Here is a 70,923-nt window from a genome sequence, read left to right on the forward strand (position 1 = left end):
AAATTTGGCACTCAGGAATTACTTGAGACCTTTGAACAGAGGAACCAAAAGAAGGACGAGACTGAAAATTCCCTCTTGGATTTGAATACTGTGGTGATGAATTGTAATTGCCTCTGCCTCTGACAGACCCTGAAGAAAATCCTTGAGAGGGTTGTGGATATCGGGAATAAGAGGTCGATTGAAAACCAGAATTCCCTGACTGTTTCACACCAGTAAAACCATGAGAAGATGTAGGCTGTGCATGAATAATACCAACAGTCGATGCTGAGAGAGAAGAAGACTGTGAGCTAGAGCCTTGAGTGGAAGAAACAGAACTCATGAGACCAGACATTTGATGAGACAATGCCATCACCCGTGACTCTATGGTACGCTCAGCAGAAAGCAATTGTGCTCGGAATTCCTTCATAGTGATGGGAGTCTCACGAGCAAAGATAACAGTCCTGATTATATCAAACTCAGCAGGAAGACCATTAAGAGCCGCAATAATAATATCGTCATGGGTCAGCTTGACACCAGCAGCTGTCAGTTGATCTCTAAGATGTTTAAGTCTGAGTAAGAATCGTTCAATAGAATCTGCACCTTTACTAATTATGTGAAGCTCAGTTTTCAACTGTGTGACTCGAGACCTTGATACAGATGCATAACGGTCTGTGAGATTAAGCCATGCTTCTCTAGCTGTCTTACAACCAACAACATATTCAATCGCATCATCTGAAAGAGTTGCAATCAATAAACTCAATAGAGCTTTGTCAATTTGTATCCACTGCTTGTGTGCTTCAGTAAGTTCACCAGTAACTCCCTCACTCTCTGTGACAACATACTTAGGTGGACAACTACTAGAGCCATCAAAGTGACCATAGAAATCGTAACCTTGTAGCACTGATTGGAACTGATAGTGCCACTTAACAAAGTTATCCTCAGACAAACGAATGGTAAGAATTCCTAGAAGTCCTTCGATTTTAGGCATCACAAACGTCATTGTTGCAAAATAACAGAATTGATGCAGGCTTCGTGCCAAAATAGAAAATTGAAATTAGATGCAAGAACAGAGATGCTTCGTGCTTCAATTGTAAAACAAGACCTCAGAGGCTTCGTGCCTAAATCACTTGCAAGAACAGAGATGCTTCGTGCTTCAATTGTAAACTAAGAACTCAGAGGCTTCATGCCTAAATCGCAAATTTCACAATTCCGAACAAGGATAGAATCATACCAGATCGCTGAATTAGTGCGAGAAAAGATAAATTCCACTCGAGAAGATGAAAGAGCAGAATACCTCCATAATCGCAATGAAAAAGTTGAGAAAAATGATCGCCATTTGCATCCACAGTGAATACAGAACAAGCTCCATCAAGAAGTGTAGAGAGAAGAAAATTCTGATGAACAGTGATCACGCGGAAGCTATTGGATCAGGAGCCGAAGCTCTGATACCATGATAACAAAGTTCAATGAAGACGTAGGAAGAAACTTTGAGAAGAAGCTTGCAATTTCTTTTATTAATTTTCTCTCCTTTTTCAATCTGCTTTACAATGAACAGTATCTAATATTTATATGACAGAAGCACTTAGCTTCTCAGCTACGACTTAACAAACACGTGAACCCACGTGAACTTCTAACTAACTAAACAATTCAGCATGCCATGTCAGCATTATATACATGTCTTTTGCCAATCAGTTCGTACTTACTTTTTATGTTATCTCCATCAATGCGATTCCACATACTCAAAACAAAAACCATAGAAAAAGAAAAGGCATGCCAACCTCAAGCTGTATTATAATTCCAGAAAATGAGGAAGAAGATTTCACTTGGACATTTGTTCCAAAAACCAACAATATATAGGCACCAAGTAACATCTGCATATTAACTCACAAGATCAGAGATAGGCATGGTTTCTATAGAGGTAGTCAGAAGCCTCATGCTTTATGTATCCCATTCCCATATCAAGGCCACATAAGGCCATTCCTCAAGTTTGCAAAGCTCCTACACCACAGAGGTTTCCGAGTCACCTTTGTCAATACCAAATACAACCACAGACGCTTTCTTAAATCTCTAGGCGACGACACCCTTGACGGCTTGACAGACTCTCATTTTGAAACCATCCCAGATGGTCTTCCTCCCTCAGATTCAGATTCAACCCAAGACATCTATGCTATTTGTGACTCGCAAAGCTCAATGATGCTGCAACTTCCAACAATACCCCTCCTGTGACCAGCATTGTCTCAGATGGTTTCATGAGCTTCTCAATCACAGCTGCTGAAGAACTTGGACTTCCTTTTGTGTTGTTCTTTCCTACTGCTTCTTGTGGCTTCATGGGCTTCAAGTGTTACCGCGCTCTTGTGGAAAAAGGATGTACACCACAAAAAGGTAAAGGGAGGAGCCAGAAATAGTCAAACAATATGTGTATAATATTTTTCAGATGTATTTCAATCTCCGAAATGAGGTATTTATAATACAAGGTTACAAACCTTAGTAGGGTTATACTAGGAAATAAGAAAAGTCCTAATTATATAATATCCATACAAAAGGAAATAAATAAAATCATATTAGAATAAGAAGGAAATATCCTAATAAGGCTAGGATATCTCGCCAACACTCCTTCTCAAGTTGGAGCAAAGACGTCATGCATGCCCAACTTGTCAAGCGAGTTGAGGAAGATACTTGTAGAAACAGCTTTCGTAGGGACATCGGCTAACTGATACTCAGAAGTGATGAATGAGAAGGAAACAATCTCCGCATCCAACTTCTCTTTAATGAAATTTCGATCAATCTCCACATGCTTTGTACGATCATGTTGTACGGGATTATGAGCAATTGCAATCGCAATCTTATTGTTACAATATAAATTCATAGGTTTCTTAGGTCCAAAGCCAAGATCTCTCAATAATCTCCTCAACCATAGTAACTCACATACGCCATGGGTCATCCCACGATACTCAGCCTCAACACTAGAACGAGACACCACCTTTTGTTTCTTGCTTCTCCAAGTAACAAGATTACCACCAACAAACGTAAAATACCCAGACGTAGAATGCCTATCAGTAGCTGAACCTGCCCAATCAGCATATGTGCATCCTTTCACATATGTATGACCATACTTGGAAAACGTTAATCCCTTGCCAGGAGTTACTTTTAGATATCTCAAAATATGCGTCACACCTCCCATATGGTCTTCACTAGACGAGTGCATAAACTGACTCACTATACTCATCGCATAAGCAATGTTATGACGTGTATGAGCTAAATAAATTAATTTTCCCATGAGCCGTTGATAGCGCTCCTTATCAGTAGGAACTTGATCAGGATATAACCTCAACTTGTGATTCTGTTCACTAGGAATATCAATTGGTTTACAATCCAAAATTCCAGTTTCTGCAAATAAATCCAAAACATAATTCCTTTGGGACAAGAAAATACCATGCTTAGATCTGGCAACTTCAAATCCTGAGAAAGTACTTCAAGTCACCTAATGATTTCATCTCAAACTCAGACGCCAGATATTTCTAGAGACTCTATATTTCTGCCTGATCATCTCCAATTACAATCATATCAGCAACATAAATTATTAAAGCTGTCAATTTACCTTTGCGATGCTTCAGAAACAAAGTATGATCTGAATTACTTTGTACATACCCAGACTTCTTCATAGATGCAGCAAACCTCCCAAACCAAGCTCTTAGAGACTGCTTTAATCCATATAAGGATTTCTGTAGTTTGCACACCATACCCTCCTTAGAGGTCACAGGGATACCTGACGGAGGATCCATGTATATTTATTCTTTGAGGTCACCATGGAGGAATGCATTTTTGACATCGAATTGTAACAGAGGCCAATCATGATTGGTAGCCAAGGACAAGAGTACGCTCACAGTATTGAGCTTTGCTACTGGAGCAAAGGTCTCCATGTAATCCACTCCATAAGTCTGAGTATAACCTTTTGCTACCAACCTTACCTTGTAACGGTCAATGGAATCATCAGCCTTGTGCTTCAAAGTAAACACTCATCTGCACCCAACTACCTTTTTCCTTTTTGGTAAAGGAACGAGCTCCCAAGTGTCATTCTTGTTCAAGGCTTCCATCTCAACATGCATTGCATCTACCCATTTTGGATTAGATAGAGCATCATGCAACTTAATTGGCATACATACACTAGATAATTGACACAAATATGATGCATATGACTTAGATAGACGATGAGTTGTCACATAATGATTAATAGGATATTTAGATTTGGCATGTATATCAGAAGAATATGTACTTTAGGTTTATCACAAGTAGTGTGTGGGGGTAATGAATAAGTAGACACATCCTTAGAAAGTATCTCATCATTATCATGAGTTGATTGGGGCAATGGTAGAGCAGGGGGGTCTTATATCGATCTCATCTTCACAAGAGTCACCAATATTACTGTCACGTTCTTCTAGCGAAGAGCAAATTTCATCAAAGAATTCAACAGGCGACCGGTCATCACCTTATGAGCGATTGGTCGGTTCCAGGCAGATTTTTAGGAGACCAGACGCTTCTTCTGGGCCACCGGTCCTTTCCTGGCAGTCATCAGTCATTGAGGCATGCAACCGGTCATCACCATCTGCACGACCGGTCGATTCCAGGTAGATTACTTGGCAACCTGTCGCTTCCCCTACACGACCGGTCGTTGGCACTTTGTCCTAAATTCCTTCACATACCTCTTTACGTCCAAGATTTTCCGTTTCGAAACTCTTCAATTCACTCCCCCTCTCCTCCTGAATTGAAAAGGAGGAAGAGACACAATACTGTACTTCTTCATGAAAGGTGACATCCAAAGTAACATGTACCTTCTATGAAGGATGGTGTAGCACTTGTAACCCTTCTGAGTGGTAGAATAGCCAATGAAGACACAACAAAGCACACACGAGTCAAGTTTACTCCATTGATGGAAGTAGACATGAACGTAAGCAACACACCCAAACACCTTCGGAGGTAACTTAGAGACCAAGACCGGAGAAGTATGGGAACATAACACATCAAGCGGAATATTGAAATCAAGCACCCGACTAGGAGTACAGTTAATCAAATAAGCAGCGGCCAAGACACCATATCCCTAAAGATGATGGGGAACAGACATATCCAACATAAGGGAGCAAGCAACTTCAAGTAACTGACGATTCTTACGTTCAGATACATCATTCTGTTGAGGAGTGAATGAAGTGGTAGTTTGGTGGATGATACCTTAATCATGGAAGAAATGGGTCAATGTATGATTCACATATTCACCTCCGTTATCAGTCTGAAATACTTTAACACGGGCATGAAACTGAGTAGACACCATAGCACAAAAAACAGAAAGAATAAAGGCAACATCATGTTTATGCTTCATCAAATATACCCATGTTAAGCTAGTGCAGTCATCAATAAACGTGACAACCCAACGAAAACCATTAGAAGTCATACGGGCAAAACCCCATACATCTGAATGTAGTAACTCAAAAGGCAATGCAGCTTTATTATTACTCAAGGGAAAAACAGTACGGTGGTCATTACACAAGTTTTGCATTTGAAGCTAGACTCATCACACGAACTAAATAATGAAGGAAACAATGTTTAAGATAACCAAAGGACGAATGTACTAAACGACAATGCCACAGCCAAAGGTGTTACTTGTCTTTGACACTGCCATTCTAGACTTTATTAGTGACACAACCACGAACTACTGCAACCTCTAACTGTAAGTTATACAACCCACTTATCCGTTTACCATGCCCAATCTTCTCGTGACTCTTGAGATCTTGGAAAAAACAATGGGTAGAATAGAAAGTAGCAGACGCGTTAAGTGTATCAAGTAAATGCCCAACTGATAACAAATTACAACAATATTTAGAACCAAGGGTGCATAAGACCGAGGTAAAGAAGGAGTGAGTTGGATGGTACCTTCATCGGTAACTGGGGAAGGTAAACCATTAGCACTAGTAATATAGGGGGTCACGAGGGTTATGGGACAACTCATCAAACATATTATCTAAGTATTAGAACTCATACTTGACATGGTATCGGAAACACACAGATTTGCAGACGGGGCCAGAGGACGGGCCTCATCTTGAGTCATAGTACAAGCAGTCTTAAGACCATACATAGAAGCCTTGTAGCCAACAAACCAATCAGGATAACCATGCTCCTTAAAACACTTCTCAGAGTAGTGATTCCCATGACAATGACGACACTGAAAAGGACCTTCAAGAGAGCTACGGATAGATCCAGAAGGACGAGGCCCAGCAGAAGAATAAAATTTTCTAGATGGGGAGTGACCGGCCGTTTCATGCTGGGCGACCGGTTGTTGACGGGCTGGGTCGACTTTGAGGGCCATTGAACCTCCTCCAAGCATAGCATACTAACGGGTGTCTTCCTCCATGACCATGGCATAGGCTTCGAGAGGGGGCGGGACAGGACTAAGAGCAAGGATACGGCTACGGACACCATCATATGGTGGATCAAGTCCTTTAAGAAAATCATAAACTCGATCAGCTTTAACTTCTTTCAGACGACGAGCCCCATCATCAGCACAACTAAACTCATGTGGATGCAGACAATCAATCTCCTGCCAGATAGCATGGAGTTTTTCATGGAATACTTTGACAGATTCACCATTCTGACATGTAAGTATAGACTGCCGTTGGAGTTGAAACAACCGAGAACTATTTTGAGTCACAGTATAGGTCTTCTGGGCAGCCTCTCATATATCAAAAGCAGTATCACCATGTTCAAACAAGGCACAAACTGGCTTAGTCGTGGAATTGAGAAGCCATAATTGTACCAGACAATTATCTTCTTCCCATTCGACATAGGCAACGGAACCTTTAGACGGAGCTAGCTTCTTCTCATTGATCCAACTTGCCATACGACGACTAGTAATTGTAATACAAGCACCACGAGACCAAGAGGCATAATTGGAGCCATCCAATTTGTCAGAAGTAATCGGGGTAGAGTAATCACGCGAGGGACGTTCCTCCTTTGTTGTAGATGCATTAGCACACACCACGACTTTGGAATCATCACCCATGATAGCAGCGGAAAAAACACAACACGAAGCAGATACGACAAACATAGCACAGGCACGGGCACAAGAACCCTAAAAAGAATTAGGGCACACAGTAGAACACGAGTGGGGCACAATATACACAGGTCACCAGAAACTCGGTTCTGATACCAAGTCAAATAATATAGGTATAATATTTTTCATATGTATTTCATTCTTCGAAAGGAGGTATTTAAAATATAAAGTTACAAACCCTAGTAAGGTTATACTAGGAAATAAGAAAAGTCCTAATTACATAATATCTATACAAAACGAATTAAATAAAATCCTATTAGAATAAGAAGGAAATATCCTAATAGAGCTAGGATATCTCGCCAAAACATAAATTAATTAGTAATGTTTTGTTTTTTATTAACTAGTAACATTCTGTTTTTTAGCTTAACTATAGTAACATTAATTTGTTTTCAATGTTGCAGATGAGAGTTATGTATCAAATGGTTACTTAGACATTGTCATTCATTGGACACCGTACCGAGAATGAAAGATATCCACCTAAGGGATCTTCCAATGTTTCTTCAAACTACAAATCCAAAAGACAGTGTCTTTATCTTAACAAGGGAAGCAACTGAAAGAGCACATAAAGCCTCTACAGTTGTTATTCATACTTTTGATGCATTGGAGCAAGAGATTTTGGATGCTCTCTCATCTATGCTTCCACATCTTTATACCATTGGCCCTTTCCAATTACTTGTCAATCAGATACTAGAAGACCCTTTGAAGCCAATGGGATAAAGCCGATGGAAGAAGAAACTGAGTGCCTTTCCTAGCTCGACTCAAAAGCACCAAACTCAGTGGTTTATGTGAACTTTGGCAGTGTGGGTGATCATGGCACAAAATTGTTGGTCCCTTTTCCCGCCAACACTCTTTTGTGGTTTGCTCTTGGATCAAGTTGCTATGTAGAATGAGGAGGTCGTTGGATCAACACCAATGCCCCGATTGGATTTTTGGCTCACAAAGAGGATTCTTTCAATTTCTGAACAAAATGGAAAGTTAGATCAGGTTGACAAGAACAGGCGAGCTTGGGTTGGGCCCTATCAACTTGTTCCTTCTGACCTTATCTTGAATTGAGTAGGCGTGCCACTATTAGGTATGAAACCAACCTAATAGATCTAGTATAGGTGGTGCAAGATGTTGATTTGTTATATTTGCGCTTATTCTGGACTTCTACTCAACCCATTGTGCTCCAAGGAGGATACTGCCCTGGATGAGTTCTTTTTTATGCCTCAATTAAAATGACTTCAATATTCTTTCATTTGTGCGTGTCGATTTGATAGATACGAGCAATACCTAATCAAACAAGAAGGAAACTAGAATCGTGGTTAATGGTGCCTTATTTGGATTAACCTTTACTTTTGGACTAATGGGGCCCTATTCGAGCCTAGACTTCTGCTTTAGGTCCGAATAATAAATTTAAATAATATAAGGCAGGAAATTAAACTAGTCTGTAGAGATATTTAAAATATATAAAAGCAGTTAAATAGGAGATACTTAATGAAATAGTCAAGATAAACTCCAAGATTTCTTTATCCGATTTTAACTTGATAACAAAGAAGAACAAGAGTTATAAATTTATCCATTTAACTAATTCAAAATATCGATTACAATGTAAGGAAAATTGGAGATTTCTCTATTCAGTTAGAGGGATACATGAATTCAAACTGATCATTTAAAAGAAATCATACCATGTAGATGGCAGAGTAATAAGATATGAATGCAAGAGTTGTCAACTGGTTGTAAGGGAGTTTTAAAGGTCAATACACCAGAGGACATGCGGTTGATCAGGTGAACTGCGGTGACAATAGCGTCATCCCAATGATGGCAAAGAACATGAGAACCAATCAGAAGTGCTCGGGCAGTTTCAAGAAGATATCGATTCTTTCGTTCAGCAATACCATTTTGTTGCGGTGTCCGAAGACAAGTCGTCTCATGGATAATTCCATGTTATTGGAAGTAAGCCTGAAAGTCATGATTGACAAATTCTCCACCATTGTCTGCGCGAAGAATCTGGATTTAAGCATTGAACTGAGTTTTCCTATATTTGTGGAAAGACTGAAAATGGAAAAACACATTGTTTTTATTCTTCAGCAAATAAAGTCATGGCATCCGTGTATAATCATCTACGAATGGGATAAACCACTGAACACCAGAAGGAGCAGCGATAGGTGAAGGTCCCCAAACATCATATGAATTAACGTAAATGGAGTAGTACACTTGTTTGTTCTCAACGGATAGGACAAAGTGACTCTTGGCCAAAATACAAGTTTCATATGTGAACCGAGTCCTTGAAACCGAAGAATAAATCTGATATAAGATGCTTCATATAACTAAAAGACAGATGTCCCAATCGACGTTGCCACAACTAGATTTGCTTTTGTTCGCTATCAAAGGGATGCGTCACAATGTTAGCCATGTTGGGACTGAAGTCATTTACATAATATAGCCCCCCTCTCTTAATACCACGACCAAGAATCTCCTTAGTGTGACTATCTTGAAGCAAACAAAAACTCGGGTAAATGAGTACACAATAATTCAATTGTTCAGTATGTTGACTAACTAACAACAATTTATTGGATAAAGATGGAACAAATAAAGTATTAGATAGTAAGAGAGAGGATGAAAGTACAACTGTGCCAGTCCCTGTCACAGGATAAGTAACTCCATTGGCGTTAGCAATACAAGTTCATTGAGGTTGGGTAGTATTCAGAAAATCATCAGGATCAAACCTCATATGATCAGTTAAACCGGAATCAATTATGCAGCTCGTGGAATCACTTTTATCTGAAGTATGGAATTCATAACTAGTATCATTACGGGTCGTATCGGGTGGTGTTCGATCTTTGAGATTATCCCACCATTCGGGGTACCCATGCAATTTAAAACAAGTCTCACGAGTATGCCTTGGATCACCACACTATGCGCAATCTCGTCCATGAGTCAAGGTCGTTAGTTGGGAAGTCATAATATGTGTAGCGGAAGATGCATAGGATACGAGTTTAGTAGGAATCCGGATCGGGATCTGAGCCTGAGTAGGGGTCATAGTCGAAGTCGGGATCTAGGTCTGAATCATAGACAAATTCGAGGTCGGGATCGTCATCGTTGTCGTCGTAGTCGGGGTCGGGGTCATCAAAATTGGATCCTGATTCAGGATCTGGTTCGAGGTCATCAAAATAGGATCCTGATTCAGGATCATGTTTGGGCTCGAAGTCTGCATCTATAGGAGCTAAGCCACGTGGGCACTCAACTCAGCTATGGTTGGTTGAAAATGAGAGAAGGAGTCAGTGGTGCTACCTCTATGAGGGTTGAAAAAATCATCAACCCCCATAGCAGCAGCGGGGGTTGGGAACTAGAGTCAGTGATTCCAGGATCGCCGCTCTGATACTATGCTAAAATATGAGAACTATGAGAGAATATTTGTTTGCGGGAATTTTATGTGTATTCTTCTCCTTCTAAGATGTCTTATTTATAATATAACGGAACTTTAATGGGCAAGTAAATAATAAATTCCTACTTCTATTTATAGTAGGAAATCAGGAAATAAAGTACATTAAATATAATTATAATGGGAATCTTTGATGTGTAAAGAAAAAATGTCAATGGTCCACAAGTCATACCAACATATTCCAGCTGGTCTTAAGCCCCTAATCCTAGAGATTGCAGCAGCCTCCCAAAGTCAAGCCAACTTCATTAATGCAGCCAACATACAACTAGCTAACAAGCCCACCAATCCTATAAATAAATAATCTCTCCATTTGTACGAGTGACCACAAAAAAGATCAAAAACATGACTTCCACGATAGTACCTCATAATAAGCCTCATGCTGTTTGTGTTCCAGTCCCAGTTCAGAGCCATATAAAAGCCATGCTCAAGTTGGGAAAGCTCCTTCACAACAGAGGCTTCCACATAACCTTTGTCCACACAGAGTTCAATCACAAGCGCTTTCTTAAGTCTCAAGGCCCCAACTCTCTTGATGGCTTGCCTGATTTTCGGTTTGAAACCATCCCCGATGGCCTTCCGGACTCAGATGAAGATGCAACGCAAGATGTCACTTTGCTTGTTGAGGCAGTTGTAAAAGATGGTTTCTTGGCTCCGTTTCGTAACCTCCTCATTAAACTCAAGGATGCAGCAACTTCCAATAATAATCCTCCGGTGCAGTGGCGGAGGTATATGAGGGCCTGAAGGGGCCTGGGCCCCTCCAAAAGTTTCATAATATTTAATTTGTGGTATTCTGTTCCTACAGATTTTAGAAAGTAAATATGATAATTTTGCTTGTGGCCCCCTCAAGATGTGTTTCTCTTTCCAATTAAATATATATAATAATAACCACTTGCCACTTGACTGAAGGTTGTGAATGTTTATATCCTCACGCCAGTTTTGGTTTTTTAAAAAGTAGAATCTCATGTCCATCAATATATTAATAAAAAAAAATAAAACAGCCAATCAAATAAAGTTTCAAAAAATTTCCTTTATCAAATAGGAAATAGACTTTTACCCAAATAAAAAAGGATTGGGATTTTAATTTTTGTTCCTATATAAAGCAACATGAACTTAGTTCGAAGCAGCCACACACAACAAAAGAAAATAATTGAATTTGGTTGTTTGCTCTCCAACCTCCTACTTCAGAATTTCTAATTCCAGGTTAGATAACTTTACATAGTCATATATTTTTTTTCCTTTGTTTATTTACTTTTTATGAGAATATATTTGTATATGTTCTATGCATAGAATATGATTTTATTTTTTTAGTTTTGTTTGTGGTATAATTTATCATGTCCTTAATAAAATTTGTAATTGGTTTGTAGATGAAGAAACAACCTAAAATTGATGGATTTTTCAAAAGAAAACATATTGAAGTTACCTCATGTGTACCTGATTATAATATTGAGACAATAGCATATGAAAATCGTTCTGGATCTCCAAGAATTGAGACTACTGATAATGAAGTTGATATTAGTACTTTAGAGCGCGACCCAGGGCTACGTCCGCAAATATGGAATTATCCTGTTAATCAACGTGACGAAATTCGACGAGTTTATATTAACGTCGGTCCATACCAACCTATACTTTCCAAGTATCCAAAATCTGGATCAGTAACTCATCAGCGTAGCTTTCAAAGTTCATGGTTCAAATTATTTCCTTCGTGGTTAAAATATTCACCTGTGAAAGATGCAGCTTTTTGTCTACCGTGCTATCTTTTTAACAAACCATCTGGACATTCTGGAAAAAATGCTTTCACTCTTGAGGGATTTCAAAGTTGGAAGAAAGTTAGAGATGGAAAAAATTGTTCTTTTCTAAATCACGAGGGGAAAGATCCTAACTCCCCCCATAAGATTGCTGAAATATCATGTTTGGATTTGATGAATCAATCCCAGCATATACAGAAAGTCGTTGAGAATTATTCTTCCCAACAAATTGCAGACAATCGACTACGACTTAAGGCAACAATTGAAGCAGTCAGGTGGCTTGCATTCCAAGGATGTGCTTTTAGAGGCCATGATGAAAAAAAGAATTCAATCAATCGTGGAAATTTTCTTCAAATGTTAGAAATATTGGCTGCATATAATGAAAAAGTTGCTGGAGTTATCTTAGATAAAGCTCCCAAAAATGCCTCTTACACATCACCACAGATCCAAAAAGAAATTTTACATGTTTTTTCAACTAAGGTGAAGAAAGCAATCTGTGAAGAAATTGGGGAATCAAAGTTTTGTATAATTGTTGATGAAGCACGTGATGAATCCAAGAGAGAGCAAATGGCTATAGTGTTGCGATTTGTTGACAAAGAAGGTCTTATTCAGGAGCGCTTTTTTGGGCTTGTTCATGTGTCAGACACTGAGGCATTAACTCTGAAAAAAGGTATATACTCTATATTGTCTCATAATTCACTAAATATTCAAAATATTAGAGGACAAGGATATGATGGTGCAAGTAACATGCGAGATGAATGGAATGGGTTACAAGCTTTGATTTTGAATGATTGCCCATATGCTTACTATGTTCATTGTTTAGCACATCGATTACAATTGGCATTAATTGCATCATCAAGAGAAGTTATTCATGTTCACCACTTTTTCACTAAATTGACTTCTATTGTCAATATTGTTGGTGCTTCATGCAAGCGTAATGATGAACTGAAAAATGCTCAAGCTGCTGAAATTGAGCACATGATTGCAATTGATGAGCTCGAGACTGGGAAAGGAATGAACCAAATTGGCACCTTACAACGTGCTGGTGATACTCGTTGGGGTTCTCATTTGAAATCAATTACTAGCTTGGTAAATATGTTTAGTGCAACATGCATAGTTCTAATTAATATAATTGATAACGGAACTACTTATTCTCAACGAGGAGATGTTGATGCAGCTTATGAGGCAATGACTTCATATGAATTTATCTTTATCTTACATCTTATGAAAGAACTTATGGAGATCACTAATGATCTTTGTCAAGCTTTGCAATGTCAATCCCAAGACATCATAAATGTCATGAATCTTGTTTCTTCCACTAAAGCACTCATCCAAGAATTAAGAGATGATGGATGGGATTCTTTGCTTACCAAGGTGAATTCTTTTTGTGAAGCACGGAACATAGATATCCTAGATATGAATGCTCGTTATGTTGCAAGACGAGGTAGAGCTCGCCATCAACAAGATGATTTTACGATTAAGCATTATTATATGATAGATATTTTTTATGCTACAATAGATTCTCAACTTCAAGAATTAAATAGCAGATTTAGTGATCAAACAACAGAGCTGCTTATTATGGGGTCGGCTTTGGATCCTCGTGAAGTGAATAAATCTTTTAGGATTGATGATATTTGTCAATTGGTAGATAAGTTCTATCCACAAGACTTTGAAGATCATGAGAAGATAGGTTTGAGAAGACAACTTCAACATTTTGAGAGTGACGTCGTTAGACTTCCAGAGTTCAAAAACTTGTCAACAATTTCTGATCTATCTCAATGGATGGTAACGACTAGAAGATCAACGACATATCCACTTGTTTATAGAGTGGTTGTGCTTGTGCTTACTCTTCCTGTTTCTACAGCAACTGTAGAGCGATCATTTTCTGCTATGCGTATAGTAAAAACTAGGCTCCATAACAAGATGGAAGACGAATTTCTCACAGACTCTTTGATTATGTACATCGAAAGGGAAATTGCAGAAAAGTTTAGCGTTGACTCAATCATAGATGGTTTTCGAGATATGAAAGAACGACGAGTGTTATTTTGATACCTAATTGAATAAACAATTTTTTTTTGCCTTTAATTTTTCCAAACATTGTTAAGGTTGAGAATTTGAAATTTTTTAATGTCTTGTTTGGTTTATATATTGGCCCCCCAACACATAAATTCCTGGCTCCGCCACTGCTCCGGTGACTTGCATTGTTTCCAATGATTTGATGTCGCCATTCGCCATCAAAGCTGCTGAAGAATTTGGACTCCCTATTGCACTCTTCTTCACTATTGCTGCATGCAGCTTCATGAGATTTAAACAATTTCGCGCTTTGGTCAAAAAAGGACTTGCACCACTCAAAGGTGAGATTAATTCATATTTACACTTTCAGTTTGTCATTCTGTTCTCATAATTTATTTATTTTACGATTTCAAAACACTCACAAAAACAAGTGCAGAATGACAAAATGAAAATGAGAATAGCATCGTACCTTATATATGATCCATCGATTATGTAACTGCTTCTTTTTTTTTAAGCTAATTATTAATTGGTTGTTAATGTAGATGAGAGCTGCTTAACGAATGGATTTTTAGACAAGGTCATAGATTGGATTCCAGGAACGGAAGGTATACGTTTAAGGAATCTCCCATTCTTCTTTCGAACCACAAATCCGGACGATGTCTTGCTTAACTTGAGCATGGTGGTAACAGATGAAATTCATAAAGCTGCAGCACTTGTTCTTCTGACATTTGATGCTTTGGAAAAATATGTTCTGAGTGCACTCTCATCTATGCTTAATATTCCACCCGTTTATACCAAAAGACCCGTTGAAGAACTCATGTTGGGTACAGTCTATGGAAAGAAGAAACTGAATGCCTCCAATGGCTGAACTCATGTTGTTTATTTTAAATCTCTAATAAAAATCACAATACGTTTAGTGTCGGAACAAATGATAGTTACAAATTAAATTAAAAGTGATGCTAAAGACAATCGCTTACGTAAGCAGTTGCATCACATCTTTTAAACTAATATATAACTTTTTAACATTTAGTAATTGGTACATACTGATATGAGATGTGCAGTCGTCTATTCACCCGTTAAATTTTTGGCTGGCAGTGCGGTTAAACATTATGGCCAAAACAGAATGATATGGGTGCTGATTTTTTCAATTTCCTTTTGTCCACTTCCATTCATTTATATTTTTAATATTTTTTTTATGATAACATACAATTTTCAATAAGTGAGTATAAATGAACAAAAAAAAAAGTAAGAATATGTTGTAAATGCATGAGTTGGTGGATGACCACCATACCTCTTAATATTCCACCGTTGGATTTTATGTAACCTATGTACTAAGTATTTGTAATTAGTACTTGTAACCTATAGGTATATTGTAAATGATGGTATTCAATCTCCTATCTTGTAAGCCTATAAATAGGTGGTTCTACCAAAGATTAAGAGAAGAATAAACATGGTGAAACTTTGTCTTTAGCATATCACTTCTCTCTACATTTTCTCCCTCTAGTTTTATAACACGTTATCAGCACGACATTGCTCTTGGTATGTTTTCTTTCTCTGAATTTTCTTTCTTCTTATATGAGCTAAAGTCATCACATGGTATAGAGTTTCTTTGTACTCACCATCAGACTTCATCATGCTTGTTTAAGAAAAAAAAATTCTTATTCTTATTACACATGAATATAATGCCATGTTTTTGTTTTTATTTGTTTGTTTATTTAATTTTAAGTATGATCTTAGTTATTATGATGAGTTTGAATTATACAAAAGATCAGGGGCCCGAAGTTCCGTGATCCTCATCATATAACTAGATTAGGATATAGAGTCCTGTTGATTGAATCAGAACCTGAAGTTCTTTGATTCCAAATAATTGAGGGCGTGAAGTTCCGCGAATTTAAAGAGCACATAAGGACATAAAACTCCTCGATTTTGTATTAATCAAAATCAGAATTCCATGAGGCCTACATATGTCAAGAACTTGAACCAGAAGTTTCGAGTGCATATACATCGATTTGAGTATGAAGTTCAAAGCACAACTATTAATTCAATTTATTTAGATCTACGTATTCGTACCTGAAGTTTCGAATATATATTGATATGAACCTGAAGTTCATAGTTTTTCATGGATCTTAATACTATATATGAACTTGAAGTTCATTACTTATTTGTGCCTATATGAACCTGAATTGGTTGGAAATCCAATTCTTAAACTTGTAGTTTTATCTACATATTGAATCCACATTAATATTGGATTATCTTGGAATTTCATAATCTTTAATTGATTTATTTTATTCCTTGTTTATACCACTTTACTTATTTTATTATATTATATTTTATTTATGTTAGGTTATTAATTAATTTCATTTTACAATGGTAATGTTTTGTATTACCGCCCCAATATTGATAGCCAGAGGCGTCTATTGGAGAAACTTCCTACGTTCTTTTGTGGGTAGGAAGTTTATGATGTTATGAACCAAAAGTTCTTGAGGCCCCAATATTACACAACTATTATAGTTGAAGATTATGATGTCATGAACTAGAAGTTCATTGACCGAATAACTTTTATGTTGTGACATGACTATCTTGGCAATCCATGTCCCACAATGATGCATAAGATTTTTATAAATTTGTAAGGACATAGTTTAAAGACTCAAATTATTGTCTTGTCCAACAATATCATTACAAAGAACGCTCACAAATAAAAGCTGTCATAAGATCATCTCAGTCAAAAATTGACTTTGAGCCATCTTTCCTGAAATAATTCAAGGGGATATTTGTGAGCCTATACAACATCTAATTATGGATCACTTCACCAGTTTTACTGAATGTGCCTACTAAAATGGTCACATATTTGATAACGACTGTGAGTTTATTTTCCTACATTTTGAGACAATTTTCCCGCCGTTAGGGGGAGAAATGACAATTCCTAAAGAACGTCGTGAAATAGTGTTGAATCAATCCGCTTTTGTCTCATCAAGATAATGCATATATAAGTTGTACATATGCTAACATGGATTGATATTCTCGTATCACAATCCATTAACATGGTGACTATATATATAATGCATGCCTGAAGCATGTCAGAAATATAGGTTCTAAAAACTTAACTCCCTAGAAGTGGAGATTATTTGAAAAATTCAAGCCCTATAAAAAAATAACGCTCTATAGGAGGTTATGATCCACATATTCTAAATAATTCATTGTAAAAGAGGCGTTTGTCCCATAAGTGACAACATAAGCCCCTGAAGAGGCATTGGTACCCCAAAGCAATGAGATGATTATAAATTATGCATGTGCATGCACATAAGAATTGTGGGATCACAAATTGATGATACATTTGGTTTATTAGTAGCTACTACAATCATCAATGGCTATGATTATATTAAATCACGTTTCATGAATGTCGACAAGTTAAGTGATTGGCCAAAAATGGAAATAGGCAATTCCATTTATCACTAAATAAGAAGAGTTGGATATTGAACCTATAACTCAAACACCAAATTACAAATGTTCAGTATGAAGGTTACGAATTGGTGTTTGTGAAGTGAAATAAGATCACTAATATGACATAAGGTTTCCTGGGAGAGACATGTGGTTTTAGTCTCCAATCTCATCGTAAATGCATCCACATTTCTATAAGTGCGGTTGTTACTTTAACGCAAAACTTATAGTATGTGTTAAATGCATATTTATTAAGACTATATGGTACATGGAAATCCTCAAAGCTCATGAAATATTTGAGATATATCGGATGAAGCAACCTCTTGAAAGATATAAAGTACCACAATATTCTTAATTAAGAGTTAACACTAAGAGTTTGAGTATTTTGAATTCAAATTTGATATTGTTGTAACAGATTCTAACTACTAAATTAGTTGTTGATACTCCTAAAGATTTCAATCATTTGAAAAGTGAAAAGCAGGTTGAATAGTGTGATAGATGATCATGTATGAAGACAATATTGCTTGTATTGCTCAAATCAGAGAAGGAGAGATATTAATCAGGGGGAGATATCAATCAGGGGGAGCATCCCAATTCTACTACATTCAAGGCAGATGCGCGTTGTACTCTTTTTCCCTTCGACTAGGTTTTTGTCCCACTGGATTTTTCCTAGCAAGGTTTTAACGAGGCAATATAAGCTCATCCAACACCATATCAATGATTCAGAAGAAAGTTTCACTCTTTTTCCCTTCGCTTTGGTTTTGTCCCACTGGGTTTTCCAAGCAAGGTTTTTAATGAGGAAACAATGTCATTGTATGGTGGACATCCAAGGGGGAGTGTTGTAAATGCATGAGTTGGTGGATGACCACCATACCTCTTAATATTCCACCGTTGGATTTTATGTAACCTATGTACTAAGTATTTGTAATTAGTACTTGTAACCTATAGGTATATTGTAAATGATGGTATTCAATCTCCTATCTTGTAAGCCTATAAATAGGTGGTTCTACCAAAGATTTAGAAAAGAATAAACATGGTGAAACTTTGTCTTTAGCATATCACTTCTCTCTACATTTTCTCCCTCTAGTTTTATAACAGAATATACAATTTTCAACAAAATGAATGTAATGGAGAAAAGATGAGTAGAAAAATCAACTCCCTTAATTTATGGTATGTATCAATTATTCAATTGTTGGACATCATCTAACATGTTGTTGTAAATAGAAGATTAATTCCCTTTTATAAATAATATCTAGATTGTGATAGAAAACAAGGAAGTTACTCAGGATGAAGACAATATCCTATTTAAAGAGAAATAATGTTACAAGGGACTTTTGTTTTGTTTTTAGCACACGATACGAATCTAATAAAGTGGTCACAAAGGAAGAGAAGTGCACGAATAAATGCTCTAAACTATATGAGTTAGAGCATTTATAATTATACTCCTTATTTTTTAATTAAAATTTAGTTAAAAACACTGAAAACCTATTTTAGGAGCATTCATAATCATGCTCCTCATTCATAATAATCTCACCCATTTCACTGGGAATACATTTGTATGCTCTCACCCATTCTAGGCATAGCCAGACTACATGCATCACCGGTCTACACACTCCATTTAGTTGTTTGACTGGTAAGACTTTTCTTCTTCCTTTTTTTTCTTTTATAAGTTTAACATTATCCTACATTTTCTTACCTTGACCCATACCCGAATATGCGTACTCCGCAAGTATAAAGGGAAAAGTCAAGCGAATAATAAAAATAATAATACAACATGTATTCAATTTGATCTTGGCCACTCCATCACTTCAAGAGAGACAACATAAGCAACAAACACATACACATACATAATCTGCATTTGCTCTTAATTAGTGCAAAACACAAACACAAACATATAATCTAAGCCAGATGGGTTCCAAGGCAGCAGCTAATAAACCTCATGTTGTTTGTGTTCCAGCTCCAGCTCAAAGTCATATCAAGGCAAACCTCAAATTTGCAAAGCTCCTCCACCATAGAGGTGTTCATGTAACCTTTGTCAACACAGAGTTCAACCACAACCGCTTTCTTAAATCTCTTGGACCCAACTCCCTTGACGGGTTGCCCGATTTTCGATTCGAAACTATTCCTGATGGCCTTCCAGCTGGTTCAGATCAAGATGCAACCCAAGATGTCTATTTGGTTGCTGATTCCATCCGCAACAAACTCTTGGCCCCATTTCGAGACCTCCTTATGAAACTCGATGACAGATCAACTTCCAACAGTGATATCAATCCTCCAGTGACTTGCATTGTTTCAGATGGTTTCATGCCATTCACAACCACAGCTGCAGAAGAAATTGGAGTTCCTGTAGTGCTTTTGTTCACTATTGCTGCATGCAGCTTCATGGGCTGTAAGCAATTCCCTGCTTTGGTGGAAAAAGGTCTTGCGCCACTCAAAGGTGAAATAAATGATTTTTAAGGAATTATTTGTATGATATTATTGATTAACAAATGTTAAATCTTACTTTGGGTGTTAATGTAGATGAGAGCTGTTTGACAAATGGCTTCTTGGACAAGGTAATAGATTGGATTCCAGGAATGAAAGGTATTCGTTTGAGGGATCTACCGACGAATTTTCGAACTACAGATCCCAATGACATCTTGTTTAACTTCGCCTTGGAATCAATTGAAAGAGTTCATAAAGCTTCAGCAGTTGTGCTTCATACTTTTGACGCATTGGAGCCAGATGTTTTGAATGCTATGTCATCTATGCTTCCACTTGTTTATGCCATTGGGCCTGACCAATTACTTCTCAATCAATTACCAGAAGACCCTTTGAAGCATATTGGATACAGTTTATGGAAAGAAGAAACTGAATGCCTTGAATGGCTAAAATCCAAGGCACTAAATTCAGTTGTATATGTGAATTTTGGCAGCATAGCAGTCCTGACACCACAACAACTTGTTGAGTTTGGATGGGGACTGGCAAATAGTAAGCTTCCTTTCTTTTGGGTGATTAGGCCTGATTTGGTTGTTGGTGAATCAGCAATTTTGCCACCTGAGTTTGTAGCTGAAACAAAGGAAAGAGGTCTAATAGCAAGTTGGTGCCCACAAGAGCAAGTCCTTAACGACCCATCAGTCGGAGGGTTTTTGACACACAGCGGTTGGAATTCAACCATTGAGAGTTTGTGTGCAGGAGTGCCTATGCTTTGTTGGCCATTCTTTGCAGACCAACAAACAAACTGTTACTATGCTTGCAATGAATGGGGAATTGGCTTGGAGATCAACAATGATGTCAAGAGAGACCAAGTAGAGAAGCTTGTTAAAGAGTTAATGGAAGGAGAGAAGGGTAAGAAAATGAAAAATAAGGTCATGGAGTGGAAGAAACTAGCAGAAGAAGCCACCAGTCCACATGGTTCTTCATCCACAAACTTAGACAATTTAGTGAATCAAGTGATCTTAAGAAAAACCTAGATTATTTTCATTAAAGTTTTGATCCTGCGTACCATTAGGCCTCTCTTCTCTCTCTAGTCTGAAGAGAGAAAAACCCTAGGAACCTGCAGCAGCCGCCGGCCCCCTCTATTTCCTATCGTCCCCTCATCCCCTCCCCTACTCCTTTCCCAGCTCTTCCCCTTTTCTCTCCTCTTTTCTTCTCCCCATCTTTCTCCCCTCTCCTCCCTCCCTTATACCCGTCCCCTCTGCTTCTCACCCGCCCTTCCTCCTTGTCCCTCCTTTCCTTTTGCTCCTTCCCTTCCTCGCAGTTTTAGGCTGGGATTGTGTGACTGGCTCTTTTGGTTTTTTGGTTTTCTTTTTTGCAGATTCGGAGTTGTCAATTTTCGAGTTGCTTTGCTTTGCAGAGCTTTTGTCGACTTTGATTGCTGCTTTTGATTTCGTGTTTTTTGTTTGCAGTTTCGGTGTTGATTTTAGTGCTTGTTGCCGTGTCTATTTGTATTTTATTTTAGTTGTGAGAGTTAAAAGTTGTAAGGGGTTGTAATTGCACTTGTAGTTTGGGCGTCTAGGTCGTTTGGCTGTAGGGCGGCTTGTGTTCTATGCCTGATTTATCTAGGCTCTTGGTTTCTTTACCGCATTTCCTCTGGCTATGTGTGGCTATGAGGGGAGATACAATGTTGATGTCGGTGTATTTCTTCCCATGTGGATTAACCTTTGGTGGGTTACTCTGCTTCCACATTTGTATTAACCTTATATGGGTATATGTTTTTATACTCGCTTTTACAACTAACAACATTTGTGCTTGATTTATAAATGGAATGCATCGCTTCCTCTTAAAAAGAAAAACCTAGATTTTGTTATCCTGTGTACACCTTTCCCTTGTTGTTTCTTTAGCAAGATCAAATCTCGTATATGTATCGTGGTTGGAAGATTTAATACATCTCAATTTAAATAATACTTGGATCTAATAGACCTCGTGTGAAAGGCCAGTTTGGCATTGCTGTGCTGGAAAAATAATTGTTGTTGGATTTGCTGTGAGAGAAATTAGCTGTAAGAGAAAGCAGTTTGGCGTTTGGTAAAATTTTTGTTAAAAGTATTGTTGATATTGATTTCCGCATAATCAAAAAATGATTGCCGCATAATCATTAATCCCTGCGCCTTTTTGAAACTGATTCCTGTATAATCAGAAAATTAAAACACCTCATTAGTTGCTTTCCCTTATAGCTTTCTCTCACAGCAATTTTTAACAATAAGTGATTTTCTCACAGCTTACCAAACGGGTTGAACTTCCCAAATTTTTTTTAAAATCACTTATCAACCCCAAATAAGCAATGCCAAACAAGCACTTAGTCTATCAATACGCACACAAAACAAAAAAACAAAAAAAACAAAAAATATCCACATAAAAATGCATGGCACATGTTCATATTTTTTATCCATCAATACGATTCCACCTACTCAAAACAAAAACCATAGAAAAAGAAAAGGCACCAAAAACCAACAATATATAGGCACGCCAAGTAACATCTGCATATTAACTCACAAGATCAGAGATAGGCATGTTTCTATAGACGTAGCTGATCAGAAGCCTCATGCTTTATGTATCCCATTACCATATCAAGGCCACATAAGGCCACTCCTCAAGTTTGCAAAGCTCCTACACCATCGTGGTTTCCGAATCACCTTTGTCAATATCACATACAACCACATACGCTTTCTTAAATCTTTAGGCCACGACACCCTTGACGGCTTGACAGACTCATTTTGAAACCATCCCAGATGGTCTCCCTCCTTTAGATTCTGATTCAACTCAAGACATCTATGCTATTTGTGACTCCATTAATCATAATTTCTTGGGTCCATTTCGTGCCCTCCTCGCAAAGCTCAATGATGCTGCTCTCAAAATAATTAGGGTTTAAACTGATATGTTTATTCTTCTCTTAAGGAGGAATATATATACTACATACAGAGTGAGTACAAATAGGAAATATGTACAAAATCTCCTAATTCTACTCAAATTAGATAATTACAATCAAATATAAATTCTATTCCTAATAGGAACGTTGACTCACGCCAACACTCCCCCTCAAGTTGGGGCATAGATATTGGTAATGTCCAACTTGTCAAGTGAGTCTTCAAATCAGCACTTTGACACGACATGAGTCAACATATCTGCAAGCTGCTCCGAAGAAGGCACAAAAGGAATAGAAATTAACTTATGCTCCAGCTTCTCCTTAATGAAATACCGATCAACTTCTACATGCTTAGTTAGATCATGGTGCACATGATTGTTAGCAATTTCATATGCAGACTGACTATCACCGTAGAGCTTTGTAGCAGCATTTGGTCTATCCCAATTTCAGCAAGTAACCACCTCAACCACAGTATTTCACAAACCCCTTGGGCAATCCCTCTGTACTCAGACTCTGCAGAGGACTGAGTCATAACGTTTTGCTTCTTGCTACGCCCCGTAACTAGGTTACCACCAACAAATGTGAAGTAACCTGATGTATAACGTCTATTTGTAATATTCCCTGCATAATCTGCCTCAGTGTAACCTTCTAAATCCAAGTGGCCATTTTTCTTAAATAATAAACCTCTCCCAGGAGTAGACTTTAAGTAACTCAGAATACGTATTACAGCAACCATATGATCCTCGCTAGGTGACTGCATAAATTGGCTAGCCAATACTACTCCCCCTTGTACATCTAGCCAGTTATGTCCTTCACTACTAGTCTGTCCCTGAAGGACATGCTCAGGTGTATTAGAGAAGAACATTTCATCCTCAATAAAGGTAACATCCATAGAGACATATAGATGTCTGGTTGCAAGACGATAGAATCGGTAGCCTTTCTAATGAGAAGAGAAACCCAGAAAAACACAGCAGAGATCACAGAGGTCTAGTTTACTCCTCTGATTCTGATGGAAGTGAACATAGATGACATAACCAAACACCTTTGGAGACAGAATCAACATAGAAGGGGCAAGGATATGATGGGTTAGTACCTGCATAGGAGTTCAGAAATCCAAAACTCGTGAAGGTAGACGATTCAAGAGATGGACTGTATAAGTAACAGCATCCATCCAGAACCGCTTTAGAACTGATGCACCAAGCAGCAGAGCATGGGTTGCAGCAAGGATCTACCCATTTTTACATTCAACAACTTCATTCTGCTGTGGTGTTTGAGGGCAAGTAGTCTCATTAAGTACATTCTTAGTGTGAAAAATATGGGATAACGCCGAATTAACAAATTCTCCACCATTATCAGATTGAAAAACTTTGATAGGGAGCATAAATTGAGTTTGAATCATCTTATAGAAACGCTGAAAAATTTCAACCACATCACTTTTATTTTTCATTTCATATAACCACATCATATGAGTGCAATCATCCACAAATAACATAAACCAGCAAACTCCCAAGGCTGTAGAAACAGGGGAAGGTCCCCAAATATCATAATGAACTAAATCAAATGGCATAAGCCGTTTATTGCAACTTTGAGGGTAGGATATTCGACGCCTCTTAGCTAAAATACAAGTCTAACATTGGAAAACAGACTCGTTGACACAACTAAATAATGCAGGAAACAAATGCCGTAACAATCCAAAGGAGGCATGAACAAATCGGCAACGTAGCAACCAAATCCGGCGATGCTGAGAAGTTTCGGCGCTACCAGCACAAAGAACCTGACTAGTTGCCACATCATCCACATAATAAAGCCCTCCCCCCTCCCCCTCCCCCCATTTTAGTACTACGACCAAAGATCTCCTGAGTCTGGATATCTTGTAGTAAGACAAAAGATAGATACATTAGTACAACACAGTTTAACTACTGAGTAACTTGCAGCATAGATAATAAATTACTAGACAAAAATGAAACTAGTAAGACTTTGTCCAATGGTAAAGCAAGTGTCAAGAGTATAGAACCAGCCCTTATGACAGGAGCAGCAGCATTATTAGCAGTCAGAATATGATCACGATGAGGCGGAAGAGTAGTAGAGAATAAAGCAGCATTATGCGTCATATGGTCAGTAGCTCCTAAATCAATAATCCAACCCGTATCGCGTGCATCACGAGCATGGAAAGCCTTGCCAAAGTTACTTGGAGGCGGAGGTGTTGGAGTGCTTGAGACCGCGGTCAAGGTCGGAGGAAGAGTAGCAGTAAGGTAGCTATGCCTAGTGGTAATGTCAGCCACAGAAGTGGGGGTAACAGCCACATGAGCTTTGTTGTCTAGTTGTTCCTTTTGTAAACACCTCCGCTTCTTCTCCCAATATGGTACCCCATGCAATGCCAGCAGGTAGTATGTCTCTTTTAACCACAGTGATCACACTTAAGTTTATCTTTTTCTGCAGAAGTCAGGCAAAGAGGTGGAACAGCATAAGAGCCAAACCCTGTATGCCTAGAAACCAGACCAGTTTTTTGGAAGCAAACACAACAGCAGGTTCCCAAATCTTGGTGCCTGATCTAAGCATAGTAATCTGGCGTTGAGCCTCTCGACAGACCATAAAAAATACATTGTCGATACTTGGAACTTTATCACTTCATAGAATGTCATTGCGGACCTTGTCATAAGTATCGTCAAGGCCAACCAAAAAATCATACACACGATCTGCCATAATAGCAGCCTGAAAAGTCTTCATATCATCAGCACACTTTATCTGAAAAAGACGTCTCTTGTCCAATTCAAGCCAGATTGCCTGAAGTTCGACAAAATATGTAAACACACGACTACCCTCTTGCTTGAGACGGGTAGCCTGGCACTACAGTTCATAGAGCTGGGATATGTAAGAGCCATCATAAAACATTTGATTATCAGCATCCCAAATTTTCTTAGCAGTAGGTAAAGTATGAAACATATTCAACAAATCGGGTTCCATAGTTTGCAACATCCAACTTTTCACAATAACATCAGCAATTTTCCATTTCCCAACTTTTGGGTCTTGGGAATCAAAGGCATCAGTGTCGCCAGTCAAGTAACCCAATTTGCCTTGTGTAGTAGCATGAAGTTCGATCATCGAAGCCCATATCTCATAGTTGGATCCATTCAATTTGAATCTCATAGGTAGATTGGTGGACGATTCGATGTGAACCGTCATAATAGGAGTAGAAGAAGAAGATTCAGTGACATCTGGCGTGGTGACAGATGGCAGCAGTAGTAGAAGATTAGGTGGCAACAACAACAGTAAGAGATATGAGACGGCACAGGCTTAGGTGTATAGGCGGCACATGTTTAGGTGTATATGCTAGATGCAGCAAAAAATAGGTATTTTTTAGGATTAGGGTTTTGACGTTGTAGAGACGGATCGGAACCCGCTCTAATACCAACTCAAAATAATTAGGATTTAAACTGATATGTTTATTCTTCTCTCAAGAAGGAATATATATACTACATACAGAGTGGGTACAAATAGGAAATACGTACAAAATCTCTTAATTTTACTCAAATTAGATCATTACAATAAAATATAAATTCTATTCCTAATAGGAACGTTGACTCACGCCAACAGCTGCAACTTCCAACAATACCCCTCCTGTGACCAGCATTGTCTTAGATGGTTTCATGAGCTTCTCAATCAGAGCTGCTGAAGAACTTGGACTTCCTATTGTGTTGTTCTTTCCTACTGCTTCTTGTGGCTTCAAACATTACCTCGCTCTCGTAGAAAAAGGATTTACACCACTAAAAGGTAAAGGGATGAGCCAGAAATTAATTTGTTATGTTATGTTTTTTATTAACTAGTAACATTCTATTTTTTATCTTAACTATAGTAACATTAATCTGTTTTCAATGTTGCAGGTAAGAGTTATGTATCAAATGGTGTTAGAGAACAATCAGTATAAAACCAAATAACAGAATAATAACAATTCGAAATATGCTTCAAATCAATACAACAGTAAAATAAATTATAGAGTACTGATTTGGATTCATGATAGAGTCCTGCAGAGTTGCAGATTAAATCAACAGAGCCCAAGGCCCAAGGCCCATCTTTTGACAATTATATATATATATATATGATGAGGCCTAACTTTGCCTCCACTAGGCCCATACCCTATTTAGTATTTCTAAAGTGTTCGCGATTATAAACCATGAAAGGAAACAACTCCCTTCCAATGTGGGACTAAATGCAAGTGTATTTTTCCTATACAAACTGTAACAAATGGCTACTTAGACACTGTCATAGATTGGACACCGTACCGAGAATGAAAGATATCCGCCTAAGGGATCTTCCAACGTTTCTTCGAACTACAAATCCAAAAGATAGTGTCTTTATCTTAACAAGGGAAGCAACTAAAAGAGCACATAAAGCCTTTACAGTTGTTAGTCATACTTTTGATGCATTGGAGCAAGAGATTTTGGATGCTCTCTCATCTGTGCTTCCACATCTCTATGCCATTGGCCCTCTCCAATTACTTGTCAATCAGATACCAGAAGACCTTTTGAAGCCAATGGGATAAAGCCTATGGAAAGAAGAAACTGAGTGCCTTCCCTGGCTAGACTCAAAGGCACCAAACTCAGTTGTTTATGTGAACTTTGGCAGCGTGGGTGGTCATGACACCACAACAGCTTGTTGAGTTTGGTTGGGGACTTGCAAATAGTAAGCATCACTTCTTCTGGGTAATTAGGCCTGATTTGGTTGTTGGTGAAACCACGATTTTGCAGCTGAAACCAAAGAAAAGGGTCTAATAGCAGGTTGGAGCCCTCAAGAAGTGCTTAACCATCCATGGGTTAAAGGGTTTTTGACACCCAACGGATGGAATTCAACTATTGAGAGCGTGGCAGCTGGAATGCCTATGTTCTCCTGGCCATTCTTTGCTGAGCAGCAAACAAATTGTTGGTATACTTGCAATGGAATGGAGACTGGGATGGAGATTGATAACAATATGAAGAAAGATAAAGTGAAGAAGCTTGTTAGAGAGTTGATGGAGGGGGAGAAGGGTGAGAAAATGAAGAATAAGGCTAAAGAGTGGAAGACATTGGCAGGGGAGGCCACTGGTTCACAAGGTTCTTCATTCAAAAACTTGGACAATGTGGTGAACCATGTGCTTCTAAGGAAAAGCTAACCTCAGCTAAGCTAGATGTGTACTCTTTTTCTTTCATTCAAATGTAAGGTGCGTGCCCAATCTCCACTTATGGCTGAAGTTTTGGCCCTGAAACATGGTCTTTTGAGAGCTAAAGAGTTGAATTTGGTTAATGTTGTGGTGGAATCTGATTCTCAAGTGGCTATTAATTCTGTTCTAAGGGATGTTTCTTCCTCTAATTGGGAGTTGTTTCCTATCCTTAAGGATATTAGGTTTCTTAAAGCCTCTTTCACAAATCTGAATTGGGCATGGGTACCCCGTGAAGCGAACCAGTCTGCGGATGCCGTTGCCTTGCTTGCCAGGAAGGGGATGTGCTTGGAGTCGTGGCTTGTGCGACCTCCATCCTCTCTAGTTCATATTTTATCTCGAGATGGTCTTCCTTGCCCTCCGCCTGGTGCTTAATCTTTTGTTGTGTGGTTTTTCGTTTGTTTTGTTCTTTTGGCTTGTTTTTAGTTCTTTAGTTTGGTGTGTTTGTTCTGTTTGTTTGGTTGGGTTTGGCTCCCCTTTGGGCCTTTGCCGGTTGGCTTTTATGATATCTTTGTTGACCAAAACAAAAAAAAGTCTTAAATACGCATTGTATGACAACAGAAACAGGAAAAATAAATAAATAAATGAAGAGTGCAATATGTTATTAAAAATTGTGTTTTTCCTTTTTTGTAAAACTCTTATTCAAACTTTTAGATATAAATAATATATAAAATAAAGCTTTAACAGTAAAGTAAAAATAAAGAAACAAATAAATAAGTAAAATAAGTCAAGAGTAAGAAAGCAAGCCTGGTATAGTGAAAGCACGTCAAAGATGCTGTCCTAAATCCTTTTTAGCCTCCCTACGTGCAGGTAATGATAGTCTACAAGACTGCAAGATGCAACCCCAATACGTGGACTCAAGGTCCGCTATGAGCACGTTCACAATTGGATAGAAATCAGAAAATAAATAGAAAAATCAGAAAAATTAAGTCAATGAATAGAAAATCAAAACTGAAAATTTAAATAATTCTAACTCTCATAATAAATAAAAGAAAATAACCAAAATATTAAAACAAAATCAAAACCTTAAATTTTAAAACCTTTCAAATAATAACTCATTACATCAATCACAGTTCTGCATTATATATATGACCTTATTAAAAGGGGATTATCAATACACAAAAACCATATAAAAATGCATAGCACATTTAACAAAATATATATAATTTCAATGCGCATACTCAAAAACCATAGAAAGAGAAAAGGCATGGCACCTCAAGCAGGGCCGTCCCTGAGATTTTGAGGGCCCTATTCGAAACTTAAATTGGGGTCTTACATAATTTAATACAAAAATACTATAAATACAAATTTGCCATAACTTAATGTCATAAATAATTTTTTTATAACTAAAAGTCACCATCAATAAACATGTAATGACAATCAAAAATCAAATTCATAAAAATTTAAATGTTTCCATTTGATAAAGTTAAATATTAGTATGTTTGGTACAAAAATAAGCTCATTGTGCCCTTATAAGGTCCCTTTCTACCTCCTATAAGCAATCTGTGTTTAATAGGAAGAAAAAAAAAAGGCAATCTGTGTAGCATGTGATTCTTTAACAATGAATCTATCAAGATTCAAGAGCTCCTCTTTGAGATTGAGTCAATTCCTCGATTTTTCTTTTTCTAAGTCTTTTTGTATATCCAAAAACGTATTATCTAGTCGGTGGCATGTTTAGATTACAAAGAAAATTTCCAAAACCCTGTAACCTGGAAGAAAACCCCAGCAAGAAATAGATAAATATTTCTAAAAACCATATTCTCATATAACCAATCATCATTATGATAATAATTTAATAAAATAAGTCATGTAATATATAGATTAAAATTTAGATATATACCTGAATTTGAAATGATCTTTGAATCTGACTATTTGATTTTGAGTGGCCTTTATGAATTTAGGAATTAGGGTTTTCTCTTTTTGGGGTTGAAATTCTTGAAATTGAAAAAATAAGAAAAATTGTCAAAGGATTGAAAAAAGAACCAAAGAGAGATTGATGAATGATAATGATTATTTATTAGAAAATCAGAGTTTAAGAGAAAGAAGAAGCCATGAATTTTTTTTTTTAATTTTTTAATTTTTTGGTTTTGAATGAAGAAAGTAATCTTCTTGGAAAAGAATATATATATATATATATATTTTAAAGGTGTGCTTTTGTTTTCCTTTTTTTTAAAAAGTTTATAATTATGTAAAGTTTTTTATTAACTTGTTATAATAAAAATAATATATAAAAAGCTGAATAGATTGACATTAATGAGAATCAAACTCGTGCGCCTCTGTTAAGTGGAGATGCACTGGAAAGTCAACTCCACCGGGCACACTTTTGTGCAAATATTTAGCACGCTATAGTATATATACACTTCCTATAATATTAATACACATATATAATATAAAGGAAATTTTTTTTTCGGGGCCCCTGTGCGGTGGCACCACTTGCACCACCCCAGGGCCGCCCCTGACCTCAAGCTGTATTATAATTTCAGAAAATCAAGAGATGTTGACTTTGGCAGAAAAAATTGGTGTGGCTTTAATGAAGGCCACGTGTGACGTGCAGTGTTTTCAAAGGCATGCCTAATCTCGCCCCAGTGAGCGCATCGGAGCGAGGCGAATGGAAATCGCCTCAAGCATTCGTCTGTTTAGGTTACTGCACGTTTAGCTGAGTGAGGCGCATCAAGGCGTGGTGAGGCAGAACGGCGCCGCTGTTTTTGCGTTCTACAAGCCCATACCGCGATGAAGAAGATGAAGTTTTTTTTAGTTGTTCTTCCATGAAACGACTTCATTTTAAGGTTTTGGTTTCTTGATTTTAAGTTAAACGCACGTTTTGACTCCCCAACTATATAACCTGGACCCATATATATTATCTATATATATAAAGCAAAATGCAGAGAATGGTGAAACATTTAAAATACCAGAAAATGCCCTTGGTTAATGCAAACATTAAGAATTGAAATTATTAATTAAATGAGGATAATATGGTAAATTCATAATTTTTCGTATTAAAAAAATTAAAATTAAAAGAAAATTCAGATAATGGATCCTATTTTTATGGAACACAAATATCCATTATCTTTTTTAATTCTAAAATAAATTTAAATTTTTTTAAAAAAAAACCTCTCGCATGCGCGGAAGCGCGTGCAGAGAGGCTAGTATACTATAGCATTAATATTATACCCAAGTTGGACCTGAAGGATAACCTGGCCATATAAGATATAACCCTTACCCGATATTCTTGTCCACTCTTTTGTTCCTCTTCTCCCTAGTTTTATGAAGTTTCTATTAAATTCTTTTGCCTCTGTGGGGTGGGATGAATGAATTGAATTAATCTTTTGATGTTGAATAAATATTTTTCAAAAATGTGAATTAGTACTATAATTTAGTTGTGTTGCATTATTTATAAATTTTTGTTATTAAAATAAATTAATGTTCAAAAGGCTTACGCCTCAATGCTTTAAGGTTTACGCCTCACATAGCGGTACTAAAAATGCCTTGCCTATACGCCTCGTCTTTGAAAACATTGGTGACGTGTCCCTTTTGTGTTTTTCAGCCACACTTTGAAGATCAAAGACGGATTAGACCTTGGGCGGCCGATCATAGAGAAATTCTCTATTTGTTTGCCTCTATGTTGCTGCATACAGCAGCTTTGGTGAGGAGCCAAAGGTCCATTTTGTCTTGTCTTTCTTGGTCATTGGGTGTGAGCCTCATTTGTGAGTCTCTCTTCTATTTGGTGTGCTAGCGACTTAATGAGCAACAAGGAGAGTCTGTAAGTTTCTCTTCTTCTGTTTTCGGTTGATCTTCTGTTTATGAGTTGCTTTATACATCTGTATCTGTTCTCCTTTTGGTATTTGTATGTGAGTAAGAATCTGATAATCGGGACGGACCTATGATTTGAAAATTGAGTGGGCTAAATTTACCTTACGTACAAATCTATTAAATTTCGATAGTTTTGGATAAGTGGCCCAAAAATTAGAAAATACTGACAAATTATTGATATCGGTACAAATTTGATAAAAAAAGATTGAAATTGTGAGAAAAATATGAAAATTGTTAGTGAAACTTTAGAAAATGTTACATATTATTTTAACACAAAAGAAGTGAAAGAAATTTTTATATATAAAAAAAGGAATTAAAAGAAATGTATTGCACGGTGAGTTTGAGTGATTTAAATGAATATATTACGAGTTAACATGTTAATTAATGAAAGAGTATTAAAACAATATATAGAAGCAATAAATATGGGAGTGTGTTAAATATTTAAACAAAAGTTGAGTAGTTTGTTGATTGAGTCTAGTGGGGATTGCCAGGATGGACACATGTTGGTTACAAAAAATTACTGTTTTAGCATTATTTTTTACTTTTTGGGTGGGCTGGGTATGATATTGTGGGCTGGTGAAAAGAAAGTCACCTGGGCTATATCCCAGGTTAGTCCAAGGGCAGGTCCGTCCGGGTGCATTTGGGGTTTGGATTGAGAGAGTCGAACAATCTGCTGTTGTGGTGAGAGTGTTAATTCCTTTGCGTGTTATTTTGTTTTATCTACATCTGTTATATCTTGTATTGTTATTTTATCATTCTCACATCTGTCATATCTTGTCTTGAAGATTTCGTTGTTGACATCTGAGACGTCCGTTCCAAAAAGACAAACGCCCCAGTGCTAACTACCAACAAGTTCAGAGACCAAAGATCCTCAATTTGCCTATTTTAACATGCCTGAGTGAGCCTAAAACATAACATAATTAGGCAGTTTCCATGGCAACAGCTAGTAAGCCTCATGCTGTATGCATCCCATTCCCATATCAAAGCCACATAAAGGCACTGCTCAAATTTGCAAAGCTCTTGCATCATAGAGGTTTTCATGTAACCTTTGTCAATACATTGTACAACCATAGACTCTTTCTCAAATCTTTAGGCCCCAACTCCCTTGATGGCTTGCCAGACTTTCAGTTTGAAGCCATCCCAGATGGCCTTCCAACTTCAGATTCAGATTCCACCCAAGACCTCGCTGCTCTTTCTGATTCCATATTAAATACAAACCACTTCTTGGATTCGTTTCGCGATCTCCTCGCGAAACTCAATCTCGATGCAGCAACTTCCAACACTTGTCCTGTGACTTGTATTGTAGCAGATGGTTTCATGCCCTTCTCCACCACTGTCGCCGAAGATCTTGGAATTCCCTGGGTGTCGTTCTTCACTATTGCTGCATGTGGCTTCATGGCCATCAAACACTTTCGTGCCCTGGTGGAAAGAGGATTTACACCCCTAAAAGGTGGAGGGCAGAGAGAGGATATCTCAATGAAACAAGATCTATGTACTTGGGAAAGGTTCTTTTGTTAGATGCTTATATTGCCGGACTGTGAATTTGTACCATACCTTCGAGTCGCACACAGATTCACAGTCAAGCAAGAGATCATTTCCCCCTGTTTATGATTCATTTGATTCATATTACTTAACTCATTATAACATTTCTTTCGTTATTGTTAATTTGCAGATGAGACATATCTAACTAATGGCTACCTAGACACAGTCATAGATTGGATACCTGGACTGAAAAGCATCCGGCTAAGGGATCTTCCAAGCTTTGTTCGAACTACAGATACCAAAAGCATTGTGTTTAACCTTGGCATAGAAGCAACTGAAAAGGCAAACAAGGCTTCTGCAGTTGTTATACATACTTATGATGCGTTGGAGCGGGAAGTTTTGGATGCTCTCTCATCTATGCTTCCCCTTGTTTACACCATCGGCCCTCTCCAATTACTCGTCAACCAGCTGCCAGAAGACCCTCTGAAATCTGTAGGATACAGTCTATGGAAAGAAGAAACTGGCTGCCTCCAGTGGCTGAACACCAAGGCCCCAAACTCGGTTGTTTATGTGAATTTTGGCAGTGTAGTCGTGATGACACCAGAACAACTTGTTGAGTTTGGTTGGGGACTTGCAAACAGCAAGCATTTTTTCTTGTGGGTAATTAGGCCTGATTTGGTTGTTGGTGACTCAGCCATTTTGCCAGCTGAGTTTGTGGATGAAACAAAAGAAAGAGGACTAATAGCAAGCTGGTGCCCACAAGAGCAAGTCCTTAACCACCCATCAGTTGGAGGGTTTTTGACACACAGCGGTTGGAACTCAACGATCGAGAGCCTGAGTGCAGGGGTGCCTATGATCTGCTGGCCGTTCGTTTCGGAGCAGCTAACAAATTGTTGGTATACTTGCAATGAGCTGGGCTGTGGGATGGAGATTGATAGCAATGTGAAAAGAGATGAAGTTGAGAAGCTTGTTAGAGAGTTGATTGAGGGAGAGAAGGGTGAGAAAATGAGAAATACGGCTGATGGGTGGAAGAAACTAGCAGAAGAGGCCACTGGTGCACAAGGTTCTTCAGTCATAAACTTGGACAACTTAGTGAACCATGTGCTTCTAAGGAAAAGCTAAGCTAGATGTATTTAACAAATAAACCTGCAACATGTACTAATTTTTCTGTTTGATAAACTAGTTGGCTTGGGTTGGGATACATTACATATCACTAGCTTGACTTCCATTTTGTTTATGCTATAAAATGGTTATGTACAATTTTTAATATATTTATACAAAAATTTACTTTGCATTTCCTTTTTGTAAGATAAATAGGCTGGCTTTTTTTTTTCCTTCTTCTTTTTAATCAAACAAAAATGCTGATTGAACATTTTCGAATGATCAAATGTCAATTTTACCATTTTACATCCTTAATTTGCCCAAACTAGTGAAGGATGATGGATAGGTTGAATTAGTATCAAAATAAGTCAAGAGTTCGATCCATTTAATATAACTAGAAAAGAAAATTGCGTGACCGGCCCTCTTTCATTGGCCCCTCTTCTCTCTCTTTCTTTGCAAACTCCTCAATTGGACTAACGGCCCCTAACAGTCTATATGTCAATCCGACTGAGGAGTTTGCAGAGACATAAAAATGAAGGGGATGGGGTCGTGCCAGATTGCATGGAGGGGCCGACATCAGGAACAGGTTGTCGATTTTCCAGGTTTTAATTTTTCAATGTCGTTGAATGGTAAAATGGGAAATTTCGAGGGGAAAATTTAGGGGTTGGGTCGAAATGGACTTTACCTATTTTGAAATGGTTAAATTTGCTAATTGCACTAACTTGGTCAAAAGGGGGGGAAAAAAAACCGGGAAAGTGAGAGAGAGGGAAATGAGGGCCAAAATCAAAAAATTTAACGAAAACCAAATAGAAAATCGAAATGCCTCCTGATATTGTCTCACTGGTGTGAGTCGAGTGATTCAGAGAGACTGAGACGGAGACTGAGAGAGAAATGAAGACTGCAGCAAAGAGTTTGGTCATCGAGATCGAAGACGACGACTTCCTTTCTCAGGTGGCGGCGGCTGAGGCCCAGGCGCTCGCCAGCAAGCGTCGGCGTATCAGTATCGCACCCTCTCCAAACTCCGCCGTTTCTTTCCATTCCCGAGCGAATCACAAAGAAGGCTTGGACAGCGAAGATGGCGGTATTTACACCGCGGCTCTCAAAGGAAGCCAAAGAGCAGCCCCCGAGCCTCCACGCGGTGGATTTTCGACGGGGAGAGTCAATGTCGGCCGGACCGGAAACGACGGCATTTCTGCTGGCGGTGGTTCGTGCTTCAAGTGCGGAAAACCGGGACACTGGGCCCGCGATTGTGATGTCACCGGTGGAGGGTATTATGGTAATTCCGGCGGCGGGGACTCTTCGGCTTCGATTTCGGTTCCGGAGAAGAGCTGCCCCTGTGGATTTGGCGCCTGCATGGTGCTCACTGCAAATACTGAGAAAAATCGAGGTCGAAAGTTTTACAAATGCCCTCTTAGACAGGTTCACAAATCACAAACCCATTTCTATTTTTTTGTCTATTTTAGGTTTAAGAGAGAAATGGATGCCATGGTTATTGGTTTTGTTTTCTTGAATTTTGACAGGAAAATGGGGGATGCGGTTTCTTTGAGTGGTGTGACAATGCTTCTGGGCCTAATGTAATGGCTAGTACTGGTATGGGTAGTGGTAGCGCTACTAGGACCCATAGTTATGCTGCATCTGATTCTTCATTTCCTGCTCTTGAATGTCCCTGTGGCGGTGGTCTGTGCTTAATCTTAACAGCCAAAACTGGCAAAAACATCGGCAGCCAATTCTATCGTTGCCCTGCAAACGAGGTACCCTTTAACTTGTTGAGCCTAATTCATTGATTTTGGCCCAATTAGATAGGAATGCATTGCAAATTTGGAATCTTTATTTTATATTTATTATGTGTTTGAATTAAAGTCTAAGAGAAACTGCTTGTTTGGACTTTGAATCGTAATAGAACTGGATAGTGGCTTATTGTTTTTTTTGGCTCGTTTAGGGATGCGGTTTCTTCAAGTGGTGCAATGAGCATACTGGGGCAGCTGCTGGTGTTCTGGGTGGCAGCGCTGCCAAGGTGGAAAGGAAGGTTTTGAGTGAGGCAAGTAACAATGGCTTTGGTGTAAGAACTGGTTCTTCCTGCTTTAAGTGTGGAAAGGAAGGGCATTGGGCAAGAGATTGCCCAGCAGTTCCTTCCTATAATGCTCCAGTTGAGTTGGAAGCACGGTCTGCTGCTTCACCGGGCTCTTGCTATAAGTGTGGCAAGCCAGGGCACTGGGCGAGGGACTGCCCTTCTGGTTAATGTGCAATGTACTACTGAAAGACAACCATTTCTTGAGTTTAATGTTTGTGTTTTGAAGTTTTTCAAGACTAGCTGTTTCTTGATATGATATGAGAGATTGAAAAGAGGATTAACACAACCATATTAGGCCTGGTAATAGTTTTCTGAGAAACTTGTGGAACAAGTAAATAGAACTTCAGGATCTATGTTGTTTGCCCATCATTTTCATTTCTCAATAGAAATTGCTCATACAGATTATACACGTACATGAAATGAATGCTAACACATGCGTCAATGAGCTGTAAATTCTTGGTGAGACTGATGGGTTGATACGTTCAAAGATGAGTAATGTTACCCATGTCTTCTGTTAGAGATGTAGTTTTTCGGCATTTTTTGTCGGTTCTAATTTTCGTTATTCTTTCAGCATTTTTTTCACAAAAGCCGCCTTCATTATGATTTTTTTTTCACCACATGCACATAATCTCTAAGCTCAGTATGGACCTTTTAATGACAGTACAATAGAAAGAGTAAACCCCACCGTCCTTTATTTATTGGACTCATTGTGAATTTGTGATATAACAATCCCACACCAAATTGTTGATCGCCTATAAAACTCTACTGCATGCATTTCTGTGAATTGCAAACACAAAACTCATACACTGACCAACAAAAACTAAGATGAGTTCAATTTCAGTTGATAATAAGCCTCATGCTGTATGCATTCCCCTTCCATTTCAATCCCACATTAAGGCAATGCTTAAATTAGCAAAACTCCTCCACCACAAAGGTTTTCATATCACCTTCGTTAACACAGAGTTTAACCACAAGCGCTTTCTTAAATCTCTAGGACCAAACTCCCTTGATGGCTTGCCTGATTTTCAGTTTGAAACTATTCCTGATGGCCTTCCAGATTCAGATGCAGATTCCGCCCAAGACCCCTATCTTCTTTGTGATTCTGTCAGAAAAAATTGCTTGGCCCCGTTTCGTAAACTCATCATGAAACTCAACGATACAACTTCCAGCAATGTTAATCCTCCAGTGACTTGCATTGTTTCTGATGGTTTCATGACGTTCACCATCACAGCTGCTGAAGAACTTAGAGTCCCTGTCACACTGTTATTTACCATTGCTGCATGTGCCTTCATGGTCTCTAAACAATATCCCATTTTGGTAGAAAAAGGACTTGCGCCACTAAAAGGTGAATATATTGAGCCAGTTGTTTAATTTTATGATTCATTATGCTTGTTTTCTAAACAAATGAATTTTTTCTATAATTGCTTGGTTGTTGTAGATGAGAGCTGCTTAACAAATGGATTTCTAGACAAGGTAATAGATTGGATTCCAGCAATGAAGGGTATCCGTTTAAGGGATCTCCCAAGCTTTTTCGAAACTACAAATGATCCTAATGACATTTTCCTCAACTTCACCATTGAAGCAATGGACAGAGCTCATACAGCTTCAGCAGTTGTGCTTCATACTTTTGATGTATTGGAGAGAGATGTTTTGGATGCTCTCTCATCCATGCTTCCACCTGTTTATGCCATTGGCCCTCTCCAATTACTTCTCAATAAGATACCACAAGAGTACCCTGTGAAGCCTATGGGATACAGTTTATGGAAAGAAGAAACCGATTGCTTCAAATGGTTAAACGACAAGGCACCAAATTCTGTTGTTTATGTGAACTTCGGCAGTATAGCAGTCATGACACCAGAATGTCTTGTGGAGTTTGGTTGGGGACTTGCAAATAGCAAGAATCCCTTCTTGTGGATAATTAGGCCTGATCTGGTGGTGGGTGCCTCAGCAATTTTGCCACCTGAGTTTGTGGCTGAGACCAAGGAAAGAGCTCTCATAGCAAGTTGGTGCCCACAAGAACAAGTGCTTAACCACCCATCCGTTGGAGGGTTTCTAACACACAGCGGTTGGAATTCAACCATTGAAAGTTTGTCTGCAGGAGTTCCTATGGTTTGTTGGCCACTCTTTGCTGACCAGCCAATAAACTGTTGGTATGCTTGCAATGAATGGGGCTGTGGCATGGAGATTGATAAGAATGTCAAGAGGGAGGAAGTGGAGAAGCTTGTTCGAGAGTTAATGGAGGGTGAGAAGGGCAAGAAAATGAAAAATAAGGCCATGGAGTGGAAGAAACTAGCAGAAGAAGCCACTGGTCCACATGGTTCTTCATCCACAAACTTAGACAATATGGTGAATCAAGTGCTATTAAAAAACAACTAGCAGGATGTACTGCGCACAGTCTATTGTCTAAGAAATAAACTAGCAAGATCGATCAAGATGAGCTATGGCGAGGCTGTTGTCTCTGTTAGCAGCAGCATATGCTTATGAATAATTCCGAACATTACATTCCCAATGAGTTGTTATCTATATACTGTTAAACACTTATGTCTATGAGCTGAACAATCTTGCTGGATTACATGCTGATTAAGTTCTATATAGAAGGGTCCTTAGTAATTATTTCTGAACAGTCTTGAGTATTTGATGAATGAGTAGAGAGGACGAAGAGAAACTGTAATCAAATGTGCCAAAGAACTTTAAATCCTTGGTAAGACTGAGTGGTTTTGTCAGAGGTGTAGTTTTTGTTTCCTTTCACAGCTGCCGCCTTTAATATGAGAATATTTTCAATATGTGGCCTTTACTGAAACTACAATACAAAGAGCAAAGCCGGCCGTCAATTGTTTATTGGACTCATCGGCAGATAACAGACACACACTAAAAAACGTTGGCCTGTAAAATTATATGTATATATTGCATTTGTGCTACAACTGATACACACAATCTAAGATGAGTTCAGTTTTAGTAGTTAATAAGCCTCATGTCGTATGTACTCCGCTTCCATTTCAAAGCCATATAAAGGCAATGCTTAAATTTGCAAAGCTCCTCCACCACAAAGGTTTCCATATAACCTTTGTCAACACAGAGTTCAACCACAAGCGGTTCTTCAATCTCTTGGACCCAACTCCCTCGATGGCTTGCCTGATTTTCGATATGAATCAATCCCAGATGGCCTTCCAATAAGTTCAGATACCGATGATGATGGAAATACTGTCCAAGACATCCCTTTGCTTCTTGATTCCATCAGAAAAAATTTATTGGCTCCTTTTCGAAACCTCCTCAGAAAACTCAATGACACTGCATTTTCCAGTGCCAACAATATTATTATTAATAATCCTCCAGTGACATGTATGGTTTCAGATGGTTTTATGACATCCACCATCACAGCAGCCGGAGAGCTTGGAATCCCTGTCGTACTCTTCTTTACCATTGCTGCAGCCGGCTTCATGGGCTCTAAACAATATTCTGTTTTGGTGGAGAAAGAACTTGCGCCACTCAAAGGTGTGAAAGAGAAATGGGGAAGCAATTGTTGTTTCATGTATGATTATATATTGCTTGTTTTTAAACAAATTAATGATGCAACTTTTCTTTACTTGGGTCTTCTATTGTAGATGAGAGCTGTTTGACAAACGGCTTTTTGGACAAGGTAATAGATTGGGTTCCAGGAATGCAGGGTATCCGTTTAAGGGATCTCCCAAGCTGCTTTCGAACGACAGATCCGGATGACATTGTGTTTAACTTTGCCAGGGAAGCAATGGATAGTGTTGATAAAGCTTCAACAGTTGTTGTTCACACTTTTGATGCGTTGGAGCCACATGTTTTGGATGCTCTTTCATCTATGCCTCCACCTGTTTATGCAATAGGCCCTCTACAATTTCTCAATCATTTGCCAAAAGACCCTTTGAAACCTATGGGATACAGTCTATGGAAAGAAGAAACTGAGTGCCTCCAATGGCTAAATTCCAAGGCACCAAACTCAGTTGTTTATGTCAATTTTGGGAGTTTAGTGGTCATGGCACCACAACAACTTGTTGAGTTTGGATGGGGACTTGCAAATAGCAAGCTTCCCTTCTTATGGGTAATTAGGCTGGATTTGATTGTTGGTGAATCAGCAATTCTGCCACCTGAGTTTGAGTTTGAAACTAAAGAAAGAGGTCTAATAGCAAGTTGGTGCCCACAAGAGCAAGTCCTGAACCACCCATCCATCGGAGGGTTTTTGACACACAGTGGTTGGAATTCAACCATTGAGAGTCAACTGCGGGTGTGCCTATGCTCTGTTGGCCAGTCTTTGCCGAGCAGCACACCAATTGTTACTATACTTGCAATGAATGGGGAAGTGGTTTGGAGATTGATAACAATGTGAAGAGAGATGAAGTGGAGAAGCTTGTTAGAGAGTTAATGGAGGGGGAGAATGGCAAGAAATTGAAAATTAAGGCCATGGAGTGGAAGAAACTAGCAGAAGAAGCCACTGGTCCACATGGTTCTTCATCCATAAACATGGACAATTTGGTGAATCAAGTGCTATTAAGAAAAAAAAAATAGAGATTATTCGTAAGAATAATATTAATTTTTGTTGTTAATGTTATAGTAAGATGTATTCAACTTCCATTTCCAAGCCATATAAAGGCAATGCTGAAATTAGCAAAACTCCTGTTCCATAGAGGTTTTCATATAACCTCTGTCAACACAGAGTTCATCTACAAGCACTGTCTTCAATCTCCCGGACCCAATTCTCTTGATGGCTTGCCTCATTTTCGATTCGAAACAACCCCAGATGGCCTTGCAATTAGTTCAGATGAAGACACCGCCAAAGATATCACTTTGAGTTTTCATTCCATCAGAAAAATATTGCCTCCTCAAAAAAGCTCAAAGAAATTGCAACTTCCTTTAACATTGATCCCAGTGACTTGCATGCATTGTTTCAGATGATTACATGCCATTCACAAACTAATACCCCCCCTCCTCTCTTCCCCCGGCTGAAGAACTTGGCATTCCTATCATACTCTTCTTTACTTTTGCAGCAAGCAACATTATGGGCTTTACGGGTGTCTGAAAGTCTGACTGCACTGCAGGGTAAGAAAAAGAAAGATAAGGTCATGGAGTGGAAGAAAGTGGCAGAAGAAGCCACCGGTCCACATGGTTCTTCATCTACAAACTTGGACAATTTAGTAAACCGAATGCTATTAAGAAAAAGCTAGATCATATTTCACCGGTCCACATGCCGTACATATTCTTTAGGACCTTTTATGTTTGGCCTTCTTTGCGTTTCTCAATAAAAACTAGTCATGTGGATTTCCTGCTTTTGGAATGCCTGGAGGTGACTGAACTTTGTACAGATTATCAGGCCGGTCCCGAGTTTTCAAAGGCTCAGGGCGAAAATTTAAAGTATGCCCTACACACATTAATCACTAATACTAGTATACTTCTTGTTTTATTAACTAAGCGTTGGTTTTTTTGAGAAAGTATTTATTTGAAAATATTTTTAGACTTTGAGCAATGTCTTCCATATTCCTAAATAATGAAAATAAATGTCCAACTATGGATACCATACCAGTGAGTCAAAGAATTTCAAGAATGCAAGTCAAGCTTGTTGACGTGAGTCTCCTAATTAATCAAGGAGATTTACTTCCTTAATTAATTAAGGGATTTACTTTCCTATTTTTATATAAATGATAAATCATTGTACAATTAGTAAATACTTTCCTAATTATTTACTGTATCTAATTCCTTGTAAAACCCTCATGTAAACTCCTATATATACCTCCTTAAGGAGAAGAATAAAACTCAACCCAAAGTATTCAAACCATATTCATATTTTAGCATGGTATCAGAGCAATCGATCCTAGGTTGCCTGTAAACCCTTATCTCAAATTTCTCATATTCAAATCCAAAACCCTAAATCAATTTCCTCATATTTTTCCCCAAATCCAAATCCCTCAAATATAAAGTCCTCAAATCCTCTTATCAAAATCCCTACACACATACCCTCCAATCTTATACACATACCTCTCAAATCCAATTCATGCATCAAATTCATACATCAAATTCCTCAAATCAAAATCTCTTACATTCTCATATCACATTTTACTTCCGCTGCAATGTCAAGAACCCTTACGATTCTCCCCTTTATTGCAGACTCAAAGAAGTATGCAGTCAATCCTGCTGACCTGGCTACTCTGACTCATGCTTCTATCGCCACCACAAAAGGTTCTACTTTTCATACATCATCTCAAAAATCTGCATGGATTATCGACTCGGGTGCTACGGATCACATGACTTTTGATCCTAGCCAACTTATTAGTCGCAAATCATCCACTCTGTTGGCAGTGTCTAATGCTAATGGTACCCCCTCCCCTGTGGTTGGGGAGAGCTCTCTATCTCTCTCTATTTCCCTACATCTGAATTCTGTATTACTTGTTCTATCTTTAGACCATAACTTGTTATCTATTGCACAACTTACTACTACTTTGGGATGTACCGTAACATTTTGGCTGAATCATTGTGTTTTTCAGGACATCCTCACATGAAAGACGATTGGTTGTGGTACTTGATGGGGCAAACTCTACTACTTGGACTGGGCACCAGATAATGAGGTTAAGGTTGGTCAAGCTTTCAGAACCAGTGGAACTCGTTCTGAGAGGGAGAGAGACAAAATTTGGTTATGGCATAAACGTCTTGGGCATGCCTCATTCGGTTATCTTAAGAAGTTGTTTCCATCATTATTTTCCTGCCTTGATGTTTCCAACTTCCAGTGTGATACGTGTGAATTGGCTAAGAGCCATCATGTCCCATTCCCATTAAGTTCAAATAAGAGTTTGGTTCTGTTTTCCCTTGTTTATTCTGACGTTTGGGGACCTGCTAAAATTGCCACTCCGACAGGGGTGCAATGGTTTGTTACGTTTATATTGTACACGCATAACTTGGGTTTCCCTTCTCAAAACTAAAGGGGAAGTCAGTTCCAGGTTTCAACAGTTTTATCAAATGGTAGAGACTCAGTTTCATGCCCAAATTCAGGTTCTTCGTTCTGACAATGGCAGAGAATTTCTCAACCATGATCTTAACCAGTTCTTACAAGATCATGGCATCATACATCAACGCTCATGCCCTTACACTCCCCAATAGAATGGGGTGGCTGAAAGAAAGAACAGACACTTATTGAAGTCATTCGTGCCTCTCTCTTTGGTGCCAATATGCCATGATCTTTTTGGGGCGAAGCAGTCGTCTCTGCAGCATACCTTATCAATCAGATTCCCTCTAGTATCCTAAATTTCCAAACACCACTTCAAACACTTCACCACCATATCCTTCCACCCCAAACCTGGAACCCCGAATTTTTGGTTGTGTTGTATTTGTCCACTTACACGATCACCAATGGAGTAAATTGGATCCCCTAGCCGAAAAGTGTATTTTCAATGGCTATGCACCTCATCAGAAAGGATACCGGTGTTATCATCCTCCTAGTTAGAAGGTCTTCACCTCCATAGATGTTGTGTTTTGGGAACATGACTTACATTTTTCAACAGCCCATGAGGAGAATTGAGAATCCACCACTACTCCAATTCTCGATTTTTTTTCCCCAGGACGTCACTCTGCATCAAAATGATCAGTTGCCAGTGGAAAGCAACCGGTCACCTCCCCTTAGTTCTTCAACTACAGAGAACTTGCTTCAAAATGATTAGTCGCCAGAGGAAAACAATCAGTTGTCTCCACGCTGTCAAAATCAGGAGGAGGAAATTGAACCATTTTATGAAATTTTGCCCGCTTCAGCTCCAATACTACACCAATCACTTGCTGAGGAAGTCATTCAGGTAACATCTTTTCTTGAAACTGATAACACTAATGAAATATCCCATGATGATTTGATTTCAGAAGGCACAGAGCCTACATATTAGCTTCTAGAAAGGAAGAACCGTGGCAAACCTCGAGTACAATATGAAGCAGATCTTAAAGCCAAAGGAAAATACCCCATCAATAATTATATATCTCTCAGCAGATTATCAGAGTCACGTGTGCATTATGTGAAGCAATTGGCTGACATATATGTCCCTAACAGTGTAATTGAAGTACTAAACGACCCAAAATGGAAAGAAGCTATGAATGAAGAAATGTGAGCTCTCCAAAAGAATGTTACATGGGAACTCGTGCCCTTACCTCATGGAAAGAAGACAGTAGGATGCAGGTGGATTTATACTATGAAACTCAAAGCAGATGGATCCGTTGAAATATATAAAGCTAGATTGGTGACGAAAGGGTACACACAGAGATATGGGATAGACTACAAGGAGACCTTTGCCCCAGTAGCCAAGATTAACATTATTAGAGTCCTATTGTCTCTAGCAGCAAATCTCGATTGGCCACTACATCAGTTTGATGTCAAAAATGCATTCTTACATGGAGACTTGGAAGAAGAAGTATATATAGACTTACCCCCAGGATGTAATTCAGCTCATGACAAGAAAAATCAAGTTTGCAAATTCAGAAAGTCATTATATGGGTTAAAGCAATCTCCCAGGGCATGATTTGGCAGATTTACTAAATCTATGAAGAATTTTGGATATACACAGAGTAATTCAGATCACACCCTGTTCTTAAAGCGTGATGAAGGAAAACTTACTACATTGATTGTTTATGTAGATGACATAATCATAACTAGAAACGACGCAGAAGAGCAACTAAAGTTGCAAAAGTATTTGTTTCGGGAATTTGAGATAAAGGATTTAGGTGATCTGAAGTACTTTCTCGGAATTGAAGTAGCAAGATCAAAAACTGGTATAGTTCTGTCTCAAAGGAAGTATGTAATGGATCTACTCACTGAAACATGAATGCTTATATGTAAGCTTGCTGACACACCCATTGAGATGAATCACAAGTTGTGATATGGACCAAGAACCAACCAATAAGGAACAGTACTAACGCCTTGTTGGAAGGTTGATATACCTGGCACACACAAGACCAGATATTGCATATGCTGTGAGTGTGGTTAGTCAGTTTATGCATTCGCCCAGTGTTTCTCATAAGAATGCAGTTGATCGAATCTTAAGATACTTAAAGTCAACCCCTGGGAAAGGATTAATGTTTTCAAAAAATGGAGATATTGAAGTTGTTGGATACACAGATGCTGATTGGGGCGGTTCCATTACAGATAGACGCTCTACTTCAGGTTACTTTACATTCGCGTGAGGTAACCTAGTCACTTGGAGGAGTAAAAAGCAAAATATGGTTTCTCGGTCTAGTGCAGAAGCAGAATATCAAGGAATGGCTCACAGAGTTTGTGAATTATTGTGGATTAGAAGACTCTTGACAGAATTGGGCTTCAAGTCAGAAAAGCCAATGGAGTTGCATTGTGACAACAAGTCAGCTATCGATATTGCCCATAATCTAGTTCAACATGATCGAACCAAACATGTTGAGGTGGATATACATTTTATCAAAGAAAAAATTGAGAAAAAGATCATCCGCCTACCATTCGTAAAATCAGAAGACCAACTCGCAGATATCTTAACCAAAGCTATTTATGGAATAGTATTTCATGACTCACTTACCAAGTTGGGCATTTGTGACATATATGCACCAATTTGAGGAGGAGTGTTGACGTGAGCCTCCTAATTAATCAAGGAGATTTAGTTCCTTGATTAATTAAGGGATTTACTTTCCTATTTTTATATAAGTGATAAATCATTGTACAATTATAAGATACTTTCCTAATTCTTTACTGTATCTAATTCCTTGTAAAATCCTCATGTAAACTCCTATATATACCTCCTCAGGGAGAAGAATGAAACTCAACCCAAAGTATTCAAACCATATTCATATTTTAGCAAAGCCAATATCAAAGAATTTCTTTTAAAACTCTTGTCATGGATCCTTTGTTCCAAAATTTCAGGTTCATCTCAATATCCTATTCCTAAACATTATGAAAAAAATATTAAATCAATTTATAATAATATAATATAACTCTTATTATAATAATAAAAAATTAGAACCCCCTTGAATAATGGGCCCAAGACAATCGCATTGACTGCCCCTAGTCAGGGCCGAAACTGCAGATTATCGAAGCACGTTTTCTTTTTCCATCGACAACAAAACCAAACACTAGAAAGTCTATAATTGACTGGCCGCCAAACAGTTTTAGGTTTGAAGATTTACAATTATTAACATAGGTCAGAGAATTCACCTAACTTAATTGCTTTGACCACAGGGATGCTCCATTCATAGTATAGAGTCCATTATTAATGTGTGTGCCATGGACTTTTTCCTAGGACTCATCAACCAAAGATCAACTAACATTAAGATAATCTTAACTAGTAGAAAACAGAGAATTAGAGACACGTTTTTAGGTTAGTTGGCCTTGCTTTAACATAAAGATCAAACGGCACTATCATGTCCAGCCTTGATATTGTTGTCATATGACAGAGCCACACAAAAGCAAGAGTAATAAATTATAACGCATGCATACACTTCATCTAATTCAAAGATGAGTTCCATGGCAGTACGAGATAGGCCTCATGTTGTATGTCTTCCAGTTCCACTTCAAAGCCATATCAAGGCAATGCTTAAGTTAGCAAAACTCTTCCACCATAGAGGTTTTCATGTGACCTTTGTCAACACAGAGTTCAACCACAAGCGCTTTCTTCAATCTCTTGGACCCAACTCCCTTGATGGCTTGCCTGATTTTCGATTCGAAACCTTCCCAGACGGTCTTCCAGTCAGTTCAGATGAGGATACTTCCCAGGACATCTTTTTGCTTTTTAATTCAATGCGCGATAACTTCTTGCCTCTGTTTCTTAACCTCCTAAAAGAACTCAATGACAGAGCAGCTTCCGGCAATACCAACCCTCCAGTGTCTTGTATTGTTTCGGATGGTTTGATGCCGTTCCCCATCACAGCTGCCGAAGAACTTGGAATTCCTATTGCAATGTTCTTTACTATTTCTGCAGGCGGCTTCATGGGCTCTAAACAGTATCCTGCTTTGGTGGAGAAAGGACTTGCACCACTCAAAGGTGAAAGAAACTAATATTGAAGCACTTGTTTACATTTATGATTCTATATATTGCTTGTTTCTAAAGAATAGATTTGTATATATTGCTTGTTTCTAAAGAATAGATTTGTGTGCCTGATCAAAGCTTAATTTTTAGATGAGAGCTATTTCACAAATGGCTTTTTGGACAAGGTGATTGATTGGATTCCAGGAATGAAAGGTATCCATTTACGGGAACTTCCGACAGTGTTTCACATTACAAATCCAGACAACATCTTTTTTAAGCTCACAGTGGAAACAATGGATAGAGTAGATAAAGCTTCAGCTGTTGTTCTTCTTACATTTGATGCATTGGAACAAGAGATTCTGGATGCTCTCTCATCTATGCTTATCCCACCTATTTATACAATTGGTCCTATTGAATTACTACTTGTCAATCAGATACCAGAAGACCCTTTGAAGTCTGTTGGCTATAGTCTATGGAAAGAAGAAACTGAGTGCCTCCAATGGCTAAATTCTAAAGAGCCAAACTCGGTTGTTTATGTGAATTTTGGCAGTCTAGCGGTCATGACACCTGAACTTGTTGTTGAGTTTGGCTGGGGACTTGCAAATACAGATTATCCCTTCTTGTGGGTAATTAGGCCTGATTTCGTTGCTGGCGAATCGGCGATTTTTCCACCTGAGTTTGTGGCTGAAACCAAGGGAAGGGGTGTAATAGTAAATTGGTGCCCACAAGAGCAAGTCCTTAACCACCCATCAGTTGGAGGGTTTTTGACACACAGCGGCTGGAATTCAACCATTGAGAGTTTGTCTGCCGGAGTGCCTATGATCTGTTGGCCACTCTTCGCGGACCAGCCAACAAACAGCTGGTGTACTTGCAATCAATGGGGCAGTGGCATGGAGATGGATAAGAATGACAAGAGAGAGGAAGTGGAGAAGATTGTTAGAGAGTTAATGGAGGGAGAGAAGGGTAAGACAATGAAAAGTAAGGCCATTGAGTGGAAGAAGCTAGCAGAAGAAGCAACTGGTCCACAAGGTTCTTCATCCACAAACTTGAACAATTTAGTGAATCAAATGCTATTAAGAAAAATCTAGATCTTATATCCATAAGAATGTGTTAATTAATTAAGTGTATGTTATTGCTGGTCTTAATTTAGAACTATAAAGATGTCTTGCAAGATCTGCATTTGCAGTCCCTCCCTCTTTACCATCTATCTATAATTTCGTTTTGCTCATGAACCAATGCTTAGCTTGGTTCTACTTTCTTTCTCAATTTAATATTGATATACAAGAGAAAACTAAGATTCTGACCAAAAAAAAATTAGCAGCTATTGAAAAAAAATGGATGGTGACAAACTAGCAAATAATATGTGACCTTAGCTCTATTTTCTTATTTAATATTGATATACCAGGGAAAACTAAAATATTATCACAAAAATATTTTAGGAATTAGGTTTCTGATTTTTATATTTTAATTTCAATTTTGTTTGGATCTAAAAAATAGTTTGGAGTTCGATACCAAAAGAGTTTTAGATCCTAAAATTAGTATTTTAAAATGTGATAAGATAAGGTGCAATGCGGGAGTTTCTGTATAATACAATTATATAATTATATTGATATGGACTAATTAAAATTCGTTAGATTAATCGAGTGGTTAATATTATCTTAAATACGCATAAATGCACCAATACTATTCAATTGAGATTTTAAAAGACTATTTAGGTATAAAAAAAGTCTTGCAGATTTAAGAAAAATGTAATGACTTATAGAATTTTATTTATAGATTTTTATAATCAAGATTTGAGATATGGTTTGGTATTTATACTTCCTACTAAAAAAATCTCACAAAATTCAACATTTAAAAAAATACCTTCGAAATTAGCAAATTTTTTAATACCATAAAACTTTTTGTTACTTGTTTAAAGTCTTAATTGAATACCACTAGATTTGGCCACTCTCTTTTAAAAATCATAATAGTCCTAATGGAAACCACAATACTTGTTTAGATAATTTAAAAGTCTTAATTGAATACCACAAGATTTATTTATCCCAAAATAGTCTTTTAAAATCCCAATTAAATACACTAAATGCAGAAGCTCGGGATTCAATGGCTAGTAAAGGAGAAAAGATTCGTGCTCAAGTGGTTGAGTTTTGGATTGGCTTTGCAAGATTAGTTGTTTTCTTGAATATGATATGAGATAGGACCTAAACTTGTATGCCCTCGTTTCATTTTTCAATATATTCATGTGGCTTTCTTTGTAGCTTTTGATTGATTACGTTTCTTTGTAGCCATATGCTGTTTTTTTATATATCATTTGTTAGTTGGTGGTTCTTGACTTTGTCTTAACACCAAACATAAAAAAATAAATTAAAAAATAAAAAATTTGTCCCAATGAGCTGAAGATTCTGACAGAAACTAAGATTCTGACAAAAATATTTTAGTCGCTATTGGAAAAAAATGGATGGTGACAACAAAATTACTATAAAATGGTGGTGGTGGTCCTCTATGTTTGCAAAACTAGTATAAGGGAAAAGAGTCGTGCTCAAGTGGTTTGTTGCCTTTTTTTTTTTCTCGGTTGCATGAGTTTCGGATTTGCAAGATTTGTTGTTTTCTTGAATTGAATATGACATGAGATTGGACCAAAATTGGTGTTTGATAAGGACTGAAATGTTGTTTGCATGTAATGTATGGCCCTCGTTTCATTTTTCAATTCATGTAGCTTTCTGTCTTGCTTTTGAGTGCCTTATTAGTGATTGATTCATATACGTCTGTATAGTAACATACAAGTTACAAAATTCTAACAAATAATGGTGATCGCAGATATAGGCTTAGTCAAGTTAGTTAGGACAGATTGCCCTATATTCTGCATCCGAGTTCGAATTCTCTTCCCTTTAGTTTAGACTAAATTAAAGTAAAATATCATTTCTATAAAATAAAAATAATGGTGATAATATATATTCAATGATATCTCTTGGTGCTTTTAGGTTGTCTGCCATTTGCTGTTTTTTTATATATTATTTTTCAGCCTAGTGGTTCTTGATTTTGTCTTTCTTGCAGCAGTAGAAAAAGGAACAAATCCAGCCGTCCATTACTGTCGTATAACCTGCTGACTCTTTCTAGGCTGCCGGGTCTCCTTGTCATAAGTCAGACATGGCACGAAAATGTTGTTAGAACTATAAAGTTTTACTGCATTTGTGTTGTGAGTGCAAATATTGTTCATATGTGCATACACTGACTGTACACACAATCTAAGATGAGCTCCATAGAAGTTCAAGGCAATAAGCCTCATGCTGTATGCATTCCCTTTCCAATTCAAAGCCATATAAAGGCAATGCTGAAATTAGCAAAGCTCCTACACCATAGAGGTTTTCATATAACCTTTGTTAACACAGAATTCAACCACCGCCGCTTTCTTAAATCTCTTGGACCTAACTCCCTCGATGGCTTGCCTGATTTTCAATTCGAAACCATTCCAGATGGTCTTCCAGCTTCAGATGAGGATGCCGGCCAAAACGCCTATTTGCTTTGTGATTCCATCAGAAAAAATTTCTTGGCAGTATTTCGTAACCTCCTTTTAAAACTCAATGACATGGCAACTTCTAAAAATATTAGTAATCCTCCAGTGACTTGCATTGTTTCAGATGGTTTCATGACTTTCAGCATCACAGCTGCTGAAGAACTTGGAATCCCTGTTGCACTGTTCTTTACTATTGCTGCAATTGGATTCATGGGCTGTAAGCAATATCCCACTTTGGTAGAGAAAGTACTTGCACCACTCAAAGGTGAAAGAAGTATTCATAATATTGAAGCAGTAGAGCAATTTTTTGCTAAATTTCTTCTTGGTTTTTTTCAAAATGATGATTAATTTTTTCTTGACTTGGGTGTTGCAGAGGAGAGTTATTTAACAAATGGCTTTTTGGACCAGGTCATAGATTGGGTTCCCGGAACGAAAGCTATTCGTTTAAAGGATCTCCCAAAGTCCTTTCAAACTACAAACCCCAACGACATCTTGTTTAAATTAACCTTGGAAGCAATGGACAGAGTTGATAAAGCTTCAGCAGTTGTTCTTCATACTTTTGATGAGTTGGAGGCAGATGTTTTGCATGCTCTCTCATCAATGCCTCCACCTGTTTATACCATTGGCACTCTCCGGTTACTTCTCAATCAGATACCACAACACCCTTTGAAGTCCATGGGATATAGTCTATGGAAAGAAGAAATTGAATGGTTCCAATGGCTCAATGCTAAGGTGCCAAACTCGGTTGTTTATGTCAACTTTGGCAGCATAGTGGTCATAAAATCAGAAGATCTTATTGAGTTTTGTTGGGGACTTGCAAATAGCAAGCTTCCCTTCTTCTGGGTAGTTAGACCTGATCTGTTAGTTGGTGAATCAGCAATTTTGCCACCTGAGTTTGTTGCTGAAACTAAGGGAAGAGGTTTGGTAGCAAGCTGGTGCCCACAAGAGCAAGTCCTTAGCCACCCATCAATTGGAGGATTCTTAACACACAGTGGTTGGAACTCAACCATTGAGAGTCTTTCTGCAGGAGTTCCCATGCTCTGTTGGCCATTCTTTGCCGAACAACGAATAAATTGTGTCTATACTTGCAATGAATGGGGCATTGGCTTAGAGATCAATAATGATGCCAAGAGAGACCAAGTAGAGAATGTTAGAGTACATTGTTTTAGCAGTTTGTATATTTTTGGGAAGAAGAAAGAGATCACAAAGAATGTATGAGGGAGAGAACGTTGCTCTCTTAGAAACTTGTAGATAGATCAATTCGTATTACACTCTACATGTATGTAAGTGTGTGTGAGAGAAGAATCTAATTCTCTAACTGATTTACAAAAGTTATTCAATCCTAGCCTTTGATTCCATCATCCTATGAGATGATCCCACTTGTCATGATCTGATACTTAGATCCTAGGCTAGCTAAGAGACCACTTGGACTATGATCCAATGGCTCAAATTACATTAAGGAAAAAAATAAAGCTTATAGAGTGAAACATAGACAGACTTTGTAACTTTGGCTCCAAGGCATTCAGCTTAAGGGTTTACACATCAACACTCCCTTCTAACCCTTTAGCTGATTTCACACCAAGTAAGTCTCTTAGATACACAAAACGATCCTTGGACAAAGCCTTGGTTAGGATGTCTGCAAACTGATCTTCTGTTTTGCAGTAGATTAGTTCAATCTCCTTTGCTTGAATAGCTTCACGAATGAAATGAAACTTTCGGCTAATATGTCTGGTTTTCTGGTGTAAAACTGGATTCTTTGCCATTGCTATGGCAGAGGTGTTATCACACAAGATTGGTGTACCTTCCACTTGCTCTTCTCCAAAATCTTCAAGAACAAACCTTAGCCACTTAGCCTGTGATGTTGCTTCAGCAGCACTAACGTATTCTGCCTCTACAGTAGACAAGGCTACTGTATTTTGCTTAATGGATGCCCATGAGAACATACCAGATCCTAGTGTAAATGCATAGCCTGAGGTACTTCTTCTATCATCTTCACTTCCTGCCCAGTCACTGTCACAGTACCCTATCAAAGTAGCTGACTTCCCTTTTATGAACTCAATTTCAAAATCCAGTGTGCCCTGGATGTATCTCAATACCCTCTTGGCTGTTCCCATGTGTTTTCTAGTAGGATTATGCATGAACCTAGCAAGCAAGCTAGAGGCAAACATTATGTCTGGTCTTGTAGCTGTCAAATAGAGCAGGCTACTTACAATCTGTCTATACTCACTCTCATTTGCTGCCTCACTACCATCTTCCTTGCACAGCCTCTCACTTGCAACTAGTGGAGTCACCACAAACTTGCAGTCCTTTAAACCAAACTTTTCAATCACCTTCAAAGCATATTTCTTCTGATGAAGAAAGATATGTTTCTCTGTTTGTATTACTCCCATCCCAAGAAAGTGATAGAGCAGTCCAAGGTCAGACATTTCATAATGTTGCATCATATCATTTTTGAATTCTTTAAGTAGCTTTGAGCAACTTCTAGTATAAACAATATCATCCACATAAAGAGAGACAATAAGAATACCTGAATCTTCATTAGTTTTGACATAGAGTGTTGCTTCACTAGGACTTTTCTTGAATCCTGCCTTGTTGAAGTAAGAGTCTATCTCATCATACCAGGCTCTAGGGGCTTGCTTTAGTCCATACAAAGCCTTGTTCAACTTATACACTCTGATTTCTTCATTTTCCTTCACAAAACCCTGTGGTTGCTCCACATAAACCTCTTCCTTTAACACTCCATTCAGAAAGGCAGATTTTACATCCAGTTGATATAAATTCCACTCCTTCTGTGCAGCAAGTGCTATCAAGGTTCTAATGGTATCCAGTCTTGCTACTGGAGCAAATGTCTCATTATAGTCTATTCCAGGCTTCTGTGAGCAGCCTTTTGCCACTAATCTGGCCTTGTTCTTCTGCACAGATCCATCTAGGTTTAGTTTCGTCTTGTAGACCCATTTGACACCAATGATTGGTTTACCAAATGGTCTGTCCACTAGTGTCCATGTGTTATTTTTCTCAATCATTTCCAGTTCAGCCTTCATTGCATTTCTCCATGACTCATCAAGGTTTGCTTCTTCAAAACCTTCAGGTTCAACAATGCAAATGTTGCACTGAGACATGATTTCATTTACACTTCTCCATTTCTTTGGTGTGTGGTCAATGGCTTGTGAGCTTCCACTTATTCTCCCATCTTGCAGGATAGAGTTTTCAACCATTTGAGTTGATATGTCCAAGTCTTGACTTGGTTCATCTTGCACTGTGGTTCCTGCATCCATTTGCAGTGGTGTGTCCAAGTTTAGACTTGGTTCACAGTTCTGATTTTCAGTAGGCATAGGAACTGTTATTTCTCCCTCTTGTGCATTATCCCACTTCCATAAACCATCCTCATCAAACTGCACATCTCTGGACAGAATTATCTTCCTAGTGCTTGGATCAAATAGCCTGTAACCTTTTTCACACAGTCTATAGCCTACAAGAATACACTTATGACTGTTTTCCTCAAGCTTGTGCCTTAATGCTGAAGGAATTAGCACATGACAAGGTGATCCAAAAATCTTTAAGTGTGCAATTCCTGGTTTTCTCCCAGTGTAGGCTTCAAAAGGTGTTACTTTGTTTAGAGACTTAGTAGGACATCTATTTAATAGATAAACTGCAGTATTTACAGCCTCTGCCCAAAATTCATAGGGGATACTCTTTTCATGCAGCATGGACTTTGCCATTTCAACTACTGTTCTATTCTTCCTCTCGGCTACTCCATTTTGCTGAGGGGAGTATGCCACTGTTAACTGCCTTTGAATGCCAACCTCTGCACAGAAACTGTCAAATTCACTTGACAGAAACTCCCCACCCCTGTCACTTCTCAAGCCTTTTATCTTATACCCACTTTGCAGCTCAGTCATGGCTTTGAATTTTCTAAAACACTCCAATGCACTTGACTTGTTTCTAATAAAGTACACCCATGACATTCTAGTGCAGTCATCAGTGAATAGCAGGAAGTATTTATTTCCTGAGATTGAGTCTGTTTTCATTGGTTCACAGATATCTGTGTGAACCAATTCCAAAGGGTATGATGCTCTCCAAGTAGACTCCAAGGGGAAGGAATCTCTGTGTTGCTTTCCTAGCATGCAGCCTTCACAAACCACTGAGACTTGATCCAAATGAGGTAGGCCATGAACCATGCCCTGATTCTCAAGCAGTTTTATGCTTCTCTCATTTAAGTGTCCTAACCTCTTGTGCCATGTCTGCAGGCAGTGAGAAACACTTGCTCTTAAAGCCAACTCACTTGCAGGCATCATTGTAAGTGGAAAACATCTGTTATTGGTCATTTGAACCCTCACAATCAGATTTACTAGTGACTGATCATCATAAACATTCACCATATTCCCTCCAAACACAAGATAATAACCATGCTCCATCATTTGCCCACCACTGAGTAGATTTTCTTTCAGACCAGGTACAAGCATTACTTCTTGAATGTGCTTCTTCCCCAGCTTGGTTTTTATCACAAGAGTTCCTTTTCCTGCCACTGGAACTACCTCTCCAGTCCCCATCTTGACTTTAGAAGTCAAATTCCTTTGAATATCCACTAAGAGTCCCTCATCTCCTGTCATGTGGTTACTACAACCACTATCAATATACCATGAGTGATTCTTTTTCACACCTGTTGCAGCATTGCACATATAGAACAAAGTACCTATTTCCTCCACCTGATTTGCATAGTTCACCTTATGTGCATATTTATTTCCATTGCACTCTCGGATCATATGCCCAAATTTTCCACATCCATGGCATTTAGGTTTGCCTTCAAACCAGCACTTGCCAGAATGCAGCTTATCACAATGTTTACAGGCTATTTTGTTACCATCACTTGACTTCCAGTTTTTCTGAGATTTTTGGTCTCCAGAAAAACTGCCACTCTTAGGATTCTTCTCCTCAATATTCAGGCTAGCAAAGGCCCTTTCTGTAGAATTTTCAGTATGGCGATCCAATCTGAGCTCAAAGCTCTTCAAGGAGGCAACCACCTCTTGCACTTCCAGAGTTTCTAGATCCTTAGAATGCTCAATCACAGAACAAATAGGATCATAAGATTTTGGCAAACTAAACAGCAATTTCTGCACTACTCTCTCCCTAGATAGTTCCTCACCATAACTCTTCATGTGATTCAAGATATCAAACAATCTAGCAAGATATATAGATAGGGATTCACTGTCTTTCATGCGAGTATATTCAAACTCTCTACGCAATCCTTGCAGTTTTACATTTCGTACATGTTTGTCTCCTTTGAATTCCAGCTTCAGAATATCCCAAGCTCCCTTTGAGGTCTCCTCATTCACAATTCTGGGGAAGAGTTGATCTGAGACAGCACTTTGGATCAATCCAAGTGCACGAGCGTCCTTTATCAGAAGCTCAGCCATTGTAGACTTCTCAGCAACCTTAGTCTCTTCTATCTCCTTTTCCTTCTTTGAATCTGAACCATTGCAGCCATGTTCAACCAGATCCCACAGTCCATGAGATTTCAGTATTATTTTCATCTGAATGCTCCAGAACTCATAGTTTTCTCCATTGAACACTGGTGTGCGAAGCTCAGAAGTGCTAGATCCTGTCATGTGAGACATTGGATTCAAGAAATCTCAGCTGCAATCGTCGAAAGAAGCTCAGAACCAGCTCAAATCAATTCCTCCTCCCTGTTCACAGATTCACACCCAGCTCAAGTGATCAAACTTGGCTCTGATACCATGTTAGAGTACATTGTTTTAGCAGTTTGTATATTTTTGGGAAGAAGAAAGAGATCACAAAGAACATATGAGGGAGAGAACGTTGCTCTCTTAGAAACTTGTAGATAGATCAATTCGTATTACACTCTACATGTATGTAAGTGTGTGTGAGAGAAGAATCTAATTCTCTAACTGATTTACAAAAGTTATTCAATCCTAGCCTTTGATTCCATCATCCTATGAGATGAGCCCACTTGTCATGATCTGATACTTAGATCCTAGGCTAGCTAAGAGACCACTTGGACTATGATCCAATGGCTCAAATTACATTAAGGAAAAAAATAAAGCTTATAGAGTGAAACATAGACAGACTTTGTAACTTTGGCTCCAAGGACTTTGGCTCCAAGGCATTTAGCTTAAGGGTTTACACATCAACAGAGAAGCTCATTAAAGAGTTAGTGGAGGGAGAGAAGGGTAAGAAAATGAGAACTAAGGCTATGGAATGGAAGAAACTAGCAGAGAAGGCCATCAGTCCTGATGGTTCTTCATACGCAAACTTAGACAATTTAGTGAATCAAGTTCTATTAAGAAAAGGCTAGGTGCTGTCCGTATGAACTTCTTATTGGGTTGGGTTTGTTGTTGGTCTAAATGTAGAGCCTAGAGCCTAGAGGCTATCATCTCTACATGGATCCGAATCTTCAAATTATTTTTAATCCGTTTCAGATTCTTAGCGCAAGTTGTGGTTGTATTCTTGCACTCCTATGAAGGAGAGTATATTCCAACATTATGGAAATGTTATTTGCACATCCCATATTTAGTAGCCATTTTCAACAATATTATTAATTTTGTTTTATAATATGAAACTTATTAAACAAAAAATTATGGTGCCATGGTGCCTGTTGGAACCGGTATCAGCCACTCTATTTAAACACAAGTTCTAGGTCTGTACAATTACATCAAATTCGCAGAGAACGTTCATACCATCATTCATGTATAGCCTCAGAGATAAACACACAAATTTCGCTAGAAATCAAAACCCTAATGCTAGGACTTTGATTTAAGTAGTTGTATCCTAGTGGAGCAAACTCCTGGCAAAATACAAACATTGAGCAGGATGAAATTCTGTTTGAAATACATTGCAATTCTGCAAGCCTCTATCACTATTTAACATACCATGAGACTAGAAGAGACCAGAAGAAGCTAGTAAGCTACATCCCTTGTGAGTGTGTGTGGTGGACCACCATCTGCCAAATGAAAAGTGATAAACAAATTCACAATTCATAAGAACATTATGGCCATAATTCATATGAGTGACTATGCATCCCTGACATGTGTGTTTCTGTCAGTGTTGTGTGCGGGTGCATACATGGACGGGGTTGGGCAGGCAACAGCCTCCGGGATTTTCAATGAACTAAGCTATTGTCTCTCTCTTTCTTAAGAAATGCAAATTTATTAATGCAATTGGCTGATCCCAATCACAATGAAATTTAGAGAGAAGAGAGGAGGAGGCAGCACCATACATATGGATACCAGGCTTCATAGCTAAGCTATGGAAAGACTTTGGCAAGAAAATAAAATGCCATATCTAAACCTTGAAAATTTACTTTCTTACACAGAACTTGAAAGACTCGCAGTCGATCAAGCTTGAGAGAAGTGAGAAAGCCAAAGCCTTTTTCTCGTCACTTCGCTGTCGATCCCAGCTCCCTCTCTCTCTCTGTCGATCAGATCCAACAGTCGAATGGGCCTTTGGCTATGGGGATGAGTTTTGGACCGTTGCATGTAAAGCATATCTGAAATCTAGTCAATATTTACCCTTAATGCTCTTTGTATTCTGCCAGGGTAGAATCGACATTATCCATTCTTTATGTTCGTAAGCTGACCCCAAATGAGCAAGCCCAGGTCCCAAAATCCAAGCCGAAGCCCTTCACCTTCATTGAAACTAGCCCCTTGGCACACGTTAATACATGTGCCAATTAGTTTTTTTATTTTTTATTTTTTATTTTTTAGAATTAAGAAAAGATAACATGGATAATTATGTTCTATAAAAGTAAGACATATTATGTGATTTTGTTTTTAATTTTAATTTTTTAATATTAAAAAAATGTGAATTTACCATATTATCCTCATATTAATAATTTCAATTCTTAACGTTTGAATTAACCAATGACATTTTTTGGTATTTTGAATATTTCACCATTCTCTGCCTTTCGTTCTATATATGTAGATGCTTCTTTTTTTTTTTCTTTTTTTTTGGTATAGTACATGACTAAAGGTTATGACTTCTACCTCAAGTAAGAGCTAACTAAACAATAACATCTTTTCGCTAATAGGATCTAGTCCAGTGGAAAAAAAAATTCAACATCTTTTCAAATGAATTACTTTTTACTTGCAAGCGACTTTTAAGTCTTCAGTGGGTTTGTCATGGGCAAGTCCACTGTCCACCCATGCAGCGTAGCGCCCCACCCCCCCGGGCAAATGTTAGTCACATGCTGGAAACCTTGCAATTAATTTTCCTTTTATGAAAAAATAATAAAAACCAGGAAAATGAAATTCATGATATAATTCAGGCTTATTTACTGTAGCACTTCCTGAAACTTCGGTTAAATCTCACTTAAGCCCCCTAAAGTTAAAATGGCCCACTTAACCCCCTTGACCGTGGTTTTGTGTTCCACTTCTCCTCCCACCGTTAACGCCATCCAAAATACCGTAAAAAAAGCTGACGTGGCAGGGGCATTATGGTAAAAGCATCTACGATGGCCAATTGCTGACTGTAGTCAACATCCTACGTGGCATAGTGGACCCCACAGGCATTAAAAATCCTAATCTAAGCGACTGAGTTTGTAGAGTCTGGCAAAAGAACCCCATTCTCAGTCGATATAATTTAAGGATTAGGGTTTGGACTGTATAATCGGAGGGAGAGAGAGAGAGAGAGAGAGAGAGATTCAAACATCTGAAAAGAAGCGAATATTGCAGTGAAATCAGAAGAATCAAAATCTTGGCATTGCGAGAATATTGGATAGATTGAAAAGGACAATGACGGTGCCGAGAGAGAAATGAGGTTCTTAACCCGAGTACGGTAAGTGGCCCTTTGCTTTTGAAATGGAATCAACGAAAGCGATAGATTTATAAAGTGTGGTCCAGGTTTAAGCTTATTTATTGTCTGTTTTCTTTGTTGGGTCGGGTCCAAAGGTGTTGAGTTTGATTAGCCCGGAATAAAAAATTGTTGTGGTCTCATATGTGTTGCTATTATGTGTTCTTGTTTACTAGTTGTTTAAAGGTTGTTTTAGTGTTTTAAACATGTTAGTTGCGTTTGAATCTTGCTCCATGTCTGTTTACTGGTAGTTTGGTGGTTGTGTTGTCCTTTTTAAACTATACATATGACTAGGCAGTGGTTAAACTATACATATGACTAGGCAGTGGTTAAACTATACATATGACTAGGCAGTGATTAGAGTGTGTTTTTTTATGTTCTGTTGTGCATATGACAAAGGAATAGTCACCTTTGAAGTATACCATGGAGGTAGAATTGTTCCTCAATGAGTGGTGGTTTTATGTGGGGGGGTGGTTTCTGTTGATTATTTGGAATGATGTCTTCTGGACTACATAAATTTGTTAGAGATATATGCGTATGCAAAAGAGCTTGGGCACCATGACCAAGTGGTTGTGATAGGGATACAAAATGGTAAAAAAAAGGTATGTATAGATAGTGATGCTCAACTACTTGATTGGTGTAATTTGGTGCCTCCTAGCTTTCAAAGAGTGATTTTCATTTACTTGGAACACCCTACTGTTATTGATGTGGATGAATCTGTAGTGGTTTGGAGGGAGAGGGGTCCTATTGCAAGAAACCTAACTGCTAAATTTGAACAGTCTGGTTATAAGGGTATGTATGAGGAGGATGAGGAGGATGGCATTGTTGTTAATGATAAGGATGAGGGTGATGAAGGTACTATTCCTGAGGCTATACATGTGGAGGAAGAGGGTGATGAATGTACTATTCCTGAGTGTACAAATGTGGCTGAGGATAGGCATGAAGGTACTATTCCTGATGGTATAAATGTGGTTGACGAGGGTGATGAAGGCACTGTTCCTGAGGGTATAAATGTGGATGAGGAGAGTGATGAAGAAACTGTTCCGGATGGTATAAATGTGGAGGATGAGACTATATGAAGAGGGAGAGAATGACAAAAGGGCTGAAAATGAGAGTGAGGACAGTGAAGACCCTAAATTTTATGACACTGCTTATGAGCAAAGTGAAGATGAACAATGCTTGCTAGAGAATGATGATACAGCATTTGACAACTATGTTGACCACAATGCTCCAAACATTGATCCAGCTGCAGATGAAGGAGAGAAATCAGATGATATGTCTATAAGTGATGTTAATAGCTTGGATAGTAGCTCATGTGATGAGGTAGATTTGCCTATGAGAAAAAGGAAGAGGAAACTGCCCAAGTTTGAAAATTTTAGGCCTAAAACAGATTTGAATAACCCAATCTTTAAGCTTGGTATAAGATTTCCCAGTGTCTATGTATTTAGAAAAACAGTGAGAAACTATTCAGTGTTCAACAGAATGAAGATTAAGTTCTCCAAGAATGATAAAGATAAGGTTAGAGCAGTTTGTGATGGGATCAAGAATGGAAAATGTCCATGGTTTGTTTATGTCTCAGCTGTAAATGGAAGTAGCATGGTTCAAATTAAGAGTTACGAAGAGGAGCACACTTGTGGGACTGTTGAACACAATGTCCATGCTAACTCATCATGGTTAGCAGAGAGGTATGCTACACAGCTGTCTAGAATAATAAATTGGGATGTAGGAGCTTTTAAGGAAATGGTGAATGAAGATCTATGTGTCATAGCTTCAAGATCACAGCTATACAGAGCAAGGCAAAAGGCAACTGCTGTAAGTGAAGGGACTTACACAAAACAGTTTGAGACTCTTTGGGATTATGTTGAGGAGCTAAAAAGACAAATGTGGGAACTAGTGTAAAAATTAAGTCCAATTTGGAGGGTGACAAATCTATATTTGAACACAATGTCCATGCTAACTCATCATGGTTAGCAGAGAGATATGTTACACAGCTGTCTAGAATAATAAATTGGGATGTATGAGCTTTTAAGGAAATGGTGAATGAAGATCTATGTGTCATAGTTTCAAGATCACAGCTATATAAAGCAAGGCAAAAGGCAACTGTTGTAAGTGAGGGGACTTACCCAAAACAGTTTGAGACTCTTTGGGATTATGTTGAGGAGCTAAAAAAGACAAATGTGGGAACTACTGTAAAGATTAAGTCTAATTTGGAGGGTGACAAATCCATATTTGAAAGGATTTATATATGCTTGGCAGCTACAAAGAAAGGATTTATTGATGCTTTGAGGCCAGTTGTTGGTTTGGATACTTGTCACATCAAAGGGCAACACCATGGCAATTACTATCTGATGTTGGTGTTGATCCTAACAACAGGATGTATCCAATAGCTTATGCAGTGGCAGAGGCTGAGAATTATGCAACTTGGACTTGGTTTTTGGAACTCTTAGCTGTTGATCTTGGCATTGAAAATAGCAATGGGTATGTGTTCATTACTGATAGACAAAATGGCTTAATTGATGCAGAGGGTGACATGTTCCCAAACTCTGAGCATAGGCATTGCCTTAAACATCTGCATGCCAATTTTATACTTGCTGGCCATAGAGGATTAGTTCTGAAACAACATATGGAGGCTGCTGCAAGAAGTACAACTATACCTTGGTTTCAAGCAGAGATGAAAAAGCTCCAAGATTTGTCAGGACCAGCTTTTGATTGGTTGTCAAGGCTTGATCCAATGCAGTGGTGTAGATCGCACTTCAGAACACACTCAAGGTGTGACATTCTCTTGAATAACATGTGTAAGGCATTCAACAAGTCTATCCTTGATGCTAGAGACAAGCCTATTATAACAATGCTTGAGATGATCAGGTATTATATCATGTTGTTGACGGCAACTAGAAGAGAAGTTATGGACAAATGGGCTCATGATGTGGGGCCAATAGTTTTTGCAACTCTTGAGAAACTTAAGAAGCAGTCAGCCTGGTGCATTCCAAGACTTGCTTGGGAGAGCAAATATGAGGTTAAGTGTTTTGGAGACACTCTGGTGGTAGTTGATTTAAGAAACAGAAGTTGTTCATGTAGGCAATAGGATCTAATTGGGATCCCATGTAAGCATGCTTGTGCTGCCATTGGGCAGTTAAATGGCAATCACATCAGCTATGTCCATGATTATTACAAAAAAGAGGCTTTCATGAAAGCTTACAAACCCATAGTTCATCTAATGGCAAGCCAAGACTTGTGGGCTAAAACAAATTTCCTATATTTGCTGCCACCTAAGTTTCATAAGCAGCAAGAGAGGCCAAAGAAAATCAAGATTAGCTCAGCCAGTGAACCATCTCCAAGCTCTAATCCTAAAGATAAACAATTGCCAATGTATACTTTGAAAATCAAGTGTTCCATATGCAAGCAACCATGCCATAATAAGAGGAAATGTCCAAGGGTAAATTAAGCAGGGAGTAGCAGCCAGGTATATTCAAAGCATGTGATTTTAAAAGTTCTGTATGTTTGGCATTCTGATATGGATTTCCCAATGATGTTTGTTGGCCAGGTACCATCACAAAGGCAAAAGAAGACAGCACATCAAGGCAACACATCAACTCGAAGAATTACAAGACAATCAAGGCAGAAACAAGCATCATCTTCTACACAATCAAGGCAAAAACAACCAGTAAGTTGGGTTTCTTTTATTTAAGTAACATTATGGAACTCTTTATTTGTAGATATTAATCCAAAAGCAGCCATGTTAATCTAACTCTGCCACAATTTTCAGATCATATCAAAGGCTTAAAAAAAAGCAAAAAAAATCACCAAGCATCTCAGTTTGAACAACCATCTCAAGCATCTCAGTTTGAACAAGCCTCTCAAGCTTCTCAGTTTGAACAAGCCTCTCAAGCTTCTCAGTTTGAACAAGCATCTCAAGCTTCTCAGTTTGAACAAGCCTTCCAGTCTCAAGAACCAAATTCGTCTCGACCTTTACAAGTTTCCCCACAAATGAAAGTTAGGTTTAAGTCTCCAGCTAAGAGGAAAGCCTTGGCAAAGTTTAAGCCATGGAGATATTGAAAATCTCTCCTCTATTTTGATGTTTTGCTGTGTCTTGGTGAACACATATGTTTTTGGGTAGAAACTGTCTGTTTGGTATTTTATTGTCTACTTTGTTTTTGGATACAAACTGTTTGGCATGGTCATTGATTAAATAGGTGCATATTTAGTGTACGGGTGCATATGAGGTCTTTTGTATTTTGTTTTGGCCTTGCCATTGTTTAAACATGTGCTTAGAAAATCTTTTGAGTTATGTACAAGACTATGTACAAGTTATGTACAAGTTATTAATCAATGGCAATTGGAAAGCTCTTAAAGGTTTTAAGAATTAGTGGTTCTTACAAAAGTGTTTAGTCTTAACCATTACAAAAGGGCTTTGAAACAATTACATTTGCAAAATGCTACAACCATTACATAAGACTCTCATCTACCTAAATTGTCATTCAACTAGGTATATTACACAACATTACCTAACTTTCACACATACCACATTGCCTAACTTTCAAACATACCAATTGCCTAACTTACATTACACAACATTGCCAAACCAAACCATAAACACAAAGGCCTAAGAAATAAACAGAGCAATCCATAACTTCTTCTCTCTTGCTCTCGCACGCCCAATATGATCTTCAACTTCTCTCTTTGTCCTCAGCAGCCAAGCCATCATAGCTCTCTCACGGGAAGGCATTTCAATATCAACCCATACAAAAAACCCACAACCGTTTTTCCTCCTCTGCATTCAAACAACAATTCCATCACATTCTCACAATTTTTTGTCCAATTTTAGATAAAATAGCAAATCCAAAACCTACCTCTGACTTTGGAGACACAAAGAACCTCCGAAGTGGGTTGGACTCTGTCCAAGAAGTCTACAACCGAGCAAGCCTCTCACAATAGCAATGAGGTGCAGCAATGGCAAGCTCCTCTCCTCATAGAGGTTCTTTCCTCATCTTCACACCCTTTAATCGAAGAAAGATGGAGAGATTTTTCTCTGGGGAACCTTAAATCCTTCAAATGGTGGGAAGTAATTTTTCTGGGTTTAAAAACTCTATTATTGAAGAAGAAGAGAGAGGATTGTAATCTGGGGTCCGCTTCACCCCCTTTAGTCGCTTAGATTAGGATTTTCAACTCCTGTGGAGTCCACTATGCCACGTAGGATGCTGACTACGGTCAGCAATTGGTCACCGTGGGTGCTTTTACCATAATACCCCTTCCGCGTCAGCTTTTCTTTATGGTCTTTTGGATGGCATTAGTGGTTTGGGGGGAGGTGTAACACCCCGACTCCAAATTAAATGATTATTTTAATCAATTTTTATAAAATTACGAATTTACCCTTGGGATAGGGGTAAATTGGTCACTTTCTTCTTCGGAAGGATTTTGGGACCACGAGTGGCATTTCTGAGAAGATGGTACTGAGACGAATTCATAGACACGCGGTAGGCTTGAATCGGGGTTGTAACGAAAAAGTTACGGGCAAAATAGTGTCAGTGGCAAACTTGTAAATATTTCAAAAAGTTTGGTAAAAATCAGATTTTCACCTCAGCTCTCTCTCTCTTCGTGCGCGACACTCTCTCTCTCCTCAATCTCTCTCTCTCTCCCCGACGTTCACTCTCTCTCTCCTCGGCTTGCCCAGTTCCGGCCACAGCAGGACCCGAGATCGGTCCCGTTCGACTCGTCTCGTCGCCCCGGTCAAGCTCCGCCCGTTTTCCCCGTCGGAAACCAAGGATTCCGGCCGCGAGCTCGACGATTTTAAACCGAAGCCTTCCAGCCGTCGCGCCGCCGCCTCCGCCGCCCAAACCCGGTGATTGAGGTATGATTTCACTTCCATTTTCCGAGTTCTAGCTGATGTTGGTATAGGTTTTGATTGATTTCGAGTTTGGAAAACCGATTAGAAATCTAGGTTTTGGGCCGAATTTCAACATGAAATTCCGGCCAGTTGCCGGCCGAATTGGAGCTTCTCGTAGTTGAATGAAGTGATCCTGACCTCGAGTAGAAGCTAGGGTAGGAAGGGTGAGCTCGGGTGTGGAGTTTTTCCGTCACCGGAATTACTCTGCACACCCACGCGCTGCCGGCGCGTGTGGCGGCGCGTGGGCGAGTCTGGCGAGGATGTAAATTGACCCGATGAGATCCTTAGGTTGTCACGAGCGCATAGGAATTCGCGGATCTCGATTCGGATGTCGTTTGGCTATCGAACGGATTTTCGCATATTATGCGTTATCCGAGTTCGATAGGTTCCGACTGTTAGATCTTTCCCAATTTAAAATATGTTGTTCTAGGTATTCCTAGGACCGTATGGGACTTCACGAATTCTGAATCGGAGCCCCGGATGTTCCGATGCAAAAATGCAAAGTTTGCGGGTTAGCAATAACCGTAAAATCGTGAACGCTTCCTAAACCTGTAATCGGACCTTAGGATACCATCTTCGACGTGCACGTATGGGAATTTGGGGAGTTAAGCAATTAATTTGTGATTTCCGCTTGGACGTGGTTTTTATATTAATTAACGGTTCGTATTTCGAAATAGGTATTTCGACTGCACGCTCGCAACAAGCAGGACCTTCACGTGGTCAGGCAGCGAGGGAATATTTGTGAGTGGACTTTGTTTTAACCATATGCCTGGTTTTAATTAATGAAAGATTTTGCATAATGTTTTAATGGATTCTGGATTTTTATATGTCTTATGCATGGATAAATTCTGATGGGTGTATAGCAATTGGCAATATATTGTGAAATTGGCATTTTTGGGTTTTGTGAGTGTATTTTATATGTGGATTGTGGGGAGGTATATTTTGATATATTCTTTTTAGATGAGATATTTGGGTTGTTGGAGGGTGTTATGGAAGAGTGTGTTTAGAGAGGAGTTGTGGGATTACACTACGTAAGTACCTTCCCCAGTTACTAGTCTCACTCGCGGCGTTGGATGTTCCGGCGGGTGAGACACTTTCCGTATGCGGCGTTGGATGTTCTGGCGTACGGAAAGATTGTGTATAGAGTTTAGGGTCATCACCATGGCGTTGGATGTTCCGGTGTGTGATGATCCAGTCTGCGCGCGTAGGACATAGTTTGAGAGCTACACATGGCGTTGGATGTTCCGGTGTGGGAGCTTTGGAGTTTCGTCCCCCGGTTGGACCCCTCATCCCTAGACGCAGGATAGCACCTGGAAATCCTGCGGACTAGTCAAACGATCCCCCAGTTGGATTGTTTTCCCCGGTACCTAGGTGGTGTGACGAGTATACCGTATAGTTATTTATAGTTAATTATATATATATATATATTCTTTTTATGTGTATTTATTGAATAGGTATAGTTGAGTGTGAAAGGAATTGGAGTGTGTTTAATAGTTGACAGGAGTGGTGAGTTTGAGAGAATGTGGTTCTTTTTTTTTGAAGGAGAAAACTGATGTTTTTAGATGAGTTTTACTGAAGCATGTTTTGAGTAATTTCTTATTGAATTGTGAACCTGCATGACTCGAGCATTATTTTTACTTGGTGGGGTTATTATGTTGTTTTTAACTACAAACCTGGTTTTTGTCCACTCACATGTTTTCTGTTTTGCGCCCCCCAGCCAGTAGTTGCGCCTGGAAGTGCAAGTGGTGTACGAAAGCGGATTCGGTGCACCCTTCTAATTAGGATCTGTGTAAATTCTTCTACTCAACTGTACTTGTAATCTAAATTCAGTAGATGCTCTGTATTGCCATGGTAGATTTTACTTGTGAGGCCGGAGGCCACTCTAGTATGAATTATGTATGTGTGAAAGCATGCTGCTGGTTGGGATTAGTATTACTGTGTGTTGCAGGTTGAATAAATTTTGTTGGGATTGTTTAGATTGCAGGGGAGACTCTGCCAAATTTTTGTTAGAAAGTCTCAATTATTTAGTAGGTGGGCCCGGCATCGGGATGATGTCGGGATCAAGACGGGGTCCGCCTCGGTCTTGGGGAAATTCCAGGGCGGGTCTTGTCAGCTTGGTATCAGAGCATTAGGTTCATTTTCCTTCGACTATTGCACTTTTGCTGCATTGTTGATCTAATGATTTCATGATTTCTTTGTGTAGAATCATGTCAGCTCGCAGAGCTAGAACAAGAGGCCGTGGGCAGAGATGGGGGCCGAATCCTCCACCTCCATCTCCATCACCCCCTCCTTCACCACCACTACCTTCACCTTCACCTTCACCACCTCCACCTACTGGAGATAATGCTTTGGATTTGAGGCATGTGCTCAGTCAGTTTACTCATACAATGGCTACAGCCTTACGGGGAAGGCGTGGTACGGAAAGTTCGGAAATTAAGAGAGTTAAGGAACTTGGAGCTAAAGAATTCCTGGGTAGTACAGATCCGGCAGAAGCAGAATTATGGATTACCGACGTGGAGAGAATCTTTGATGTCCTGGAATGCCCAGCTGAGGATAGAGTCCGTTTGGCCACCTTTCTACTCAAGGGAAATGCGTATCATTGGTGGAAAGCAGTAAAAAGGGGTTATGAAAATCCGGCTGCTATAAATTGGGAAGAATTTCAACGAGTATTTTCAGATCAGTTTTACCCACCTTCTTATAAACAGGCAAAGAAGTCAGAGTTTCTCTATCTGAAACAGGGGTCTATGTCAGTAGTGGAATATGAACACAAATTTAATGAGCTGTCCAGGTTTGCTCCCGAGTTGGTGGCTACAGAGGAAGACAGATGTAGACGCTTTGAGGAAGGTTTATGGTGGGAAATTCAGGCAGTTGTTACCGCTAGCACCTATCCAAATATGAGGGCTTTGGCTCAGGCAGCAGCAAGGGTGGCAAGGAAACTTGGTGGGAATGTTGGTAGGCGCCATAGGGATGCACCAGGAATTGGTGGGCCCAGTCAGGGTCCATCAAAGAGGGGAGGATCTAGTTCCAGTTCGGCTAGTGGAGGATGGTCAGGAGGACGGGGATCTAGTTCTAGCAGTAGGAGATCTGGTTCTCGTTCGGCTTGGACTCAGTATTCGGGACCACAGTCTGTAGCTAGCACAGCCAGGGCTCCTTCTAGGTACACTGGGTTGACATGTTTTCATTGTGGGCAAGTTGGGCATATTGCGAAGGATTGTCCCAGTTACACTCAGGGAGGTGGATCAAGCCAGAGTAGTAGCCTGACATGCTACTTTTGTGGGCAAGTAGGACATACTAAGAGAAACTGCCCAATTATACTCCAGAATGATGCAATGAATCAGGGAACTGGGGCCCAGCTGGGGCAAGGTATCTTGGGTCAGAATCAGAATCAGGGTGGTGTTTCTTCCTCTGCAGCGGGGTCATCCAGTAGTAGGGCATCGTCATCTTCTAGAGGCAGAGGTGGTAGGCAATTAAGGGGTCAACCTGGGCGCTCCACTACTCAGGCCCGTGTGTTCTCCATGTCTCAGCAGGAAGCCTATGCTACCCCGGACGTGATTACTGGTATGATTCCGATTTTTGGTTATCTTGCACGTGTTTTAATTGACCCGGGGGCCACACACTCTTTTGTAGCACACAATTTCATACCGTATGTCAGTATTAGACCCACACCTATGACAGGGAGCTTTAGTATTTCCCTACCTACGGGAGAAGTCTTATACGCAGATCGGATATTCAGAAATTGTTTTGTCCAAGTAGATGATGCATGGTTGGAAGCAAATTTAATTCCTTTAGACTTGGTGGATTTGGATATTATTTTGGGGATGGATTGGCTGGAGAAACATCATGCTTCAGTGGATTGTTATCGGAAGGAAGTAACGTTTCGAAGTCCAGGGCAACCTAGAGTTACCTTCCGTGGGGAGCGTAGAGTTCTCCCTACTTGTCTAATCTCTGCTATTACAGCCAAGAAGTTACTCCAGAAGGGATGTGAGGGGTATTTGGCGCACATCATTGATACTCGAGAGATCACCCTAAATCTGGAAGATATTCCTGTTGTTTGTGATTTTCCTGATGTCTTTCCAGATGATCTCCCTGGTTTACCCCCTGAAAGGGAAATCGAGTTCACTATTGAACTTCTTCCGGGCACCAACCCTATTTATCTAACCCCCTATAGGATGGCACCAGCTGAACTTCGGGAGTTGAAGATTCAATTACAGGAGTTAGTAGATCTTGGGTTCATCAGACCCAGTGTTTCACCGTGGGGTGCACCTGTATTGTTTGTGAGGAAGAAAGATGGAACCATGAGGTTATGTATTGATTACCGGCAGCTGAATAAGGTGACGATACGTAACCGGTACCCTTTGCCTCGGATTGATGATCTGTTTGATCAGTTGAAGGGTGCTAAGTATTTTTCTAAGATCGATTTGAGATCAGGATACCACCAGTTGAGGATCAGGGAAGAGGATATTCCTAAGACCGCATTCAGAACACGGTATGGACATTATGAATTTCTGGTGATGCCGTTTGGGCTGACAAATGCTCCAGCAGCGTTTATGGATCTCATGAACAGAGTGTTCCGACCCTACTTGGATCACTTTGTGATTGTATTCATCGACGATATCTTGGTGTACTCCCAGACTTTGGAAGGGCATAAGAAGCATCTGAGGTTGGTATTGAGAACCTTGAGAAGGAAGCAGCTTTATGCTAAATTTAGTAAGTGTCAGTTCTGGCTGGACAGAGTGGTATTTCTGGGACATGTAATTTCAGCTGAAGGGATTTATGTGGATCCACAGAAAGTTGAAGCTATTGTGAACTGGGTACAACCCACCAGTGTGACAGAAATACGGAGTTTTCTAGGATTGGCAGGCTACTATCGTCGATTTGTGGAAGGGTTTTCTTCGATAGCAGCACCTCTCACACGGTTGACAAAGAAAGATGTTGCATATGAGTGGACGGAAGAATGTGAACAAAGTTTTAAAGAATTAAAGAAGCGATTAACCACTGCACCTGTTTTGGCTCTTCCAGATAATGCAGGAAATTTTGTGATCTACAGTGATGCATC

General features: G+C 38.9%; 8 protein-coding genes and 2 pseudogenes across 8 annotated transcripts; all 10 read left to right on the forward strand.

Annotated features, from left to right (window-relative positions):
• LOC18784302 (zinc finger MYM-type protein 1) lies at window positions 10,923-14,293 on the forward strand. The gene is made up of 2 exons (XM_007216905.2): window positions 10,923-11,210; window positions 11,864-14,293. The coding sequence occupies exons 1-2, from the start codon at window positions 10,923-10,925 to the stop codon at window positions 14,291-14,293; spliced, it is 2,718 nt and encodes a 905-aa protein (XP_007216967.2).
• On the forward strand, window positions 14,463-15,125 carry LOC109948120 (7-deoxyloganetin glucosyltransferase-like). The gene is made up of 2 exons (XM_020560057.1): window positions 14,463-14,598; window positions 14,800-15,125. Exons 1-2 carry the CDS (start codon window positions 14,463-14,465, stop codon window positions 15,123-15,125), a joined length of 462 nt encoding a protein of 153 aa, XP_020415646.1.
• On the forward strand, window positions 19,529-21,896 carry LOC109947792 (7-deoxyloganetin glucosyltransferase-like). Its single transcript, XM_020558831.1, has 2 exons — window positions 19,529-20,132; window positions 20,216-21,896. Exons 1-2 carry the CDS (start codon window positions 19,604-19,606, stop codon window positions 21,145-21,147), a joined length of 1,461 nt encoding a protein of 486 aa, XP_020414420.1. The 5' UTR covers window positions 19,529-19,603; the 3' UTR covers window positions 21,148-21,896.
• Window positions 22,220-28,751, forward strand: LOC109948251 (annotated as a pseudogene).
• LOC18784089 (7-deoxyloganetin glucosyltransferase) lies at window positions 31,741-34,815 on the forward strand. Its single transcript, XM_020559024.1, has 3 exons — window positions 31,741-31,987; window positions 32,823-33,487; window positions 33,710-34,815. Exons 2-3 carry the CDS (start codon window positions 32,971-32,973, stop codon window positions 34,639-34,641), a joined length of 1,449 nt encoding a protein of 482 aa, XP_020414613.1. The 5' UTR covers window positions 31,741-31,987; window positions 32,823-32,970; the 3' UTR covers window positions 34,642-34,815.
• LOC18782000 (cold shock domain-containing protein 3) lies at window positions 35,364-37,042 on the forward strand. The gene is made up of 3 exons (XM_007214807.2): window positions 35,364-36,039; window positions 36,141-36,371; window positions 36,560-37,042. The coding sequence occupies exons 1-3, from the start codon at window positions 35,512-35,514 to the stop codon at window positions 36,857-36,859; spliced, it is 1,059 nt and encodes a 352-aa protein (XP_007214869.1). The 5' UTR covers window positions 35,364-35,511; the 3' UTR covers window positions 36,860-37,042.
• On the forward strand, window positions 37,517-39,067 carry LOC109948199 (7-deoxyloganetin glucosyltransferase-like). Its single transcript, XM_020560469.1, has 2 exons — window positions 37,517-38,036; window positions 38,130-39,067. The coding sequence occupies exons 1-2, from the start codon at window positions 37,517-37,519 to the stop codon at window positions 39,065-39,067; spliced, it is 1,458 nt and encodes a 485-aa protein (XP_020416058.1).
• On the forward strand, window positions 39,707-41,224 carry LOC109948121 (annotated as a pseudogene).
• LOC109948334 (7-deoxyloganetin glucosyltransferase-like) lies at window positions 47,064-48,856 on the forward strand. The gene is made up of 2 exons (XM_020561096.1): window positions 47,064-47,682; window positions 47,818-48,856. Exons 1-2 carry the CDS (start codon window positions 47,157-47,159, stop codon window positions 48,753-48,755), a joined length of 1,464 nt encoding a protein of 487 aa, XP_020416685.1. The 5' UTR covers window positions 47,064-47,156; the 3' UTR covers window positions 48,756-48,856.
• On the forward strand, window positions 50,721-57,703 carry LOC109948335 (7-deoxyloganetin glucosyltransferase-like). Its single transcript, XM_020561098.1, has 3 exons — window positions 50,721-51,443; window positions 51,552-52,327; window positions 57,336-57,703. Exons 1-3 carry the CDS (start codon window positions 50,915-50,917, stop codon window positions 57,489-57,491), a joined length of 1,461 nt encoding a protein of 486 aa, XP_020416687.1. The 5' UTR covers window positions 50,721-50,914; the 3' UTR covers window positions 57,492-57,703.

Source organism: Prunus persica, chromosome G3 (genome assembly GCF_000346465.2).
Source record: "Prunus persica cultivar Lovell chromosome G3, Prunus_persica_NCBIv2, whole genome shotgun sequence".
NCBI lineage: Eukaryota > Viridiplantae > Streptophyta > Magnoliopsida > Rosales > Rosaceae > Prunus > Prunus persica.

Excerpts from the sequence above, each read along its gene's own strand:
- LOC109948120 (XM_020560057.1), top strand. The coding sequence starts at position 14,463 with ATGTCGCCATTCGCCATCAAAGCTGCTGAAGAATTTGGACTCCCTATT. Across the intron at positions 14,599-14,799 it reads AGGACTTGCACCACTCAAAG|ATGAGAGCTGCTTAACGAAT; the intron begins GTGAGATTAATT and ends TTGTTAATGTAG.
- LOC109948199 (XM_020560469.1), top strand. The coding sequence starts at position 37,517 with ATGAGTTCAATTTCAGTTGATAATAAGCCTCATGCTGTATGCATTCCC. Across the intron at positions 38,037-38,129 it reads AGGACTTGCGCCACTAAAAG|ATGAGAGCTGCTTAACAAAT; the intron begins GTGAATATATTG and ends TGGTTGTTGTAG.
- LOC18782000 (XM_007214807.2), top strand. The coding sequence starts at position 35,512 with ATGAAGACTGCAGCAAAGAGTTTGGTCATCGAGATCGAAGACGACGAC. Across the intron at positions 36,040-36,140 it reads ACAAATGCCCTCTTAGACAG|GAAAATGGGGGATGCGGTTT; the intron begins GTTCACAAATCA and ends GAATTTTGACAG. Across the intron at positions 36,372-36,559 it reads ATCGTTGCCCTGCAAACGAG|GGATGCGGTTTCTTCAAGTG; the intron begins GTACCCTTTAAC and ends TGGCTCGTTTAG.
- LOC109948335 (XM_020561098.1), top strand. The coding sequence starts at position 50,915 with ATGAGCTCCATAGAAGTTCAAGGCAATAAGCCTCATGCTGTATGCATT. Across the intron at positions 51,444-51,551 it reads AGTACTTGCACCACTCAAAG|AGGAGAGTTATTTAACAAAT; the intron begins GTGAAAGAAGTA and ends TGGGTGTTGCAG. Across the intron at positions 52,328-57,335 it reads AGAGAGACCAAGTAGAGAAT|CTCATTAAAGAGTTAGTGGA; the intron begins GTTAGAGTACAT and ends TCAACAGAGAAG.
- LOC18784302 (XM_007216905.2), top strand. The coding sequence starts at position 10,923 with ATGCTCAAGTTGGGAAAGCTCCTTCACAACAGAGGCTTCCACATAACC. Across the intron at positions 11,211-11,863 it reads CTTCCAATAATAATCCTCCG|ATGAAGAAACAACCTAAAAT; the intron begins GTGCAGTGGCGG and ends ATTGGTTTGTAG.
- LOC18784089 (XM_020559024.1), top strand. The coding sequence starts at position 32,971 with ATGGCAACAGCTAGTAAGCCTCATGCTGTATGCATCCCATTCCCATAT. Across the intron at positions 33,488-33,709 it reads AGGATTTACACCCCTAAAAG|ATGAGACATATCTAACTAAT; the intron begins GTGGAGGGCAGA and ends GTTAATTTGCAG.
- LOC109947792 (XM_020558831.1), top strand. The coding sequence starts at position 19,604 with ATGGGTTCCAAGGCAGCAGCTAATAAACCTCATGTTGTTTGTGTTCCA. Across the intron at positions 20,133-20,215 it reads AGGTCTTGCGCCACTCAAAG|ATGAGAGCTGTTTGACAAAT; the intron begins GTGAAATAAATG and ends GTGTTAATGTAG.
- LOC109948334 (XM_020561096.1), top strand. The coding sequence starts at position 47,157 with ATGAGTTCCATGGCAGTACGAGATAGGCCTCATGTTGTATGTCTTCCA. Across the intron at positions 47,683-47,817 it reads AGGACTTGCACCACTCAAAG|ATGAGAGCTATTTCACAAAT; the intron begins GTGAAAGAAACT and ends CTTAATTTTTAG.